Here is a 71,925-nt window from a genome sequence, read left to right as displayed (position 1 = left end):
AAAGAGAGGTTAGTGCTGTTCTGTTCCTCTGTGATAAATTCAAACACTTTGAATCATATTAACAAAACTTGACATGAACTAAGTCCAGGTTCCTTTTATTTATGAAAACCACGAAATTGCTAATTGTTTTAGCAGCGAGGCTAAGCGTTGTCGTTAGCTCGCTAGCTAGTCATCCATTCCCGTGTTTGAGTCATGCTGTTGGGTTAGAAAACATCTTATTGAAACCATGTTTCTTTGTTTTAAAATACCGCGGGGGCTTCAAGAGAAGCAATGTCTAAATACCTCCTCTGAGGTGCAGAACGTCGAACTGCGTTCAACACTCCAGGTATGATGTTGCTTCCTGACGCATAGAGGAAGTGCTGCGCAGATTTGTGGTTCAATATCTAACGTTAATTTAGAACTTTTGTTTATAGTGTTTATTTACGCTGAGTTTGTAGTTGAATATGTTTCTAAAAGAAAGATATGAGCAGGCATACGCTCTCATACTCGCAGTGTGAATTATTCGCACTGCCAGTGAACGCTCCGTAACGAGTGACATGCGGTCCGCTTCCCTGAGCTAGCAACAGTAGCTTGGTTCGTGAGCCGTCAAGATAATTTACTATGTCAGCAAAGTGGAGCTTCAACAATGCTTAGCTACATATGGAGAAATACACGTCATGGGTTACAACAGACAAAGACCCGCGACGAGCCAACTGTAAGTTGTGTGGAGGCAAATCCTTCGACATTTCAAACATTGGGGAGGCGGCATTAATGAGCCATGCTAAAGGAAGCCGATATTGGTGCGCTGCTGCTAGCGGAGCTACAGCTAGCGGAGCTACAGCTAGCGGAGCTACAGCTAGCGGAGCTACAGCTAGCGGCCAGGGCAACAAGCAGGCGGCGATAACCAATGGCACTTTAACAAAAAATTACGTTTTTATTGCGGCGGTAATGTGGGCATTGAAGGTTGCCAATTTACATTTTTATTTTGAATCATTCAAAGATGCCCGTATGTTCTTTCGCCAGATGTCGCCCGATAGAAGTAAAGATGGCGCCGCAGATGGCAGCTTCGGTGTGTTGGTGCTCATTGTTTTTTGTTGTTTTCGTCTTAACTCTGTTTTCTGCTGCGATTCCTGGGGCTCTTTTACCAGAGATGAGCTCATGAACAACTCCTGTGGACCTAATTCCCACTTTTGTAACCTCCGTTGAACTTCTGGACATTCTTGTCAAAGGTGTGCTCACCTTAACGCATGCACTGAAACACCGTAGGAGAGGGAGAGCTCTAGCGCGTCTCCGCAAGCAAGAAGCCCGCACGGCGCCACCCGGCATATTTCTCTCCAACGTTCGCTCATTGTGCAATAAACTGGACGAACTCCAGCTGCTGGTGGAGAGAGACAGTCTTTTCCACTTCCTCCGTTTTGTGCTTCACGGAGACCTGGCTCTGTGGATCCATTCCAGACTCGGCGTTCCAGCTGGCTGGATTCCAGCTGTTCCGTGCGGACTGCGACACAGAGCTCTCCGGCAAGGCGAAGGGTGGAGGAATCTGCTTTTTCTCCAACAACAGCTGGCGCAACGACGTAACAGCGATTCTACATCACTGTTTGCCGGACCTGGAATCCCTCATCATCCACTGCAAACTCTTCGACTCCCCACGTGAGATCGCTTCATTCATCCTGGTCGGTGTTTACATGCCGCCGAAGAGCAATGTGCAGGAGGCGCAGCGGACAATCGCCGAGCAGATACGGTGTGTGAAGCGGACCTACCCGGACTCCTTAGTTATTGTCCTGGGGGACTTTAACCTTTTGAGCCCCATGCCTCCCAAAGCCTGCTGCACCCATATCAGACAAGAAAATTATAAAAAAAAAAGGTCAAGTGACGTCTCCTACAATATCTCCGAAACCACAACGTTAATCAACTTCATTTAAATTACTAAAATACAGTAAAGACTTGTGGGAAGACATCTATCCAAATAGAAAAATAAGAAAATACCGTTACGTTTATGAAATTACATAAAACCCATAACCTCAAAAAACCTTGCAGTCACTTTTTTGAGCAAAAGTTACTTTTTACGTTTCTGTTAATAACTACCCTTAACAACGGAGTTCAAGAATAATGAATACATCTATGTTATTCTGCAAGTCAGGAATCTTGGTTGTTGTCAGGTTGTTGTTTAGGCCTTTTAACGTGGAGGCGAAAACACTCGGAGCGACCCGAAAATGCATTGTTGCGGAAAAAAAATTAGGTCATGCTAGGTGTTTATAGTAATGTTTCAAATTTAATTCTTTTTCAAATTTTTTTTTTAAATTCACAACAAAATTCTGAAAAAAATTATATAAAATAACACAAGTATTAGAACTAATTTGGGGTTCATATCACAAACACACCTGCTAAATTCTCAGAGCTCATGCCCTGTGCGGGTCACTGTTGGGCTCAAAAACCTCAGCCATGAACTCCCCAAATACAGTCAATTAATTAAATGCCCGACTCGAGAGAGGAGCATGCTGGACCACTGCTACACCACCATCAGCACGGCTTATCACGCAGTCCCTCGTGCTGCACTGGGAAACTCTGACCACGCCATGGTTTACCTGATTCCCTCATACAGGCAGAAACTAAAACTCTGCAAACCTGTGGTGAGGAAATTCAAGAAGTGGACCAGTCCATGCTTGGACTGCACTGACTGGGACATTTTCAGGATTGCGAACAACAGTCTGGATGAGTACACAGAGGCTGTAACTTGTACTAACTATTAGTGTTGTAATTTACAGAGGAGTCACAGCTGGCAGGGTCCAGAGGACAACATACAGCATCGCTGCAGCAGGCTCTAGTCCGTCTCTGCAGATCACCAGGCCACACGCAGGCTGCAAAGTCAGCCACGGCTCATCCCGGACATACAATAATACATTTGATTTTAGACATTTATTTACATGTGTCTATCATTTTATTCATATATTCCACTGCTTTTGTGAACCTAAGACCCTTTTGTTAAAACAATTTCTAGCACCAAAACAGTTGAGCCACATGAGTAAAGTAAGTATGTTTTCACGAGAGATATGAAGAATGTCAAAAATGATATATATTTTCAGCTTTAGGGCCATAATATAACGTTACACTTGTGCCTTAGGACAATAGTGCCCTATTATATAAAGAGCTGAGACTGTTCTGCAATTTTAGATGTAAAACACATGGGTATGTATCATATTCAAGTGACTTTAAAAAGTGAATTTAAGAAATTATATACAATTGAGAAAATGACCTAAGACCCCTGTGAGTTAAACGTTTCTGATTCTTATTCTGATTTCTGAAAGCGATAAGCTCCTCCCAATGCAAAAAAACGAATGCAAAAAAACCAAACATGCAGTTAACACATGATTAAATAGTCAAAGCGGTTAAACGATTGTCAGATTAATCTTGCGTAGACACGTTAATCTGCCCATATATATATATATGTATGTATATGTGTGTATATATATATATATATGCATGTATATATATGTGTATATATATATGTATATATGTATATATATATGTATATATATCCATCCATTATCTTAACCGCTTATCCTCATTAGGGTCGCGGGGCGCTGGAGCCGATCCCAGCTGTCAAGGGGCGAAGGCAGGGTACACCCTGGACAGGTCGCCAGTTCATCACAGGGCAGACATATAGACAAACAACCATTCACACTCACATTCACACCTACGGGCAATTTAGAGTCCAATTAACCTATGCAGCATGTCTTTGGACTGTGGGAGGAAGCCAGAGAACCCGGAGAGAACCCACGCTGCCACGGGGAGAACATGCAAACTCCACACAGAAGGACCTGCCAGACCAGTATCCGAACCCCGCCCCGCCCGGGATCCGAACCACAGACCCTCTTGCTGTGAGGCGTCAGTGCTAGCCACTACACCACCGTGCAGCCCATGTATATATATGTGTATATATATATATGTATATATATGTGTATATATATATATGTATATATATGTGTATATATATATATGTATATATATGTGTATATATATATATGTATATATATGTGTATATATATATGTATATATATATGTGTATATATATATGTGTATATATATATCAGCATGGGGCAGGACCGGCTCCAGACACAGCCACGATCCTGGCAGCAGGCAGGACCAGTTTCAGACGGCCACGACCCATGGAAACCTGAGGCGAGGAAGCACAGAGGCTTCCTAAAATAAATTACCTATTCACAATAATACCATCTCAACCTAACCTCTGGTTTAAATCTTTTGACGCAATTCTACTAGAAAAACAAGACACCAAGAATTAAACAGACAACTCTTCAAAGTTGCTAGTTTAAAAACAAGGTGTTCAAATGAGGAGGGAGCCGGTACTTAAGTCCTGGATCCTGAGATAGGACCATCACACAACGTAAGCGAGCAAACACTGTTCGAGTGAGAAGGCTGTTCACCCCCGCAGTAACCTCTGCTGCTCAAAAGGACAGTTGTAACAACGCAGGCTGGAGCAGAGAGGATGAGCTCTATTTACATTAAAGCTTTAATCAATCAGCATAAACTGACTTATAAACACAAAATGAACAGTCATTTAGCTAGTGTTGGCACCTTTTGATTAGTATCTTTTTAAACAAAACAAAAAAAGATAGCCAATAATAATAAAAAGAGCTTTCAAGAAAAAGCAACCTTTGTTGCATACTGTTCTTTTGGGAGCTAGTAGATTTTTAAGCTGCTCTAAATCCGGTTTCACTTCAGATACTACTTCAATTCATATTTGAAATGCCATAGAATGGGATTTTATTACAAGGATCAATTAATCTTAAGGGATAACTGGTTTCTACAGTGTTGCTTAAAAGATGGGATTGGTACATAGGCCGGTGGTCAAAGTAACACAATTGCTTATTAATAAACCCCACACACCCCTTACAACTTTGAATTTGGCAATTATTATTCGAATTATTTGACTTAAAAAAACAGGGTTGCACCAATTATACGTATATCCATCACTTTTGTCTGTATATAAATTCCTGTATACGTTCTCAATAAAGCTAGTTTGAAATGTGCGATTTGCATTAAGTCGCATCATTAAAAAATATTTTAGATGCACAAGTCAATAGAAACTTTTTTTTTCATTATCCAAATTGGCAAAGTCATTGCAGCATTAAGGGCTGTAAAATAAGAGTTTAAGGTACCCGAGTGATACATTAAATGTAAGTGCTGACTGTCTGTAACTGTAGCTAAGACTTTGTTTTATTAATTGATGCAAAAATGAAGAGGAACATCTAATTAGTTTTCATACAATTCAGAATGGGTGGTAAATATCGGATTATGATAACTTAACAAGTTATTTCACATTAGCCAGTCATTTGGTCTAACATTCTTGGCAACATGTTATAATTCAACGTATATTATGTTGTTACAGACTTTTCAATATAATTTTTAAACATATTTTTAAAGTGGTTATGTGCTCCATCATTACCATTTCATCATTTGAAACCAATAACATTTTTGCAAGCTAATGTTGTAAATTGGCTACACTACAGCTACGCCTGACAGCTGAGCAACTGGGTGTAAATAATTATTAGCAACTTATCTCAAAGTAAGAACTACTTTGTGTTGCACATGGTTGTGATTTGGTTATGTGTAACCCACTTTTATTAAAACTAGGTCAGGTTTGTATGAAGAAACAGCTGTTGTAACCCCCTCTTTTACGCTTTCAAAACAGTTTAAATCTGTTTCTTTTCTTCATTTTCGAAAAAGCTGGTAGTGTAAGTATTTTAAAGACAATGATTGTGCGTGGTCAGATAGTGAATATGCCAATACTTGTGCCTGATGGAACAGTGTGCGTCCTCTGGGCTTCAATGAGCCTTTTCCGGGAGAAGGACTGTGTTCAAAAGCAGGGGAATGTACTTTGTTTTGTCAGGGAAATGACCTAGCGCCAAGTGTGCTTCATGTTTTCCATTACTGTATTTGGTCAGCACTGGATTCTTATGAAAGTATGCATTAGATCAGCGGTCCCCAACCTTGTCTGCGCCACGGACCAGTTTTGTGTCAGACAATATTTTCAGGGACCGGCCTTCACGGTGTAGACAATAAATATGACGTAATAAATATGACATAATAAATTTGACGTTATAAAATAATATGACAGGCATAAAGCAATTATAAAGTGCATGAATATACAACTCACCATTACGCCAAATTTGTGGGAGCCCTGAGCTGGTTTCTCTGCAAGGAGCCGGGTCAGGGTGATGGGAGACACTCAACGTGTGTACTTTATATCCGGTCTACTCCGTAATTTAGACCTTTATGTCCAGTCTACTGCTTAACTTTAACCTTTATGTCCGGTCTACTGCCTATCTTAAATCCTGCTTCACAAAGCTAGGATGTTTGAAATGGAAGCAGAGTTTTCAGAGCCTTTTTGGCGATCTCTGGATATTCTGCCTTGATTAACAGAATACCGGCTGAAGCAGACTTTTAAGTTTTGTTTTTTGGGTAACATATGTCAAGAGGCTCAAACACACAGACGGATGTATCTGGTCCTTTTTCAAAATAAAACATTTTCCCAACTTTTTTCTTCTTCAAAATAAAACCTTTTTTTTTTTTTTTTTTAAACCTTTTTTTTTAATTCATTCATTCTTTCTGTGTACCAACTGGCCCGGGGGTTGACGACCGCTGCATGACATTCTTTAGACAATGGATCTGAATCAGTTTAATTTTTAATACATTTGTACTTCTTCGAAACCTTCTTGAAGGAGATAAAAGGATAACGCATTATTGCAGGATAGCAAAAATTCCAATAAAACAAGTAGTCAGCTGTCAAAATAATATTTGCAAATACATCTCTATTTTAGAAATATATAATGATAGATTCTGGATAATTAATAGTTTGAAAATGGAGAATACAACTCTTCAGTTCCTGATGAAGACCTCAACCCCAAACTTACAGTATGTTTTGGCATGCCACATTATAAATTAGTGTCTTCACGAGACAAAAACGAGGCTCTAAAACTTTTAAATTGGACAGTTCTAAGTCCAAAATGTGTTTTCTTAACACCATTACACTCACTGTTGACTTGATTTATCCTCCACACAATGCAATACACCTTGTGTGGTTTCATTTGCAGATCCTTAATCTGCAAATGCAAATCCTAAATTGGAAGGAAGAAAACTGAGCCCTTTTAGAGTGCCGCAGGAATGAGTCACAGTGTCCCTAAAGTAAACCTCAATATTTAGCAGCTGTAGGCTTTCTCATATTTGCTCTTATATAGACAAATGCACAAATCAATTAATTTATCTTTTAAAATAAAAATGCATTATCTGAATATAAAATGTAGCATTTTTCTCAAATGCAGCTCACAACAATTTTCTATAGGAAAACAAATATTGAAATGGGTATAAAAGAAGATACTTTAGAGGAAAACAAGTATATTAGAAGAAGAGCCTGATTTGGGTGTTGTGCTCCTTTGGTTGTGAATTCTATCCTGCGTTGGACCGCAGAAGATAGTTATATGGCCTTTCAAGAGCCTTGCAGTAAAAAAAACAGCTCTGGTTTTGTCCTTTTCATTCTTTTGTCTTTCTTTGCTGTCTTTTTAGTTTTCTCTTGTCTGTCTTTTGCTTCCAGTCAAGGTTTGGTTTATGGTTAGTTGCCGATTGATTTACAGGTATCAAGTGATCAGACAGCAGTTGATACAGTGGGGTCCCAGTCTGCTCTTTGGAGCTCCATTCTTTTTCTTGGGAGTCAGGATTGCGACGATGGCCTCGTCGAACACCGTCTTTAGGCCCTTCTGTGTCAAAGATGAACATTCCACATAGCAACATGCGCCAATCTGAAGAGAAGAAAAGACAGGCTGACAGTCCAAAGATTCCAGTACAATATGCCAGGGCAAAAGGCAGTTATTATTGATGAATGTAAAGGAATAGATTGTCTTTCCTGCCCAGAGTTGCACCTCATTTTTGTCATGACCCTGTAACATTTCTGTGACACTTCCATACAGACACACCGGTAGCACATTCCCATAACCTTTGGCAGATACTAACATTTATTTTCACAGCAATGGCCCAGGACACAGCGGGCAGCGCTACAGTTGTCAGGGATAAGAACATCAGTCAATGTTTCACATTTATAAAAATTACATCACCGAACTGCATGCTTGTTCGTCCTGTCAAACTGTCAAATGTTGCTGACTATCAAAGAGTGTTTTCTTTTGCGTTATGCATTATGGTTATGATGTGGCTGTAGGAAAAGAAATTGCGCCTCCCCAAGCAACGTAAGACCCTTTTCGGCTGGGCAGCGCAAATAGCACATATGACGTGTGGCGTTAGCCAATCAGCATTGAGAAGCTCCGCCCGTTATCAACACCATCCTGTCATTGCTGAATCAGACTGACGCTGGAAGCGGCCGTGATTCAAACGCTGTCATGGGACTACGGATAATATGATGAACCCAAAAATTATGGAGTTTGATGTTCCAACGCAAGTGGTATTTACACAAGTATAAAGCAGAACTAGTGGTTATTTCCATGGTGAATGGCGGAAACGCTAACTGTTTTTACAGAGATAAGCCACGGAGATAAGCTATGCTCCCTTTTAGGCACGAGTAACATTTGCGACGCATGAACACAGCTTTACCATGCTCGGCCAGTCTGTCATATTTTAAAACTCATTGTGGCCCCTGAGCCAAAAAGTTTGCCCACCCCTGATCTAACTGGACCTGACAGCGGACTCCTACAGCACTGAAAGTGAAAATGTAAGTTTCTAGTCTCTGTCGCCATGCTTCTTTTTACTTCCTTAGTATAGTACAAACATTCAGACCTCTTTCGATAGTTTTTGTCCTTGCTCAGTGGGTATGGGCTTCTCCTTCATGTCATTCAGTTTGGCAATGGTCTTGGGGTCATCACGAAGGTCGATCTGAAAGAGATAAGGAACATTTCTTTTGAGCTAAGTCACTGTTACAATCATAGACTGTACATAAGAAATGGACATAGTCACAATGACGTCAAGCATTTGTTTGTGTACTGCAACTAAATACAACCAAATGCTGTATGGCATTTTGAGGCAACTTTCTGGTAAGACGACACTGTGTTGGCGACCTTTCAATCCAAGCTTGCACTAAGCTTGCACTAAGGTATACCCTGCTTTATTGTCTTGTTAACTCTCAATGAGACCTTAAAACTAAATAGTGCCATGCTGTATTGAAGAAGACTAGGCTTTACAAACGGACGTCTTTTTGCAACCAGAGGAAATGAACAATTATTAGCATTAGAAAAAAATAAATGTTACGCATTACGCATTGGTTTTACTTGGCTTTAGGATGCTGCCTGTTTGTACTATGGTTATCCATTGAATACTTTGTTAATAGTTTCTCATTTACGCCTGACTTCACACGATCAAATCAGGCATTACGTCAGTGTTTTCTCATTTTGAAACAAAGCCATGTTAGCCCAGACGTCCTACCCTTGTGCAAAGCTGGGGGCGGCTGTAGCTTAGAGGGATAAGTGGTCGTCCCGTTACCACAAGGTAGTTGGCTCAATCCCCAGTCCCCCCACAGCTCACACGTCAAAGTGTCTCTGGTCACGACACTAAACTCCTCGTTGCTCCCCGGGCGCCTCACAGGGCAGCCCACTGCCCCTTAATCAAGGATGGGTCAAATGCAGAGAACAAATTCCCCAAGGGGATTAATGAAAGTGTCTTTTTTTTCACAGAAAACCACATGGTTCCTCACTCTTTTATTCATTGCAATGCTCAGCATACACAAGTCATCCCATCTCAGTAATAACTAGCTAATAATAAATGCATCCACCTGCACAATCTCACTGGGAGGGACCTTCATCAACCCTTTTCTCTACTGATGTGATTTGTGTTAACGTGGCTCTCTGTTCATGCGTACACAGCGAGTAGTAAACATCATCTGACACGCAATAAATCACACACCCACTCCATCCTCCTCATCAATGCTGGGCCTTGGCTGCTCTGGCATTTGGTTGCCAGGGAAGAGAGACCAAAATCCACCCACAAGTGAGCATTCATTTTTTGAAAACATGGTGCAGTGGATTTTAAAGCTAAATAATCTTTTTTTTAGGATTAGTGTCCTCTTGACTTCTTCATGAGTTTAATAATGCTTTCTATTTAGAATAACAAGACACAAGAGATAAGCACAACTTTTGCATCTTTGCATTATTACGTTTTTTGATTCAATAAATGAACTGTTCTTTTCCATGAGTCAGGTTAAGGCAGTGGTTCTCAAACTTTTTCTACATGTTGAAGTGTCCTTGAGCAAGACACTGAAGCCCCAGTGCTTCACAGCAGCACAACGCTCCTTAATTACACTGATGGGGAAAATGCAGAGAATAATTCCCCAACTGTGAGATTAATAAAGGAATCTACATCTCCCCTCGCACCGCACCTGTAATACCTCTGCGCCCCACTAGAGGGTCGCGGCTCACAGTTTGAGAACCACTGGGTCAAGCGTTTCCTGGCTGCATCAGAGGTGGCAAAATGTTGTTTTTAATCACTTTGACTTATATCTGCACTGATAAACATTTTAGAATAACAACGGAAACACAACTTTGTATTGATATAACTGTAACTGCAGTTACCATCAGCTCTATGAAACATTTGACCATCTTTTGGGTCATTGATTTGGCTTTTTTTCCATCCCAGAACTTTACTGTTTTGGTTGAGCCTCACAGCTGTCATCAACTTTGTTTACAGCCACAGAGCAGAAGAACTTTAATAAACTCATTGTATGCGCCCTGAAACAGCATTTAGACATTTAAAAGCCAGATATTTCCCACCGGAGTTGGAAACCAAAACAGAGCTAAAATATAAGTGTGAGATTTACATCACCAGGTGGCATGGAACACAAGGGTTCATTCAAATAAATGCTAACGCTGCTTTGTGTACATGTAAATGTATAAAAACTTTAACCCTTTCACAGCATGTTTTCAGTTCCTAAAAAAAAATTGTAACAATAACTTTTGGAATAAAGTTAATGCTTAGGCTTCAAAATAGCAGTCCACACACCAATGGGGAATATTGATTATGTCCACTTCTTATATATCTATGATAATGATATGTCAGTAGTGTTCATACAGCTTGTACACCTGGGGAATAATGAATTAACATTCCGGTATTAATGACTTAATGATTAATGATATTGTGCATTAAAAATAAAGTAGTATATTCAATGAATTGAAATTACAGATAAAGGGTACAAACAAGTAGCACATACATGTAGCAAATTCAAATATCTTGTTTTATCAGCCCAATAGTCCAAAACCCTAAGACATCCCATTCATAACAATATATGATAAATAAAAAGCACCAAATCCTCATATTTGAAAAGCTATTAACAGCAGTTGATTCTGATTGTTTGCAGGCTATACAGTCAGAACTTGTTTTCAAAAGCCTTTTATCTTGCAAGGTTTTGTGATACCCACTCGCCCAATCCCAATGTCATGCCTAAGCACTTAAACCTTGAACACTCAAGGACTTACTGACATCACCTGTACGTCAGTAACGTCGTCACTGGTTAAGTGTGAAAGGCTGTAAGGGCTTGAACTGGTGTAAATATGAATGGGACAGCACTTTGTTGCAACATATCATGTGACCATAACTACATAAAACAATATTGTGTACAATTGCGCGTATTTATTTTATACTTTTTATTCACCGATTTGAACGTCTTCCAGACTCTTTCCTTATGAGATGAGACGTAATTTAAAATAATCTATTTACTTGTTTTTGTCAAAAAAGCTTCAAAACAAAATGTTTGATGAATAAATCTGTGTAAAAAAATATTATACATCATTTTGGCTTGCATTCCTCTGATTTTATGTGTTTTATCTTTTATCTATAATCCTTAATGTTGTTGTGTAAATGTTAATTATTGGGTAGAACACCCACATGCCTATTTGTTTGCCTTTTTTTAATTTCTCCGTTCTTTCATTGGTAACTGCGTGTTTAATGTCACATTGCAATGCATAAAGGGCTTAAAATGTCTGCCAGAGAACCCTCAGGCACTCGACGATTTGACAATGGGACAGTTCTAAACCCTCACGGAGTTAGTATGCCTCAAAGTATGTATGGGTGGAGATTGGGATTGGGCCCATGACTTCTGTGCATTATGCAAGCCTTTTTCCGAGTTTGGAAACATGCCACCTTATCTCTAAATTTAACGGAATACTCTGAGAGCTTCAGTGCCCTCTTGAGGTTAAATTCATACTATAGCTGACAGTGAGCTTCTGTGTTTTCTAACAGGAATCACAGCAAAAGCCAAAAGAGTTGAATTCCTTTCTTTTACAATCTGTTGTAGAACTAAACAGAGTAGTTGGAGATGTGACAGATTTTGATATTGTATCCAGGCATATATATTTGAGTATACAATCACATATAAGCAGTAATTTGAAGCTGATTGTAAAGGAATGGTGTATTTCGAACTCACCTGCGTGCCAATGAGCAAGTAGGGGACACTTGGTGCATACTCCTGCAACTCGGGCACCCATTCCTCACGTACGTTTTGAAAACTGGTAGGGTTTACCACAGAGAAGCAGATAAGGAAGACATCGGTCATCGGGTAAGACAGCGGCCTCAGACGGTCGTAGTCCTCCTGGAAGAGGACGGGACAGGAATCGTTACCATATGGGGCAGGCTGAAGGGGTGAGCAGATGTGATTTATAGCTGTTTCTCAACAGCTGAAAATTACTGCTCATGAATGATTAAAGCATGTTAAAAACGACACAGATAAACTTTTACTCCTGTAGTCAGCTATCTCCTTACCTGTTTTATTGGAATGATGTTGAATATAATGACAGGAAGGATGCACCTGAAAACTGCACTTTGGAATTGAGCTATGAAGAGGAAAGACTGAAGAGGATGATCTGCATGCGATAGCAAGCAGATGTTAATGGTTTACTTTATGTCTTTAGCACAAGACATTGCCACAGGACACCAAAAACCAGACATCTCCCATATTTGTGCGGCGCGAAAGGCTGATTCACAGACCGTACACCTTTTTTGCGTTAGTTCAAGCGCCTCTTGTCCTCACCAAAGATAATTACTCTTGATAGTGTGTCTGATTTGCACACACGTGTGAATACATGCAATCGGTATGAAAATTAATATTTTCAAAAATCGGGGCGCCCTCCCAAGTCACTCTAGAGTCCCTTCGAGTCATATTCATGGTTTATGGTCAAATTTATTGTGGAATAGTGTAATGAACATGATACATGTATTTATTAATTTGAACTGATTTTCTTTTGCTGTATCACACCAGAGGCCCACCTTCTGGGGTTAATAAAGTTAGACCCAACAACAATCTTTTGTGAAACCTAACCAAGTAGTTTTGATGCCTAAACCCAACTGAGCACTTTTTTAAAAGGCATGCAGGGATTAAATGTGTTTGAAAACGCACAGAAAATGTGAAGAAACTTTGTCTTAAGAAAATTCCATGGCTCACTATATGAGCATACATTACAGCAGTACACATCCATACAATGCATTTTGGTGAGAAACAGAATAAAAACACAAAAATTACAAGACACCCTTCACCTACACTGAAAGGCCTAAGACCTTTAACCCTCAGGTCTCTCCAATGACTTAGAACTGTGCACATGTTGAATGTTGAATAGTTAACGCTTTCCTCCTCGCCGGATTTGACTGGGTGAATTCAGAGAATGTCACAATCTGCAATCCGATCTGACAATCAGAAAGAAACAAAAATGAGACGCTTGAACGCTCACCTGGGGGGAATATTGAGCCATCCTCCTCTGCTCTGTTCATTCACAAACGCTAAACGAAACAGACCATGTATAGCAAATCACTGCCTCCATTACCCAAACAGCTACCTGTGGCTGCGTTGTATTTCTGGTCTTGGAGAAAACAGATGGTGGAGGTGTTAGTAATCGCTTGCAAGAACGAATAACCTTATTGTGTAATCTGCCATGTTCGAGATGGTGTGTGCATGTGTGTACTAGAGCAGAGTTTCTTTTTTAGCTCTTAGCTGATTCAAAGTGTCTCTGAATTGGAGAAGTTCTCCCAGATATCCGCCATGGTTGATGCTGGCCACTGAGAGTAGAGTAAGTACTCCTTGAAAACGCTGACCTCTTTATGCGGAGCACAAGGCCAGCTGGCAATGTTTATAGCCTTACCATCGAGCTAATGCTAGCTAATGTTAGCTAGCGCTAGGCTTAGCATAATAAAAATCTGATGTTTGACAAGGCATTGTTTGTATGTGACTGTATTTTTTGCCCTAATGGTGTAATGTGTTTGTAGAGAGGAAAATGCCAGGCAGGGGGAAAAGAAAAGAAAGAGATCACCTGCAGGAGGGACTGGAGCTTGTAAAAAGGTTGCTTTTGAGGTGTTGATCAATAGGTGAATAGTATGTGATGCATATGAATTGCAAGTGATATTTTTATTGCATGAAAATGGTTTTCAAATGAGCTCCTTTTTAAAGTAAGTAACCGGGGTTTGAAATACAGTGTTCATGAGCAAAACATCTGAATGAGTACTCGTGTTCTTCTGGTAGTATTTATATACTGTATGTGAATTGTTGTATGACGCGTTTTACATTAAAAGTGTTTAAAAAAGATTTGATAAACTATCAATAAAGACTGATTCTAAATATTAATATAAGACTATGCATGTTTTTAATTATTCTTTTACACGCAACTTATTGTTATCTTGAAGAAGAAAGAAGAAAGGAAAAATGACGTATCGGAAAATATTTGTGTTACAGCAGTAAGTGCATGAATGCATGAAGATTTAACATATAAAATAAACTTTTTATTCTATAAATTGAACATTCAAACAGTATGTATAAGTAAATTGTTTATATTCTTTTATAATCATTGTTCCTCTTTCTGTTTTTGAAGATAGAACCTTATAATTCCAAGGCGGCTGTTCGTTTTTAGAGCTATAAGGTTCTATCTATAATTGACCTGTTTCAAAATCCCTAATTTAAAATTCATCTAGAATTTTAATATCGCAGATGTAGAATACATGTATGGTGTGTGTAACTTTGGTGCTATAAAGAAATGTGCTTCATTTGTCAGTTTTGCTATTTGCAATGCTAAAAACCTCAATATCTAAAAACTGACCTGAACGCAGATATAACCTTATTACTCTGAGGTAGCGATGTTGGGGCCACAGTATGCCGCTGTGCTGTCTGCCGTGACATGGATACTGCTCGCTATAGTCTACACGCTCGCCACATAACTCCCTCCAGCCAACATCTATTGAATTATTCCATATGGATGGTCTTTTCCCGTCTGTTCCCTCATCCCATTTGGTAAAAATCAGAGGGCCCCAATGACCTAAGCTCAGCCCTTCAACTGCTTTCACACTCAACTGCACACCCTGTGATTACCTTTACTTTACTACTACCCCCGCCCTTGTTACTGTTTGATAGAATAAAGTCATTTTTGACTCAACAAACCAAAAGTGGCCTGGTGATTTGGTCCTCTAGTGCAATGGTTCTCAACTGGTCTGTCTCCGGGACTCACCATCACCCTTAATGACATGCCGCGACCCAAATCGAGGAACATTCTCAACATCTCCAATGTATTTAATGAAAAGATGGTGCAGTTTGAACCTGAGATAAATAACAGAATAAAGAAAATTACAATAACTTTCAATTAAACCAGATTGCCCCTTCAGACCAAAAAACGAGAAAAAAAATTGCAATCACTTAGAACTATGAAAATAAAGTTATATCTGAGCAAAAAATAAATAGTATATAGTTACTGCTAAATAGCTCATTTTGGAAAACTAAAAGCAAATTGTAAAACAAAACAGAATGAGTGCAGATAATATGTGAGCATCAGGTTGTATCAGTATTAGTGGCTGCAACGAGCTGCAGCCTCTACACACATTTTTAAAATGTGGTTGTAGACAGATTGATACGGACGCTCTCAGTTCATGCTCCACGTTGAGATGAAATCTTTTTCCGGTTTTAAGAGACGGAACAGCAGAAAAGACGACTTGACAGAGATTGGCTTTTGGCAAAACGCAAAAATCAGCGAGTCGCGCATGTACAGGGTAACCTGTTAACGGCGTACCGTATACATTTACCCGAAAGTACAGGCATTGCGCCTTGTGTTTATTAATGACTTAGTTTTATGTCCGTGTACTTTGTAATGTGTGAAGCCAGCAGCTCATTATTGGTACAAGACATAAGCACTTTAGCTCGTTTTACTTGGAGCAGGAGAGCTACTCAGGTGCTCCTTGCGGTCTTCAACCAGGGTGCGTTTAAAACGCAGATATTAGTTGTCTGCTTTTCACGCGACATACAGTGCGTGTACATGATGGTATTAATTTGAATTTTGCTTTAGTCGGACTATACTCTCTTTCGGGGCAACTGCTATTATCCTAATATACATGGCCTAATATACATGGCACCATCTCCGCTTGACCTCTTCATGCTTCATAATGTAGAGAACCCCGCTACCTTCGGTGGTTGTCGGGGAGCTAGCGGAGAGCAAACAGGGAACTAGCAGCAGCGCTATCTGGCTACAGCAGGGAGCTATCGGGGACACTCACCGAAGGTAGTATCGGCTTGTAACCCGACTTTTACGTTTCTTTGTTTATGCCGGCTGGCTCCCGGCAGTGACAACTTATCGTCGACTTCCAGGTCACGACCTGGGAGGAAGGGAGGGAGGGAGCGGCGGGATCTTGAGCTTGCGCAAAGGCGCATAGTCCAGTTCCTAATCCGATTCACCGTTTACATGCCGGGATGTCTGAATTATCAACCGAGTCGGATCGAGTTATTCAGGGGTGTTAATCGGATCGTAGTCGAACCGCAATTATTCGAACAAAGGTGTTTACATGAAAGGGATAATACGATTTCAGTCCGATTAAGCCAGTAGTTCGAATGCATGTGTCATGGTAATGGAAGGCTGAACCCAAAAGCAAAGACAAGTAGCAGGAGTGATAGACAATGGTATTTATTTCCGAGCCAGAGAGAAGTAGAACTCTTGCAGGCGTCCTCTGCGGGCTGGGTCTGGTAGTGGGAAGACTGGGCAATTCCTAGAGGGAGCCACAGGAAAACAGGGGTGGACAGAAGCACAGCAGGGACCATGACAGCATGTAACCGCGCTGATATTTTTCCGTGCTCTCTGCCCGCTGCTGGGTGCTCAGCGCTCACCTGTGTGCGCGCACAAGTCTCTCCGCATCGGGACGGAACAACGGTGCGTAATACAGTTCTATTTTGAAAAAAATTACCGGATACGTCTGTGTGTCTGAGCCTCTTACTCTTGACACATGTCAAGAAGCTAAGTGATAACGTTGCCCCAAAATTGAAACTTAAATGTACATTTCAGGTGAGTGCCGGTGTTCTGGATTAAATTCAAGTTGAATGTCCTGAAATCGCCAAAAAGCTCTAAAAAACCAGCAGCAACATCCAAACCATGAGCGTGAATACAGATCGTGAGGAGTAGTATAAAACTCAGTCAGTGACTTCTTAAATTTAGGTTTTAGAGTGAATTTAACGTGTTCTGTTAAGTTCTGAATGTAGTCGCGGTCGGCGATGTCAGAGGGAGGGTCCGCCCCTGGCTTGGACCCAACCTGGCACACGCTGCTGAAAACATGGGAAAAAAGTCCCTTTAAAATCAAATTACAGGATAAAAAAAATATTCTATTTTTCTTTTTTTTTCCACAAGGCCCGCGACCCATTAAAAACAGGTGAGTCACGCGCCGCCAGTTAAGAACCACTGCACTATACGGCACTCATTGAAGGCCTAGTTCTAAAACCACGGCCCGCCACTGATATATATGTATATATGTATGTATATATGTATGTATATATATATATATATATATATATATATATATATATATATATATATATATATATATATATCGGGGCTGGGCAAAGTTGAAAAAAATTAACTGATTAGTCGCATGATTTTTCTGTGATTAATCGCATTATGCGCCAAATTCAATAATGAAGTAAAAACTAGTGTATTGCACGCTTTTATTTTAAAGTAATGTTATCAGAACAATACAACAGGCACTCTGGAGAAACAGCAAGTTAACATACATACATGGTTTAAAAATATACTTTTTTTTCTGAACAGGTACTGTTCAGAAGTAAGGGTCCCTGTGACAAACCACTCCTTCTTTTGTCCATGTTCAGTCTGTTGCTTACCTTAAAGACCAGCATTAATTGACTCTATACAAAAGCAATAAGTGCTTTTTATGTTTTCCATTTCAGTTGTTTTTCCTCAGTAAGAAAAGTCTGTGTTGGCTTGAACAAGTGCACTGAAATCTGGTTGAATGAGGTGGAGATGTGAAGGACAGCTGACAGGTATCAACAGCGGCTTTGCGCATGTGTGAATAATGTTCAATTAGGGGATGCTGAGCTTGCAGCGCGAGCCTGCAGGTAGACTATGGAGGTAGATTTGTCTTTTTTACCTGAGCAAATTTCTTGTTCGTAAAAAATTATATCAAAAACCTTTGCTCCCAATTAAAAAATCTTTGCGCTCCAAAAAATACACCCTCGAAAAAAAAAATACACTCTAAAAAAAAACACCTGCGCTCTCCATAAAAATATCTGCGCTCTCAATTCCAAAAGTTACAAGTTGAGTTTTGGACGTATGGGGGGGGCATGTGCTGCGGAATGCGGCAGGAGCTTCTATTGGTGGGCTCAACTGGGCTCTCGGCTCACTCACAGACTGATGGGAGGTCACGTGAGGAGGACATAGAGGTAAGATGACATTATATTGCTCTATTCAACATTATTTAAAATGTAGCAGAACTTCTCTTTGTTTTCATGTTGGGGCTGCGTGTTGATGTGGAGCCCCACTTTCTGTCTGCATATACCGTTAGACCACAGTAGCAAATGGTACATGCACCTAATGCATGACTATGTTAGCTAAGGTTAGCTACGCATGTATGATACAATTTAAAATAAATAGTAATAATAATCAATTATGGGAGGCATCGGAGAAAGAAACGAGAAATGCGGCGTCCGTGTGTAAATCAAACGTCTGGACTTCCTGTGCTGCTCGCACAGCTGTTGCACGGCGCACAGGACAACATCCGCGACACGCCGCTGGTCAAAGACGTTAAAAAAAAAACATAAATCTAACTGGCTATGGGTGGTCTCGTAGCATTGGGATGATGGTGTTACAGATTTAAGATGTCCGTGTTAAGTGGAGACTTTTGGTCGAAAGTCACCAGTTAACATGGCCGCCTGTTAATCCGGAACACTGTCATCCTGACGCAGTTCCTGAAGAAGTTGGTGAAATTCCTAAGGATAATATTATGAACCCAAACACGACAGTGTTTGATGCTCTGACATCTTTGGAATTTAAACAAGTATAAAGCACAAATAGTGGTAAGTTTCATGGTGGATGGTGAAAATGAAAACTCTTTGCATGGAGATAAACCACAGAGATAAGCCCTGCCCACTCTCCAGTGCATCCAGCTCGAATGATGCAACTATGTAGACTATAATACAAGCAGTTCAGTTTGTCAGGTGCAACATTTATGAAAGTGTTGTCCTATTTTCTACAATAAAAATGATTGAAGTGAGATGAACAGACTGAAAATGTTAACTTATTAGATGAAATATGTTGTCAAAAAATATCTTAATTAATCTTAATGAGCATTATATTTAACTGTTTTCATATAAAATTAGTGGAGTGAGTTATTCTGGTCTACACTTTGTATTTCTCTTCAAGATGCAGAACCTGATGGCAACACGACAGGAGAGGCTTTAATTGTATCCTCATAATCCAGTGTATGACCAGGAAGATCGGCAAACAAAACAAATAAAATGTTCCAGAATAATTTTATACTGCAGCTTGCCATCTTGTTATAATGTGAGTGAGCAAAATAAACACACATTAGTATTTATTTACTGTGCTTTATTTGTAATTATTTAAAAATGCATACTTGTTTTAGAATAAGCACGTTAGATCATGCATTAGGTTTATCAATGGGAAACTTTATCCAAAAAAATGAGGTCTGTCGAAGGACACGCATATCGTCCTCTCCAAAAGAAGAGTGGACAGTGGAGTTTACTTGCTGCACCTGCAGTGCAGCAAGTAAACAACAACGGTGTTTACATGAAAGGGGTAATTCTATTTCAGTCTGATTAAGCCAGTAATTCGAATGCATGTAACCACAGTCAATATGGGTGCTTGTGGGTACCGTCGGGTAGTTATTGGTCCCAGAAGCACAAAGGGAGACCAAGCGTGAGAGACAGATGGTGTGTGTGTGTGTGTGTGTGTGTGTGTCTCGAGAATAAAAAAATCAACTGTACCTGACCAGCTGTGTCATACAGTCTCAGCAAGTACTGCTTTCCACCGACGTTGACACTCACTGCGAGGAAATAACAAAGAGCACGATGACACGAGGAAGTGAAGGAGAGAGGGCAAAGAAGCTGAAGCAAAAAGCCCAACCCCTTTCAAAACGAAGCAAACAAGTAGTTTTGCTATATATTATGAAACGCGCATAGAGCGAATAGATACAACAAAATAAATACAAAAATGTATTCCTACCTGCATAATGATCAAAGACCGTGGGCACATACTCCTCTGGAAAGGCGTCGTTGGCATAGCTCATCAGGAGACACGTTTTGCCCACCGTACCGTCTCCCACTACGACGCATTTTAACATGGTAGTATCGGTTCCGTTAGCCATAATTCCAACCATCCCCGCCATGATCTCAACCATCCCCGCACGGCGGGCATCACCAGCGTCTAATGCGGGCCGCGCGGCGCACAGAGCCGGACTGGAACTGCATCTCTCACAGTTGTAGCCTCCTCCCAAAGTGAGCGTGGAGTAGGCCGGCAGACAATAAATGAAGACCCTCGGTTCTACGGGGGTCTTCCCCTAAAACCGTCGCGCGATTTTGATCTCTCTCTCTCTCTCTCTCTCTCTCTCTCTCTCTCTCTCTCTCTCTCTCTCTCTCTCTCACTCAGCTGTACAAGGTTTGAAGATTTGAAAGCAAGGGCCCTGGATAAAGTACAGTCCGCCTGGAGGGGACGTGTGCACCGAGGAGTGGACTGTGATAAATTACAATAATCATACTTTTTACCTAAAGCCAATGCTCAAACATAGACCGACATTTATTGAAGCCCATTTCCCGGTAACAACAACAAAAAAGTCATAATTATGAGATAATAAAGTCGAAATTATAAGATGATATAGTCAAAATTATGAGATAGTAAGTGTGCGTGCGCTTCAGTGATGCTGTCTTTACAGGTCTCTTTATCCACTCGCTGGTCTATCCTTGCAAAAGATATGCAAGCGTAACTGTTGACGTTTTAGACATAGTTGAGCCCCAGCGTTTTTCTCAAAAACTCCGAATGGTTTGCACACCCTTACTAAATACAGATTATCTCCTCAACCCCAAGGGCTAATTGAATAATTTACAGAATTTACATATACTACTGTTCATATAATAGTATATGTGTTACTGGTTTATTGGTTGATAACAGAACACAGAAAAGAGAAGAAAAATAATTTAAAAGAATTCCAGGATGAGTTTCCATATTCAAATGATGCATATCACCCATATGGTAACATTATCTCTGCTAAGTTTGACTTTAATAAGGTGAAGTTAAATATTTGTAGTAATTAATTTAGTGCACATTTCATGAACTGTAGTTTTAGATCCGCTGAGAGCTAAAATGGGGGCTGGTGGGGTTTTTAACAAAAAAGTAAAAAGATGCCTTGAGCGTGATAAATAATTAGTAATGCAATTAAATGTATTGCATTTTTTTTAAAGTAAAATGGCTACACAGATGTATCAGTAACAAACATATTTTCAAACAGAAGAAACTGGCGCACCTTTCTTTCTTTTAGTGCTACCAGTTTGATAAAAGACCTTTCTTCCTGGACCTTGGACGCTTCTGGTTCCATTACAGAGGGGTTCTGCTCAAGTAGATGTACCAAGGAAGGCCGTGTGGAATATCATTTTATCCAAAGTAAGTAGCGTTAAAGTGGCCTATCTCGGACAGCGTTAGCACCTATTAGTCAATTTCGGACGTAGCCGACATGACGCAGTTTCCGGTCTTTTCAACGGGGTTTTTCCGGCCTTTTTGGCAGCAAAGTGTAAGTAGTATTACTTTTTACATATCAAAGAATCTATGTGTTAAATTCCATGAACATATATAGACTTTTACACACCTAAATACTTATAGGAAAGTGACTTTGATAAGAGAAGGCAGTGAGAACGCTTGGGCAACACTTGGGCGGCAAGCTTTAATCTATAAAAAGTAGCTCTGTTATTTCATGATACTACTTATATGAGTAAGCATATGAGTGTATTTTGTAGCTAGCTTTACACTACTTTGTCTGACCAATAAAAATACATAATCATGTGTTAATGAAGAGAAGAGAGGCAGAGGGAGAAACAAGGAGAAAAAAGGAAGCAGAAAATAAAAATAGCTAAAAAGTAAAAAGAAGACTTGAAAGAAACAGACAAGAAAGATAGCAAGTAGAATAGAAGAGCTGGCACCCTTCAGCTGGTGTCACGTCCCCTCGCAGGTAGCAGCGGATTTCGCCGTATTGGGGCTGACTGTCGGCTGATTGGCGGTGTTCTGGCTAGATGCACCAAATGTGAGCCAGTTTTGACTTATTTAATTGTTGCCATATCTGGCCCAGATTCAGCTGTTACATACACATGCCTATTCTGGGTGAGACATGGCAGCCGGGTTTATCGGCAGCCAGCACTAAAGCAGGTTCTGGCCTGTAGATGGTTACCGAATGTAGGTCGAACCTGGCATTATAGAAACTAATCGGCTTGATTCTGGCACGTCGTTCATCCTGAGTCTCAGCCGAGTTGGCAACCGGAGCCATGCCGACACCGGTTCGGACGATGCTGACCCCAGTTATTGATGTGCTAGAATCGGGCCGATTACACTGGCCCGATTCTGGCATCATACATCCCGAATCTCAGCCGAGTCGGCAACTGGACTCGGCCCGTCTCGGCCTGACCACCACACCACAGATCTGTCGTGGGAACTAACTGACACCAAACTTTGATGCACTACCTCAAAGAGTGACCAACACTCGCTGAAATTATCACTTTTACTTTAAAATGATATGTGTATGGCCATGAGATATTACTGTACAGTTCTGGAGAATCAAAATCAGCTCAAAAGATGCAGGCTTGACCTAATTATATTTTATTATTATATAATATAATCATATAATTTCATAATTTCCCAATATTCAAAAAGTATATTAAAGCTGTATAAAAGCTGATTATTAAATTTGTAAAGTAAAATGTCAATGCAGTCTTGTTCAGGGAGACCTCTGATATGCACATGTGTACGGTCAATTGGCCATGAGATATTACTGTAAAGTTTTGGAGAAAATTTAAATCAAAGTCAGCTCAAAAGACATAATTAGGGCCCGAGCACTGACAACGTCAGAGCGGAAGACCTATTGAATTTCAAATGTTTATTATTATTAGGGCCCGAGCACTGACAACGTCAGAGGGGAGGACCTATTGAATTTAAAATGTTTATTATTATTATTATTATTATTATTATTAGGGCCCGAGCACTGACAATGTCAGAGCGGAGGACCTATTGAAACTCAAATGTTTATTATTATTAGGGCCCGAGCATTGACAACACCAGAGCGGAGGACCTATTGAATTTCAAATGTTTATTAAAGCTGCGAGCAGCTGTGAGCAGGCCCTCGCTCACTACAGCCCGTTGGGGACGCCTGCGGGTCGCCATATCAACAAGCTTTTGATACGTTTTGATGACATTGAACCAGTAACGATCCACAGAGAATTTTGTCAGAATGGAACAAGGCGTTTAGGAAGATTTGGGGAAAAAAATAGTTTTTCACAAAATTTATAATAGCGGAAAATCTAAGTAGGTTAAGTAGGCTTAAGGGTTTCAATCTGTGTTTTGTAGAGAAGAGCCACCCGGACATGTGTGCCAAATTTCAGGCCAATTGGTGCGCTATCCGAGAGACTTTTTTTTGTTTTTATGTGTTACATGTGCCTATCAAGTTTAAACAAAAATATCTGATTAACATAATTTGTTTTGCTTCAAATGTCATGGCTTTTCATAATTTAATGGATAAACATAAAACTGGATGAAGATTTTAAAAAAAAGAACATTAAGATGTTTGCAATGTCCTTTACCCATGCTGTAAAGGTAACCACAGGGTTTTAACAATGTAGCTTTTCAATCATGAATACTGTTTTTTAGTTGTAATACAACTCTTACTCTGCACTGTTTGTTATGATAGTAATTGTTATATACAACATATGTGTGCATTATTGTTAAATGTCATCTATCAACTGATGTTTTTACAAGTGATAGACGTTTGGCTGACTTGGACAAGAATAGCGCACGGCTAATTTCCTAGCATTAGTGTCCTTTTACTGGCTCTCATAAGTCAAAGCTAACTAACTTTAAAGATTAAAACAATATTTCGCTCGAAAAGTAAGACGTTGAAGCTTAAATTGACTCCATTAAATTAGCTGAAAACATGACACAATATGTTTTCTGACACAAATTTAGGGATATCTTTATACTTTTCCAGAAGAAACATTTTGTTCTTCCTCGCCCCATTTGCAAATTTAGAGCTAATCAAAAGCACTGTGAAGCTGCTAATCACACAAAGCACCAACCTTTTCAGCTAGCTATCAGGCTAAAGTTAACTTTTGACATAAAGCTAGCTCGTGCTCATAATGTGAATCCTCCAGATATATAAACACTTGTAACAGTAGCAGAGTAGTCCTACCTGCGAATAGTAGTCCTACATTTTCGAATGAGAAGTATTTTTAAAGAAACTTCATTTTGGACCTTGTATTCCTACGGAAGAGGTTTAAATCAGAAGATAATCCTTCTCCCAACTCGCAAGCACCATCATCTGGTCGTACACAAGACCTATTTTATTTCCCCTCTAATTAACTAACTTGACATGTCCCGGTTCCAGAGGAATTTATGCTTTAAATTTGTCCAAATAGTATTGGTTGTAAATTAACCCAAAGAAAATTTTTGGATTAAAAAATAACAACAAAGAAAAGTATTTTATGGTTTATTACTACTGATGTATTTGTATAAAAGTGCAGAAAATCATAAATAGAGGTCATAAATATAGATGAATGAAAGAATAAATAAATATATTAACCAAAAGAAATTATAGGCTTTTAGTAATAAATAAAATTCCTATATGATTTTGACAACGTGGTTCCCATTTTAAATCGTTCAGCAGAGTTTTTGAACTTCTTATATGTACACATACCCAAATAACTTTAATCAAAATTAATAAACAAGATTTCTAATTGTCCATCCTTACGACAGAGCCACTAGAAGAAACACATTTTATCCCCAGCATGGATGTCCAGTCCCTCTCCTTCTAACCAGTCCTCCCGCAGCTCCTCGAGAACCTCCTGCAGGGACAGCTCGGGCAAGGGGGCGTGCCTGTACTCCCCGCTGCCTTCCAGAGCAGCCCCGCTCCACGAGTCGTCCAGCTGCGAGCACTGACTCTCCACTGCAGGGCTGCTCTCCAGACTAAAATCCCAGTAGCCAGAATCCAGGGTGTCTGGAGTTGAGGAGTGTAAGGTGGAGGAGGGCATGTACACCTGCTGCTCCTCTGATCTGTACACGATTGCTGCCTGACTTAAGCTGGAGCAATAGCTTCTCATTTCCATGGGAGAATGGCACCACTGGGGCGGAACAGGGGAGGTTTGGCTGCCAGGATGAGACCAGAAACCCCTCAAGGGTGGGCTGGAACTGTATCCCAGCGGCCTGCCCGGCTGAAGCCTGCACATGGAGCCGTAGTGCTCCTCAATGGTGGAGTAGGCTGGAGGGCGTTGTCCATAGCCGCAGGCCACCTCCAACTCTTCCTTCACCTGGGCCGAGTAGTCTGACAGAGGGTCCTGAGGCGGCAAATGGACGGAGCCGGCCTGTGGGCCCTTGAAGGCCACATCATGGGATGGAGGCACGGCGTCGCACACTGGGCTGTCAGACTGCCACAGAGCTTTCTTGGCTCCTTTGTACTTCAGGGTGCGAGCTCTTCTGTTCTGAAACCACACCTGGACAGGAAAGAAAGAAAAAAAAACCCTCAGATTTAGATGGGGTCAGATAAAGAAAACAATCCGCCATGTTAATCATTGTCAGGGCAAACACGCAGCGGGACAGCAGAATTAGTATCACTGTCAGCCGTCAGAGCCTTGTTGTACAGTCTATCTATTAACTCAAACAAGGGCCTGATAAAAACAGCTTGTGTCATCTATAGAAGGAGTAAAGCGGTAGACTGATAGCGATATCTACAAATCTATGCTGGATACATTTGAAAACTGAGCCTTTTTTATGATAAGAAACCGCAGCGCAAAAGGCCTTACCACACAAGCTACACAGCCTTCTGTGTGTTCGGGCCTCCTGTTTGGGCTTCTGTGAACAGTACTCATGTGTGCATTTAATCTCAAACAACAGCAGTTTCCAATAAATAAAGATAATGCCTAACTTATCTGAACAGACAATTTCATTAGCTCTATGCACCTCAGTTTAATTCATTGCATCATTAGCAATATATCCCCCCACCTCCCTCCATATATAGAGCAAGGGCTCTCTGCTACATTATAAGCAACTGCGTACCTGGATGCGTGACTCTGGCAGGCCCGTGGTCTTGGAAAGGCTCTCTCTGAGGCTGATGCCCGGGTACGGATCGGTCTGAAAGGTGACACGCAGGAGCTCCACATGTTCCTTTGAAAAGCTGGTTCTCTTCCTACGACTGGCACTGCGGTTGGAGCCGCTGCCGGAGGCCACAGGCATGGCATCATCTGAGGGGGAGAGAAAGAAAAAGGGAGCGGGTTCAACATCAATTTTTTTCTTATGTCTTTTCTCTAAGTCCTGCAAAGCCTTCTTGTTGTGCTCTGAACTAGGTGCGGTTTATTTGGTAACCAGGCTTCTTTTGTTGAAGCTGTAACTAAATTTTAATGCATTAATGAAATGCCCAGATTCAGAATGTTGAATATGGAGTGATACATATAATTAACTGCCTTTTCTTTTCTGGTTGAAAAAAATATGACTCTGTAACATCAAAGTCAAACAACACAACACAATTCAAGATTATTTATGGATAAAAAAACAGGATTGTGTCAAATCAAACTCATTCATTGTGTTTACTAATTAAGTGCTCATTGGTCTTTCTAACTTTATATTATATTCTACCTACCACAAAAATATTATAATTTCTGTCAGTGTGTTTTTCTTTCACTGGTTATACCAAACCTAGCTCTAAAATGGATGATTCGAAGAGAAGTTTTTAGCTGCCTGATTGAGTGGGCTGGTGAGTTGCCTTAGAGCACATGCAAATGCAATGTGTTTGCACAAATCTGAGGCACCTGGCATTGCTAACTATTTTACCCGGGGCTATAGATCATACAAAAAAAGTCTTCAAGACATGAAGCTAAACACTAAGACTGGTCTGATGTGAAGATCACAAAACATTTCTTACCATTGCTGGAGTCCTTCCACATGGCAGTGGTTAAATAAATGAAGCTCTGGGAACAAATGGATTTCTAGTGGACTTCTGATCTGACAGAGATCAGTGTGACACTGTGTTCCTTCACCGGGAGACTGAGACTATGTCTCCTGCTTGCAACGGGGTACCTTTTATATTGATCACCTGAGACCCTGGAGGCCTTGAAGGCCACGGTAGAGCCGAAAGAGTGTCGTGGTGGGGTGTTTTTTTAACTTGGAGGATGGGTTCTTAACAAAAGTACTCTGGCCGTTCCAACACCTCCACAGTTATCACCTCATACCGATCAAAGCGGTGGCAGGGTCAATGACAAATATGACTGATCTCAGGAGAGACAAAAAGAACTCCGTGATCAGCCTCGTCGAAACCACTTAACTCGAGGACGACTCACATGTGATTGTTTATGTTTTTGTGTTGCTAAATATGTGACATATTAAAAAAGTATATAAGGCCTAAAGATAGAAAAACAATTTTAAAATCTTTTTCATTCATTGTTAGTCTTCTTTGTATTTTCTTTGGTCTTCTTTTGCATTTTATTGTATTATGCACATTTAGGTATATATATATATATATATATATATATATATATATATATATATATATATATATATATATATATATATATGTTAAAGTTCATGTTTCGAGTCATTTGATTAGTGAGCACCAACATCGGCAGTTTTGCATACTGTTGACCGCTGATCAACTAACAATAGTCTTTAAGAAATGTTTAACTCTCAGGGAAACACAAAACAACATCCTGAGCCGGAGGCCCCTGTTTTTTTCTTTCTTTTCTTTTCACATGTAGAGCAGCTTGTTGCTGTCACAGGAGGGTAAGGGAGGTAATTATTTAATGATTAATTGGACCATTACACTGATGATTAATTGGCCTTAGTACACTGAAAAGGTGCATCAAAGCCAGGCCTTGACCTGAGCTGCTTTTTATATCAGTATGTGAAGCCTGTCTTCCGTGCTCTGACATGCTGCTGAAGAACAATGCAATTAAATATACACACACACACACATATATATATATATATATATATATATATATATATATATATATGTATATATATATATATATATATATACATATATATTTATATATATATATATATATATACATATATATATATATATATATATAAATATATATATATATATATATATATATATATATATTGCATTTTGGTGCACTACATATATACACTACATATATATACTAAATGTATTCCTGCTTATTCTTTTTTACATCTAGTCTTGACCTTTGATTTCTTTCCTGTTGATTCTTGAGCTGTTTGTCAAATGCAGCCAAAATGTAAAATGCCAACCAATTGAATCTAAAGTCAAACAGTACAAACGGGCAAAGTTCCAACACAGATTTACCGTATTTGCAGGCGTATTCGAAAACAATGCAGCTTACTCTGGTTATCTAATGCAACAGAACAAGCTTAGACTGTCTCTTTTTCATCTTTATCTGGAATCAATGTGTGGAGACGGCACCTAAAAGTCCCACCCACTCTTCCTATGCTTTTTCCAAATCCTATCAGACTCGGACATACAAACTGTCAACACTGGAAGCTGTTGCAATAAATGATAGCAATAAATTCTGTATAACCATAATAAAAAACGTACCACATAGTTCATTATCTAGAATTAGTCTGGTAAAAAAAATAAAAACGGGAAAGAGTCTTTCAACAGATAAAATGCTTGCTCTGCCCCAGTTTACATACAATGATCGATAGATTAAAGATAACTAAGCACTGGTCCAGCATATAGGCTAATCAGTTAATGCAAAATCATTCTCAAGAGCTTTGTTTAGTTCAGATATCTGTATTTTAAAGCAAAAAGTAATCTCATTATTTTAACTATTCCTGTAAATTAACATCGAAATCAGCAAGAAGAAGAAGCATAATCCGTCAAACAAAAAAACTGTCAAGCTGCAAGAACCTGGTATAGAGTATGTTATAAACAACACAGTTCATGGACTACTGTTTGGAAGTACTGTGGCAGTTTGATTTTCCATATGGAGTTTTTAATACAAACTTTTTATAATGTGCTCAATGTGGTAGTTGTGGATAAGTATGCACTATACGGTTAAAGGGAAGTATGTCTTTTTTATAAACAAATTTTACAAAACAAACACTTAGGGTTATCATACATTACGTTGAGTGATTTTAATAATGGATCATAATAGTTGGATTTTGTTTAGGCATGAAGAAATGTATTATACTCAATATAGGGTAAAATATATTCAAATTATTATAGAATGTATTGAGCTATTTTTATTATTTATTTCAATGCTGCTGCATACCTCCCAATCTAAAATTAGATTGTTTTCATTATTTGTTTGGGAGTAGCCAAAAAAAGTCTAATAAAAGAAGATTTGTGTTACATTGTTATATTTCTAATAAATATTTAAAGCAGCCCCCAACATACTGCCCCCAATACAGTTTCTAATCTACACCATAGCCTATCTGACAATGATTAGCTGTTCAGGGGCAATAGTGCAAAGTCTTAAAATGCCTCTCCTCACACTACAGCAATATATATTAAATATTGTAGTGTGTAATAAATGTTAGTATTCATGCTAGAGTCACTCTCTGTATAATACATTATTATTCCCTTAGTGGTCTCTAATCTCCATCTAAACAGTACGTACAGTATACCATGATTGAGGACTATAGCAGAATTTTTGTTTACATGTGGAACTACACAGTAGCCTGCACTACATAGAGAGGAAATATGACAGAACTCAGAAAAAGTACAGGGATGTTAACGGAAATTAAGTATCAATTATTTTAAAAAACAGAACATTTCTCGGTAATTGAGCATATTAGAATATTCTGCCGAAAGTCATATCTTTCACAGTAGTAGTAACTCCCTTAATGGCTTAACATCACTTTCAAACATGCATTTTTATTATTATTTTTTCTTATCGTTTTAAAGTGTCTTTTAGCACAGAGTGGTGAAATCAACAAAGAAGCCACCAGGGGGTAACGTTGCAGTGACAAGTTGGTATTTATCCACAGTTTAATATATGCCGACATTGGATATTCAAAGAAATGATAAAACTCCATAGTAATAAACATGACAGTTTATTATCAAAGGTTGATGTATAGCATGTTTTTTCATTTTTACTAATTATCTATAAATGTATGTAACAGCCCCCAATGAAGAAAAACAACAACAAAAAAACACGATCACCCTGTCCTTCCTACCGTCGGCTCTCTTCTCACCACTGTTACTACACGGTCGTATTTGACAGCGGGACCAGCTCAGCACGGCAGAACAGCAGCTATGGCTAAAACTGATGGATGCGATTACTTTAAAAGAACCACCCTGTTTTGGATCGTTTCCGTGATACTGGGGATGGGATATTTCACTGTAAGTTCATTAACCACAAGTTATAGTCGAAAAAATATATAATACGTGTAAATCGTCCGCGCACTGTAAATGCCAGTGTAGTGTTGCTTAAAATGCTCCCCATTTGTGTATTATTTTCCAAAAAAATCATGCTTTCATGCTGTTGCACTTGATATTTCGTGTAAATGTTGTGTTGCCAAAGGACCCTTCTTAGTCCTTGTCAAATCGCAGTTTAATTGATATCTAATCTTATAGGGATTATTTCAATCCTCTTTAAGAACACAGTTCAAACAAACTTTTGTTCAAAGTCCATTGGACAATTTAGCTTTTCAACGTAACGGCTAACTCTAGCTAATGTTAGCCCTGACACCGCCCGTTGTCCCTTTTAAAAAAACTGTAAAAACAGTATTGTGCCAAACTCCCGGAACACTAATATATTGCAAACTATTCCCTTGCAAAATGAACCACGGGAACCAGGACGCTAGGTAGCCTTTAGATATTTGAATTTCGTTGCAGCTCATTTAGATTACTCCTTTGTCAATAAAATATATGCCGAATTGATGAAAAATGTTAATCAAGTTTGACTGTTTATAAGTCATTTAATAATCAGATAGAACCTGTTCGGCCGTCCAAATCCTAATGAAATTCTGGGTTCAGGGGCCCATTCAACTAACGCTATATCACGCTTTGCTTCGTTCATGCACTACTCACAGTCGATAGGGACAGAGAAAAATAGCAGCGTGGCACAATGCTACATTATGTCATTTAGATTTCACAGAGTTGGGGTCTGTTGGGGGATGTCATACTCCGCCCACGTGTTTCTCTGTATGCCTACTATATTTATTTGGGATACTTACTAATTAATTTTTTTCATTATTGAAAAAATGAAGCTATCGCAAGTGTGGCCTAAAAATCTAGGCATGTCATGAAACGAGGAATACATGCATATGATAGGAAAAACTGTACAATTTATGTGCATTAATGTTTAAGTATATCATGTGCTTTACTCCCTTTTATAAATATCTTCGAATTAATTGTATTGTGGAATCATAGAGATATGGTACATTTTATTATTGTAGAAAAAAATTTCGAGCTACTTTTGTAATTCATTACTGATCAAATCAAAGGATTATTTTTGCACCAAATAGATTAAAAGGTGTTCAACCTTTTCAGTGTCAAATTATAAAGGTTTATCTTTACGTTTTGGGATTTTGTTCAGACTTCTAAATGCTATTTGACACTAACAAATCAGAATTTTGCAGCCTCATATTTTGTTCACTTTTAATATGAAGATAAAAATGTTTGGGATAACACTGCCACGTATAGACCCCTTTCCACACAAATTGTCATGGTCCACGTAAAAAAATAACAATGAAATTGTCAAAAATGTTCTTGTCTTGTGGCATCAAATACATATATATATACACACACACAAAGTTAAAGTTTCTCTCATAATCTACTGTATAAATTGATATGGGTTAACGTTTTACTACTCCGACTGTGTGTTACAGTGCATTGTGTTTGCGCCGGAACAAATCCCATTTCAACACCTCGGTCCTTTTGGCAGCTTCTGCAGACTCCTTGTGGATAACTATTCCGACGTTATGTACAAAGGGTAAGTCTTCTTGTTAATTACTTTCTTAGAGTAAATACACTGACATTTGATTACTGTTCATTGACAGCCCTCACATGCACAGATAAAAGCTTTGTGATTTTGCCTAATTAGAATGAAAGGTCATCAGAAGATTTTCTTTATACAGCAGAGCTGCATTTGTGACAATCAAAAGATGTTCAAAGTATCCACACATAGCTTAAGTACAAGCTACAGCCTTAGTATCTTTTCTGCCCCCATTTACACTTCCACTGGTGGGGCACTTTGCTAATTTGGCCTCAAAGACACATGACTGCTATAGCATGTAGCACGTGTAAAGATAGCAATCAAAAAAGATGAATGGTGCGTTCTTGCCATTTGAGTCATGCCCTGTGCAAGACAGCCTTAAGGCTTCAGTGCTCCATTCAGTCTTTGGTTGTTCGATGTTATGGCAAATGGTTGATTTATTTTTGAGGTTGTCATGTGATTCCTGTTCATTCTGGACTCAATGGTTAGTGGAGGCTTGGATGTTACTCAGCTATGCAAGGCAAGACGAAATGTCAAGTTTTGCCATGTTCTCAGGCAGCGCAACTGAATTTCAACTTAAAAAACTTAATTACAATTGTGACCTCAACACAATATTTCTCAAGAAAATAGAAGACATTTCTTTTATAAATTAGAATATAAAGTCCAATGAGTGTTACAAATGTCTTTCTGTTACAGATGGTGGGCTGCCTGGGCCATCCATGTTATTGAGGCCTACGTTGCGTTGAGGATGTGTAGGTAAGGATGCTAGAACCCATTAGATTTGTAATAAGATTGTTTTTATTTTTTCAACCTTCTATTGTAAAAGTTAGTTTCATATCTTCAACAAAAGCCTCCCCCCCCAAAACACTCATCTTCTCTTAATGTCTCTTAATGTCACTCTTAATGTCAGAATAGTCAAGCCTCCAAAAGCTGCCTTACTTTTTACCTCATACCTTAACTTTTCATCTTAATAAAAAAAAGTACAACCATACATTTGGTAATTAAGAATGGAATTTCTTCAATTTTGATAATTAGAAATGACTAGCATTCTTCAAATTTTTTTCTTCCTCACGTATTGACACAATTGTTCAGACATAGAGGTTTAAGTGGCAAACAAAACCAAAGAGTGTGTAAGAGCAACCAGCAATATAATTAATTTTGGACACAATGAAATGGCTGCTGGCTTAACTTTGGTTAATTGTTTTCTTCTCTGCAGTAACAAAGGCATCAGCGACAAAGCCACTCGCTGCCTGTGGTTTGTTCAGACCTTCCTGTTCGGCTTTGCCTCCCTCGGCTTGCTCCTCAAGTATGACCCTGAGCGCCCCAAACAGCACTGATTCCAGCAGGGGAGGCCCACAAAACAACACAGTATAAGATGAAACCTTCTTCTTCCACTGTCTTTCCTCCTCGATGTGAGGGAATACAACTGAACCCACGATAGACATACATCTCCATTTCATTCCATAGATTTTACATTAACAAACTGTAGACGTTTTTAATCGATTATATATTAAAAGATTCTCTTGATGAATCCGGCCTAGGCTGAATAGTTAGTGAAATACAAGAAGAATCTTTTATGAGAATGATTTTGTATTCTCTTGATGTTTACATTTAACATGGTTGACAGAAGGATGTTCTCTCAGCTGCTGTATAGAAGGCAAGTGATATTTTTTCGGAATTAAATGTAGAGAAAGCTGCTGTTCCCTTTTGCCTTTCATCTAATGCAGTGCCTTGAGTTTGATGTTTTAAACTACCGTCTGGAAGTTCCTAATGCTAACACTACAAACATACTGAGTGATTTAATTAAATTGAATAAAATGCTGCCTCATTTTTAGTTCTCTCGAATGCTCAAAATGCTCTGACTTCATCTTGAACTTTATTTTAATTTGACTGAATATTTTACTAAAAACATATTATAAAAACTACACAGTAGGTCTTGGTGCTAAAGGCAAATGTCTGAATGCAAAGAGTTTTGATGCTAATAAACTGAAGTTCAGCAGGTATAACACATATTCACGTTCACCATTTTAGTGAAACATTTTAGCATGCTAACATTTTCTCAGTTGTACTGGACACCGATAATAGCTGGGGCTGATTGGTGGGTCAATAGTTTTGAACTAAATTTAGTGCTGGATACTAATTAAAAGTTAAGATAACACCAAAGTGAATACCTTCCATCCTGAGGGAGCTTTGAATACATTTGTATTAATTTCACAGCAATTCATCCCATGGCTGTTGAAACTTTGCATTCGAAACCACAAATATCAGACTCCATCCTTCAGAAAATAGGTCAGGGGATGTCTTTAGGATTCATCCTCTGTGGACATGCATGTCTCAAACAAACTTTGATGCAAAACCATCCCATAAATGGATCAAATAAAACATCTTGTTGACGCAAACCTGGACTTTCTATACCTTTCAGAAACATGGCTATATATAAACTTGTCCCGTTACTTTGAATGTATGTGGAGACTATGTTTCGAAGAGACAGATCTAATGGTAAAGGAGGAGGAGGAATAATGTTTTACGTTAAAGAACACCCTAATTGTCGCCAGATTGAGTGGTCAAGTGATGTCAAATTGGAATGTATTGGTCTGAAAGTGTTACTGTTACCTCACATATCTCTTACTCTTATCTGTCGCTACAGCCCACCAGAGTCCAAATTATATCTAAATCTAAATTATATGATCAGTTTAATTCCATGTTCAAGGAGTCTGGAATAAAAATAGCCAAAATGTACAAGTGATTGTTTCAATAAGCCTCAGTTAGTGAACTAACCCACAAAGATAACCTACTCTTTTCAGTCCCAGATTAATTTTATTTTTTAGCAATAAACCAGAAAGAAGGATCAAAACACAATATAGTATGTCTGACAATAATCTAATACTTTTAACAAGAAAATTTACAAAGAAACGTTCTCAAAATCTCTTCTACCAGAAAGGCTTATTAATTAGGAATATCAAAAGGTGACACAAATTCATTTGAGAATGATATACATGGAATTGATTGGAGCACCTGTTTAGCAACAGATCACAATTTACAGTTCCTTTTAAAAAAACAACAATTAAACAAAATCAAAAGAACAAACTTCCATGGCTAGTGAACTATGCATTAAAATTGGCAATCAAGTTTAAATTTGGAAATGATAGGCAGAAATTCATAATGCTGAGAAAACAGGTAATGAATGAACTTAGAAAGTGGTTTTTTTTATCAAGATCATTGATGAAGCAGGGGGTAATTCTAAAATCATATTGGGTAATCTAAAGAAGCTAACAGACAAACATAACAGCAATTCAATGAAGCAACTTAAAATGAATGTGAATGGGTGTCTTATACAAGATGAAGTTGTAATTTGAACAGCTTTCAATGAAGCAACTTAAAATGAATGTGAATGGGTGTATTATACAAGATGAAGTTGTAATTTGAACAGCTTTCAATTCATACTTTATCAATTCAGTGGAAGCTTTAACTCAAAGCTGGAGTAGTGGACACGTCGCCAGTTTACCACAGGGCACACAGACAACCAATTCACGCTCACATTTACACGGACGCGCGATTTTAGAGTCTCCGACTAACTCAAGTTGCATGTCTTTGGACTGTGGAGAACCAATTTTGCCAATGGTTGCTTCAACACCTCTCTCCCTGATGTCTTGAACTGCTGCGCCCTCAGGTGGTGGAGGTCTGCTACGACGTCCTGAAGGAGCACAGCTTCTCCAAATAAGGTCGCCAACCGGGGACGTGGAGCAGGGCACGGGCAAAGCAGCAACAGGACATAGGGAGCAGGGCACGGCCGGTGCAGGGACAGGACACGGGCACAAGCGGTCTGCCGTGGAGCCGACAGGACACGGGCTGGCATTGGCACAGAGGCGGCAGCCGGGTCTGGGACTGGCAGCGGTGCAAAGGCAGAGGCCAAGTCTGGCACTGGCAGTGGCGTCGAGGCGCCGCCTGGGACCTGGTCTGACAGCAGCACGGAGGTGGCGGCCAGGACCTGGGCTGGCAGCGGCACGTACGTGACAGTCAAAGCCTGGACTGGCATGGAGGCAGCGGCCCGAGCCCTGGGTCTGCCAGGGCATCGACAGGGCACAGGAAGCGGGGTTGGCGTTGGCTGTGAGCTGGCACCGGAGACTAGACATCTGGAATACACTTTATCATTTTCTAAATTCTGACCTGTTGCCTTTTATAATCAGCATTTACTTGTACTTTTAGTTTCAATACAAAAAATCTCAGAAAATTTGTTTTAATCAGTGGCGGGCTGTGCATTTTGAACCTGGGCCTTCTGTGCAGACTGATATTGTGCCATAAATACGCCAGAGAGTGCCAGAGATGATGACCTTTGTTCTGTGTCAGAGTCTGTGTCTGGTTGTTCTTCTTCATCAGGCATTTGCTCATTCTGTTGCTCTTGTGGGTCATGATGATCCTGTGTTGTCTGCTGCTCCAGTTCTTTCTCAGATCCTACACCCTGTAGCTATAGTTCACAGTCTGTTGCTTGACGTTCCCACACCTGTTGTTCACAGGTATCAGCTTCAGAAATAGTACCCTGCTGTCAAATGTTGTCTTGTTATGAAAACCTCCACACCAGCTCACCTTCATCCTCATTCTCCAAATCCAAGTACTGAGGTAATAGCAGCTGTTATTGGGATTTTCCTTTGCCCTTGTCTCATGCTTCTCTTTCTTTTGTCCTGCTCTTTTCTTTCTGTTTTTTCCACAGGTAGACTGTCACATGGAAGCAACATATTTCTGTGTACTGTGTGGCTTTTGCTTCCTCTTTCTGGCTTGACCTCAAAAACAGGAATGTTAGGGCTCACCACAACATACACTGAATCCTCCCAGTATGCACAAAGCTTGCCAGGCCCTCTTCTTTCTTTGAGATTGGGGAGCTGGACACTTCTGCCCAGGTGAAGTTGAGCTTCGTAGCTCTTTTGGTCGTAATATCGTTTGCCTCTCAAGGCTTCTTTCTGAGCTGTTGTTGAAGCAATCTCATAAGCCTATTTCATCATTGATTGACATTCGTCCACATACTCTTCATAGCTTACTTGCTGCTCTAAATTGACTACAATATCTACAGGGAGTCGAGTAGTGTAGCCGAACATCAGATTGTAGGGAGAAAACCCAGAAGCCTCTCTCCTAGAACAGTTGTAGGCGTAAACCACTTTGGCTAGTGAATTTTTCCAATCTGTCTTTACAGTGTCGGTCAGCGTTCTCAGCATGGACAAGAAAGTTCTATTGAAACGCTCCACCTGTCCATTTCCTTGTGGGAGGTATGAGAGCCACGCATACCACAGACCTTTTGCAGCTGGGAAAACAGACTATTCTCGAATTCTCTGCCCATGTCGTGGTGGATTCTGGCGTGAAAGCCAAAGTTGACTGCAAAGTCGTTGAAAACATTTTCCAGCACTGTTTTTGCTGAGCGTGTAAAGCGATCCATGACCACTAGAATGTATTCAAAGTCATCTTTTGTTAACTCCAGAGTTCTTTCTATTCAATTCAATTCAGTTCAGTTTATTTTGTATAGCCCAAAATCACAAATACAAGATTTGCCTCGGGCCATGGTCCATGGAAAACTTAAGGCAAGGAAACACAGAGGCTCCCGGGAAAGAGTAGAGTTAGTAATGTGCATTGAAAGACAATAACTTATCCAGAAGGAGAGAAGAAAGGAGAGAGGAGATGAGAAAAGAAAAGAAAGAAGAAGAGGAAAGGGAGCTCAGTGTATCCTAAAATGCTCCCAGCAGCATATCCAGGGGCTGGAGCAGGGCTAACCTGAGCCAGCCCGAACTATAAAAACTGTCAAAGAGGAACGTTTTAAGTCTACTCTTAAATGAGGTGACCGTGTCTGCCCCTCTGACTGAAAGTGGAAGCTTATTCCACAGAAGAGGCATTTTCTGCCCCTAATTGCTCCATTTCTTTGTTTAGTTCTCTGAATACAGTGTCATGGGTCTCTACTATTTGGCTCTCATGTGATGAACTCCACCGTTTACTTGGAGTTTTCTCCATTTTCTCAGCAAGATTTTGAAGTCAGATGGTTCCGTTTCCAGGGGATGACCTGTTGTGGTGAAACCACACCCTTATGATGTGAAGCCACAACCCTTCAATGTGAAGCCACACCCTGTTAATGTAAATGCACACCCACAGTCATGTGAAGCCACACCCTATTTCACATGATGCCACAAATTGTTAACATAAAACTTTCTGACACTTTCTTGATGGAAATTTTTTTTTTTTTTAAAAAGAAGACTTTTTTAAGAAAATCTAGTTTTCAACTCTGTTCAGCCTTGAACGTCGTTTAAGAGCATAATTAGGTTAATAAGGAGCATAATATGAGGAAATGCAGCTTTCAGGCGGTATAGTTATGAAAGCATCAGGTATTCATAAAAATATCATACAACTTGTAAGTCTGGTGTTCTGGGACACTTTCTTGATGGAAATTTAAAAAAGTACTCTTTAAGAAAATCTAGTTTTCAACTCTGTTAAGCCTGAAACATCGTTTAAGAGCATAAAAATGAGGAAATGCGTACAACTTGTAAGTCTGGTGTCCCTTGATGGAAAATTTGAAAAAAAAAAATGATTTTTTTAAAAGAAAATCTCGTTTTCAACTCTGTTCAGACTTAAACGTCATTTAAGAGCATAAATGCAGCTTTTAGGAGGTATTGTGATTAAAGCATGAGGTATTCATGAAAATATCATACGTCTGGTAAGTCTGGTTTCCTGGAACATTTTCTTGATGGAAAATTCAGAAAAAAAAGATTTTTTAAGTAAATCTAGTTTTCAACTCTGTTCGGCATAAAACGTTGTTTAAGATCATAAAAATAAAGAAATGCAGCTTTCAAGCGGGATAGTGATGAAAACATCATGTATTCATGAAAATATCATACAACTTGTCAATACTGGTGTCCTGGGACACTTTTTTCATCGAAATAAAAACAAAATGAATTCTTTAAGGAAATCTCGATTTCACCTCTGTTCAGCCGAAAACGTTGTTTAAGAGCATCAAATGATTAAATGCAGCTTTTAGACTTTCTTGTTGGAAAATTAAAAAAGAAATGATTTTTTTTAAAGAAAATTTAGTTTTCAACACTGTTCAGCTTGAAACGTCGTTTAAAAGCATAACAATAAGGAAATAAAGCTTTTAGGTGGTATAGTGATGAAAACATCAGGTATTCATGAAAATATCATACAACTTGTAAATTCTTGTGTCCTGAGACACTTTCTTGATGGAAATTAAAAGAAAAGAATTCTTCAAGAAAATCTCGTTTTCAACACTGTTAAGCCTGAAACGTTGTTTAAGATCATACAAATAAAGAAATGCAGCATTCAGGCATACAAATAAAGAAACGCAGCATTCAGGCGGTATAGTTATGAAAGCATCAGGTATTCATGAAAATATAATACAACTTGTAAATTCTGGTGTCGCGGGATGCTTTCTTGATGGAAATTTTAAAAAAATGAATTCTTTAAGAAAATCTCGTCTTCAACTCTGTTCAGCCTTAAACATCATTTAACCCTCCTGTTGTCCTCTGGGTTAAAAAGACCCACGTTTGAGTGTTTATGTATTTGTGTGTATCTCGGTCATTTAGTCCCTGGGGTCTAAATGACCCGCGTTTATCGCCGAGCTCATGGCAACGTCCCTGAGGTCATAATGACCCGCGTTTATCGCCGAGCTCCCGGCCTCGTCCCTGGCCTCGTCCCTGGCCTCGTCCCTGGCCTCGTCCCTGGCCTAGTCTCTGGGGTCTAAATGACCTGCGTTTATCACCGAACTCCCGTCCCTGGGGTCAGAATGACCCGCGTTTATCGGCGAGCTCCTGGCCTCGCCGTCGTCCCCGGGGTCAGAATGACCCGCGTTTATCACCAAGCTCCTGGACTTGTCCCTTGGGTCATAATGACCCATGTTTATCGCCAAGCTCCTGGCCTCGCCGTGGTCCCTGGGTCATAATGACCCGCAATTATCGCCGAGCTCCCGGCCTCGTCCCTGGGATCAGAATGACCCGCGTTTATCGCCGAGGTCCTGGCCCCGTACCTTGGGTCTAAATGACCCGGATTTATCACCGATCTCCTGGCCCTGTCCCTGGGGTCAGAATGACCCGCGTTTATCGGCGGGCTCCTGGCCTCGCCATCATCCCCGAGGTCAGAATGATCCGCGTTTATCACCGAGCCCTCGCATCACCGTCGTCCCCGAGGTCATAATGACCCGCGTTTATCGCCAAGCTCCTGGCCTCGTCCCCTGGCCTCGTCCCCTGGCCTCGTCCCTGGGGTCTAAATGACGAGCGTTTATCACCGAGCCCTCCCCTGGCCTCGTCCCTGGGGTCAGAATGACCCGTGTTTATCGCCGAGCTCCCGGCCTCGTCCCCGGCCTCGTCCCCGGCCTTGTCCCTAGGGTCAGAATGACCCGCGTTTATCGCCGAGCTCCCGGCCTCGTCCCCTGGCCTCGTCCCTGGGGTCTAAATGACATGCGTTTATAAGCGAGCTCCTGACCCAGTCTCTGGGGTCGGAATGACCCGCGTTTATCACCGAGCTCCCGGCCCCGTCCCTGGGGTCATAATGACCCGCGTTTATCGTGGAGCTCCTGGCCTCGTCCCTGGGGTCATAATGACCCGCGTTTATCGTGGAGCTCCTGGCCTTGTCCCTGGGGTCATAATGACCCGCGTTTATCGCCGAGCTTCGGGCCTCGCCGTCGTCCCTAGGGTCAGAATGACCCGTGTTTATCACCGAGCTCCCGGCCTCGTCCCCGGCCTTTTCCCCGTGGTCAGAATGACCCGCGTTTATCGCCGAGCTCCTGGCACCGTCCCTTGGGTCTAAATGACCCGTGTTTATCGCCGAGCTCCTGGCCCCGTCCCCGGGATCTAAATGACCCGCGTTTATCACCGAGCTCCAGGCCCTGTCCATGGTGTCATAATGACCCGCGTTTATCGCCGAGCTCCTGGCCCCGTCCCTGGGGCCTAAATGACCCGCATTTATCACCGAGCTCCCGGCCCCGTCCCTCGGGTCAGAATGACCCGCGTTTATCGGCGAGCTCCTGGCCTCGCCGTCGTCCCCGGGGTCAGAATGACCCGCGTTTATCACCAAGCTCCTGGCCTTGTCCCTGGGGTCATAATGACCCATGTTTATCGGCGAGCTCCTAGGCCTCGCAGTCGTCCCCGGGGGTCATAATGACCCGCGTTTATCGCCGAGCTCCCGGCCTCGTCCCTGGGGTCAGAATGACACGCGTTTATCGCCGAGCTCCCGGCCCCGTCCCTGGTGTCATAATGACCCGCAATTATCGCCGAGCTACTGGCCCCGTCCCTGGGGTCAGAATGACCCGCGTTTATCACCGAGCGCCCGGCCTCTTCCCCTGGCCTCGTCTCTTGGGTCTAAAGGACACGCGTTTATAACCGAGCTCCTGACCCCATCCCTGGGGTCAGAATGACCCGCGTTTATCACCGAGCTCCATGCCCCGTCCCTAGTGTCATAATGAACTGCGTTTATCGCCGAGCTCCTGGCCTCGTCCCTGGCCTCGTCCCTGGGGTCTAAATGACCCACGTTTATCACCGAGCTCCTTGCCTCGTCCCCGGGGTCATAATGACCCGCGTTTATCGCCGAGCTCCTGGCACCGTCCCTGGGGTCTAAATGACCCGAGATTATCGCCGAACTCCTGGCCACGTTCCTGAGGTCATAATGACCCGCGTTTATCGCCGAGCCCTCCCCTCGTCCCTGGGTCGAAATGACCCGTGTTTATCACCGAGCTCCTGGCCCCGTCCCTGGGGCCTAAATGACCCGCATTGATCACCGAGCTCCCGGGCCCGTCCCTCGGGTCAGAATGATCCGCGTTTATCGGCGAGCTCCTGGCCTCGCCGTCGTCCCCGGGGTCAGAATGACCCGCGTTTATCACCGGGCTCCTGGCCTTGTCCCAGGGGTCATAATGACCCATGTTTATCGCCGAGCTCCTGGCCTCGCAGTCGTCCTTGGGGTCAGAATGACACGCGTTTATCGCCGAGGTCCCGGCCCCGTCCCTGGAGTCAGAATGACCCGCGTTGATCGGCGAGCTCCTGGCCTCGCCGTCGTTCCCTGGGTCAAAATGACCCGTGTTTATCACCGAGCTCCTAGCCTCGTCCCTGGGGTCATGATGACCCGCTTTTATCGCTGAGCTCCTGGCCCTGTCCCCTGGCCTCGTCCCTGGGGTCAGAATGACCCGCGTTTATCGCCGAGCTCCCGGCCTCGTCCCCGGCCTTGTCCCTGGGGTCAGAATGACCCGCGTTTATAACCGAGCTCCCGGCACCGTCCCTGGGACCTAAATGACCCGCATTTATCACCGAGCTCCCTGCCCCGTCCCTGGGGTCAGAATGACCCGCGTTTATTGGCGAGCTCATGGCCTCGCCGTTGTCCCCGGGGTCAGAATGACCCGCGTTTATCACCGAGCTCCTCGCCGTCATCCCTGGGGTCATAATGACCCGCGTTTATCTCCGAGCTCCTGTCCTCGCCTTCGTCCCTGGGGTCAGAATGACTCGCATTTATCGCAGAGCTCCCGTCCTCGTCCCCGGCCTCGTCCCTGGGATCTGAATGACCCGTGTTTATCGCCGAGCTCCTGGCCCAGTCCCTGGGGTCAGAATGACCTGCGTTTATCGCCGAGCTCCTGGCCCCGTCCCCGGGGTCTAAATGACCCGCATTTATCGCCGAGCTCCTGGCCTCATCCCTTGTGTCAGAATGACCCACGTTTATCTCCGAGCTCCTGGCCCCGTCCCTGGGGTCAGAATGACCCGCGTTTATTGCTGAGCTCCTGGCCCCGTCCCCGGGGTCTAAATAAATGTCCAGCGTTTATCACCGAGCTCCTGGCCCCGTCTCTGGGGTCCTGATGACCCCGCGTTTACCACCGAGCTCCTGGCCTCATCCTTGAGACAATCGGGTCGCACTCGACACACCGGTGAGCGTTTCCCAGACCCGTGCGATCCACGGAGCCCGGCTCGCCCAAACGGGCGAACCAATGTTCAGATTCGGTCCCGGCGGCGCCCGCCCCTCGGGCAAACGCAGAATCGTCAAAGGCCTGGTCCCGCCCCCCCGTCCCCTCGATCGACGCCGTCGGACGCGACTCTCCACGTTCTCAGCAGCGGCAGCGACACTTGGTCCGCCCTCTGCGGAAACATAACCCGTTGCCTGGCTTCTCGAACGGGAGCGGAATCGTCCCAGGCTCCGGCCACTGTCGTGGCCGGAGCCGATTCGATCGGCCTGGACGGGGTCGCGTTCCAGCCGTTCGATCCGCCCTCAGCTTCGCGAGAAGACGTTGTGCCGGCCCAAAGCTCCCACGGTCGGACTCGGCGGGCCGTCGGGTAATCGCCTCCGGCCGGTACATTCTCGTCGCCGCCGCCATCATCCGCGGCTCACGGGCGGTCAACGAGCCCGGCCGCGTCCCGGTCAAAGTACGGATCGGGGCAGGCCGGCTCGCGTCTTTCGTTTCTACGGCCAATGTCGGCGTATGGCGCGGCTTCGTCGTTTGCCGCCGGGGCGACGCCCAACACGCTCAGAGGCGACGGTGCGGCGGCGGCTTTCCAAAGCTGCCGTCGAGCAGTCGGCGAATCGTCGCGGGCCGGCGTGTTCTCGCCTATGTTCGAGGAAAACATGTCTGACGTGTTCCATCTGTGATCGAGGGTCACTTGTCTTTTATTTATCCAAACGATATTGCCTCCGCCCACGGGCCTGCACCTCGCCTCGCCTCGCCTCACGGCTTCGACATTACATCGCGTACGCATCGACGGAACAAAATAAAAAATAAAAGAAGAAAAAGAAACATACTAAACACCGGTGCCCAGTGTTTACTTTTTTTTCCGGTCGTGCGCTGCTGGTGGAGAGGCCCCCACCGTCACCACTCTGCCAAAGTCAACATGACGGCGCCTCGATTCAACACAAGCCAGCTCGTCAAAATGTTGGTCCAGCTGGCAAGCGACCGTCGTTAGAGGAAGGAGAAGAAGAAGAACGCAGTCGAGTCCGCGGTCGAGGTCGAGGTGGCCTTCGCCAAAACTCTGTTTAAGGTCATCACGCCAGTCGAACCGGCGAGCGACGCGTCACCGTCGTCAGAGGAAGGAGAAGAAGCAGAAGGAGAAGAAGAAGAAGAACGCGGTCGAGGTCGAGGTGGCCTTCTCCAAAACACTGCCAAAGTCAACCCGGTGTGCGAAGCTTTGCCTCCTGGAGGAGAAGGAAGAGGAGGAGGAGGAGGAGGAGAAAAAGAACGAGGTCGCAGCGATACCGTCCGCCGCTCTGCCAAAGTTTCCATCAGCACAATGTGTGTCAGAATGCTCGTCGACCCGGCACCCGATGTATCGTCGTCGCCGCCGTCAGGAGGAGGAGGAGGTGGAGAAGAACGAGAAGACGAGGAATTGGACAAAGAAGAAGAAGAAGAAGAAGAAGAAGACGATGTAGACGACGACGTAGACAACGACGTAGACAACGATGTAGACGACGATGTGGACGACAAAGAAGAGGAATCCGAACGAGTGCGCGATACGTCGTCTTCGGAAGAAGAAGAAGGAGAAGGAGAAGGAGAAAAAGAAGTGGAGGAGGAGGAGCAAGCGGACGGAGAGGACGCCCCTCGAGGCGAAAGACGGACCTTCCCGTCGTGGTCCTTGACGACGTACGAGTGAGAGGAGCGCCCGTCGCCGGCCGCCGCGCCGGGGCTGCCGCGCCGGGGCCGCCGCGCCGAGCCTGGTCATTTTGTGAGAACTATGCATACATATGAAAAACACTGTACATATACATACCTGTTCACTTAGCCTGGTCCTCTTCACAGAGCCTGGTCATTTTGTGAGAACTATACATACATATGAAAAACACTGTACTAACATACATACCTGTTCACTTAGCCTGGTCCTCTTCACAGAGCCTGGTCATTTTGTGAGAACTATACATACATATGAAAAGCACTGTACTAACATACATACCTGTTCACTTTGCCTGGTCCTCTTCACAGAGCCTGGTCATTTTGTGAGAAATATACATACATGCATATGAGAATAGTGTACATACAGCCTGGTCCTGTTCACTGATTCTGGTCCTGTTTACTGAGCCTGGTCATGTTCACACGACCTGTCCCTCTTCACTGAGCCTGGTCCTCTTCACTGACCCTAGTCATGTTCACACAGCCTCTCCCTCCCCACTGAGCATGGTCCTCTTCACTGACCTTGGTCCTGTTCACATAGCCTCTTCACTGAGCATGGTCATCTTCACTGAGTCTGGTCCTGTTCACACAGCCTGTGCCTGGTCTCTGGTCCTGGTCACTGAGCTTGTACCTGGTCACTGAGCCTGGACCTGTTCACACAGCCTCATCCAGTTCACTTACCCTGGTCATTTTGTGAAAACTATGCCTGGTCATACATATGAAAACACTATACTGACATACATATGAGGATACTGTACATACAGCCTGCTTCCTGTTCACTGATTCTGGTCCTGTTTACAGAGCCTGGTCATGTTTACTGAGCCTGGTCATGTTCACACAGCCTGGTCCTCTTCACTGAGCCTGGTCATGTTCACACAGCCGGGTCCTCTTCATTGAGCATGGTCATCTTCACTGAGCCTGGTCCTCTTCACTGATCCTGGTCCTGTTCACACAGCCTGGTCCTATTCACACAGCTTGTGGCTGTTCACAGAGGCTGGTACTGTTCACACAGCCTGTGCCTGGTCACTGGTCCTGGTCCCTGAGCTTGTACCTGGTCACTGAGCCTGTGCCTGTTCACTGAGCCTAGTCCCTGAGCTTGTACCTGGTCACTGAGCCTGTGCCTGTTCACTGAGCCTGGTCCTGTTCACACAGCCTGGTCCTGTTCACTTAGCCTGGTCATTTTGTGATAACTATACATACATACATATGAAAAGCAGTGTACATACAACCTTTACCTGTTCACTTTGCCTCGTCCTCTTCACAGAGCCTAGTCATTTTGTGAGAACTATACATACATATGAAAAGCACTGTACTAACATACATACCTGTTCACTTAGCCTGGTCCTCTTCACAGAGCCTGGTCATTTTGTGAGAAATATACATATACATATACAACATACCTGGTCCTGTTAACTGATTCTGGTCCTGTTTACTGAGCCTGGTCATGTTCACACAGCCTGGTCATGTTTACTAAACCTGGTCCTGTTCAGACAGCCTGGTCCTCTTCACTGAGGACGGTTGTCTTCACTGAGCCTGGTCCTGTTCATACAGCCTGTGCCTGGTCACTGAGCCTTATCCTGTTCACAAAGCCTGGTACTGTTCACACAGCCTGTGCCTGGTCACTGAGCTTGTACCTGGTTACTGAGCCTAGTTCTGTTCACTGAGCCTGTTCATTTTGTGAGAAATATACATACATGCATATGAGAATACTGTACATACAACCTGGTCCTGTTCACTGATTCTGGTCCACTTCACTGACCCTGGTCATGTTCACACAGCCTGGCCCTCCTCTCTGAGCCTGGTCCTCTTCACTGACCCTGGTCCTGTTCACACAGCCTGGTTCTCTTCACTGAGCACGGTCCTCTTCGCTGAGCATGGTTATCTTCACTGAGCACGGTCATCTTCACTGAGCATGGTCATCTTCACTTAGCCTGGTCCTTTTGTGAAAACTATACATACATACATACATACATACATACATACATACATACATACATACATACATACATACATACATACATACATACATACATACATACATACATACATACATACATACATATGAAAACACTATACTAACAAACATATGAGGATACTGTACATACAGCCTGGTCCTCTTCACTGAACCTGGTCCCGTTCACACAGCCGGGTCCTCTTCACTGAGGACGGTTGTCTTTACTGGGCATGGTCATCTTTACTGAGCCTGGTCCTCTTCACTGAGCCTGATCCTGTTCACACAGCCTGGTACTGTTCACACAGCCTGTGCCTGGTCACTGGTCCTGGTCACTGAGCTTGTACCTGGTCACTGAGCCTAGTCCTGTTCACTGAGCCTAGCCTTGTTCACAGAGCCTGGTTATTTTGTGAGAACTATACATACATACATACATACATACATACATACATACATACATACAAACATACATACATACATACATACATACATACATACATACATACATACATACATACATACATACATACATACATACATACGAAAAAACAATACAGACATATGAAAAAACGCTGTACATACAGCCTTCACCTGGTGACTGAGCCTGTGCCTGTTCACTGAGCCTTGTCCTGTTCACAGAGCCTGGTCCTGTTGTGACAACTATACATACACACATATGAAAACACTATACATACATATGAAACAACACTGTACATACAGCCTTCACCTGGTGACTGGGCCTATGCCTGTTTACTGAGGCTAGTCCTGTTCACACAGCCTGGTCCTGGTCACTGAGCCTGATGCTGTGTACACAGCCTGGTCTTCTTCACTGAGCCTGGTCCTGTCGAAAAGTGTTTAGTTAGAGTTTGAGGACCAGGAGATGACAACCACGATGAGCCCCTGCATGCACGCACGCACGCACGCACGCACGCACACACACACACACACACACACACACACACACACACACACACACACACACACACACACAAACACACACACACACACACACACATCAAGGTTCAAAAAGGAAAAAGGGTGGGCGGGGAGGTTATCAGAGGCAAATTCCTGAGCAGGCTTCCCCCTCTCCCCTTACTTTCTCAGACACACACACACACATACACACACACACACACACACACACACACACACACACACGCACACACACATCCAAACAGGCTCCTGCGACTATGCTGACAGGGCTTTTCCAAAATGATATATTTTTTAAAACTCATTCAAAGGCTCAAAACTCCTCATAAAACAACCAAAGTGCTTGAAATGTAAACATTGCATTACATTGATGCATTGAATTAGGTCCTATAAGTACAAGTCTGCAGACCCTTTCGAAAAAATATTTGCTGCGTTAGCAGCATGCCAACTGCTAAGAAACTCATGGCCAGAATTGTGCACTATTCCCAGCTGCGTTACCAGGTCAGTTGGCCTCAGGAGAACCAGACCCACCAATGGGAGAATGAATGACACTGTAACAGAAGGCACAGCCACTGAATCCTGGATCCTCGACGACACTAGCAAGCGCTTTTTCCTCTCTGTCTTTCTCTTCATCTCTCTCTGTCCTCCACCTCTCCTCCCCCTCCTCTTCTCTCTTTGTCCTCCTCGTCGTCTCTCTCTTAAACTTTTGGAGCAGGATATGACACCAGGCGACTTGGAAAAGCTCAAGGTGGCCACAACGATGAGGCTCCCGGAGTGCTTGGTGGCTCACACTCGCCTGATGAAATTTGTCAAGTCCACGGTGGCTAAAGACTGTCTTAACAACCATGACTTCGTACCCATCGTATCGGTCTAAATATGATATTGTACGCGAGCTGTTGGGCTTTATTTTTACAAATATGTTTTGACTCTGATGTGTGTTGGGTGGACACACTGTGCTCGAGCCCGAGGTGGCCAAAATGATGAGGCCGGCCTCCCAATGATCATAGGACACAGAAAGTTGTAGTTTTATTTTGTATAGTTATCACCCCCAGTGTTACAAGCAATGACACACACACACACACACACACACACACACACACACACACACACACACACACACACACACACACATACACACACACTTCTCCGGTCACGGTTTCATGTTATTCCACATCCTACCCTTGTCCTCGGATCAGAGTGTATCTTATGGTCCTACAAGCTAGGGGATGGCACCGTTGGAATCGCAACGGCCATATTAGCGGGAGGCAGCAAACTCAAGTCCCTCCGACCTTCGATTAAAGCTAAACTAGCCGAAGAAGCAAAAACAAAAAGGCCAATTTAGATAAGTGCCTTCCCAAGGTCCCACAAGCTTGGGGTTGGAACCATTGGACTCGCGACAACTGTATTAGTGGGAGACAGCAAACTCGTGTCTTTCCGGATTTTGGGTGAAAGCTACACAAGCCGAAGAAAGAAAAAAAAAATGGCCGATTAAAAAAAAAAGAAGTTCCTTCCCGAGGTGCAACAAGCTCGGGGTTGGAAGCGTTGGAATTGCGACGTCCGTATTAGTGGGAGGCAGAAAACTTGAGTCCTTCCGACTTTCTGTGAAAGCTACGCAAGCCAAATAAGCAAAAAAACAAAATGGCCAATTTGAAAAAAGTGCCTTCCTGAGGTCCCACGAGCTCGGCGACGGGATCGTTTGAACTGCGACAGCCGTATTAATGGGAGGCAGCAAACTCGAGTCCTTCCGACTTTGTGTGAGAGCTGCACAAGCCGAAGAAACAAAAACAAAATGGCCGACTTGAAAAAAGTACCTTGCCGAGGTCCCACAAGCTCGGGGACGGTACCGTTGAACCGCGAAGGCCGTATTAGTGGGAGCGCAGTCAACTCATGTCTTTGCGGACTTTGTGTGAAAGCTGCACAAGCCGAAGAAACAAAAACAAAATGGCCGATTTGAAAAAACTGCCTTCCCGAGGTTCCACAGGCTCGGCAAAGGGATCGTTGTAACCGCGACAGCCGTATTAGTGGGAGCGCAGCCATCCCATGTCCCTCCGGACTTTCTGTGAAAGCTACACAAGCCGAAGAAACAAAAAACAAAATGGCCGATTTGAATAAAGTGCCTTCCCAAGGTCCCACGAGCTCGGCGACGGGTCCGTTGGAACCGCGACATCCGTATTAGCTGGAGAGCAGCCAACCCGTGTCCTTCCGACTTTGTTTGAAAGCTGCACAAGCACAAGAAACAAAAACAAACTGGCCAATTTGAAAAAAGTGCCTTCCCGAAGTCCCACGAGCTCGGCAAATGGATCGTTGGAACCGCAACGGCCGAATTAGTGAGGGCACAGCGAGCCCGTGTCTCTGCGGACTTTCGTTTAACGCTGCACAAGCCAAAAAAACAAAAACAAAATGGACGATTTGAAAAAAGTGCCTTCCTGAGATCCCAAGAGCTCGGTGACTGGTGTGTTGGAACCGCGACATCCGTATTAGTGGGAGCCAGCAAACTCAAGTCCCTCCGGACTTTCTGTGAAAGCTACACAAGCCGAAGAAGCAAAAACAAAATGGCCGATTTGAAAAAAGTGCCTTCCCGAGGTCCTACGAGCTTGGCGACGGGATTGTTGGAACCGCAACGGCCGTATTAGTGGGAGCGCAGCAAACCCGTGTCCCTACGAACTTTGGTTTAACGCTGCACAAGCCGAAGAAGCAAAAACAAAATGGCCGATTTTAAAAAACTGCCTTCCCGAGGTTCCACGAGCTCGGCGACGGATTCGGTGGAAGCGCGACGGCCGTATTAGTGGAAGCGCAGCCAACTCGTGTCCTTCCGACTTTCTGTGAAAGCTACACAAGCCGAACAAAAAAACAAAATGGCCGATTTGAAAAAAGTGACTTCCCGAGGTCCCATGAGCTCGGCGATGAGATCGTTGGAACCGCGACGGCCGTATTAGTGGGAGGCAGCGAACTCGAGTCCTTCCGTGTTTGTGTGAAAGCTGCACAAGCCGAAGAAACAAAAACAAAATGGCCGATTTCAAAAGAGTGCCTTCTGAGGTCCCACGAGCTTGGCGATGGGTTCGTTGGAACCGGAACATCCGTATCAGTGGGAGCGGAGCTCACCCGTGTCCCTCCGGACTTTCTGTGAAAGTTACACAAGCCGAAGAAGCAAAAACAAAATGGCCGATTTGAAAAAAGTGCTTTCCCAAGGTCCCACGAGCTCGGCGAAGGGATCGTTGGAACTGTGACCGCCGTATTAGTGGGAGCGCTGCAAACCCGTGTCCCTACAAACTTTGGTTTAACGCTGTACAAGCCGAAGAAGCAAAAACAAAATGGCCGATTTTAAAAAACTGCCTTCCCGAGGTTCCACGAGCTCGGTGATGGGAACGTTCGAACCGAGACGGCCGTATTAGTGGGAGCGCAGCCAACTCGTGTCCTTCTGACTTTCTGTGTAAACTACACAAGCCGAAGAAACAAAAACAAAATGGCCGATTTGAAAAAAGTGCCTTACCGAGGTCCCATGAGCTCGGCATTGGGATCATTGGAACCGCGACGGCCGAATTAGTGGGAGGCAGCGAACTCGAGTCCTTCCGAGTTTGTGTGAAAGCTGCACAAGCCGAAGAAGCAAAAACAAAATGGCCAATTTGAAAAAAGTGCCTTCGCCGACCTCGGCGAAGGGATCGTTGGAACCGCGACGGCCGTATTAGTGGGGGTGCAGCCAACCCGTGTCCCTCCGGACTTTGGTTTAACGCTGCACTAGCCAAAGAAGCAAAAACAAAATGGCCGATTTGAAAAAAAAGTGCCTTCCCGAGGTCCCACGAGCTCGGCGAAGGGATCGTTGGACCCGTGACGGCCGTATTAGTGGGAGCGCAGCCAAGTCGTGTCCTTCCGACATTCTGTGAAAGCCTCACAAGCCGAAGAAACAAAAACAAAATGGCCGATTTGCAAAATTGCCTTCCCGAGGTCCCACGAGCTCGGCGAAGGGATCGTTGGAACCGCGACGGCCGTATTAGTGGGAGCGCAGCCAAGTCGTGTCCTTCCGACATTCTGTGAAAGCCTCACAAGCCGAAGAAACAAAAACAAAATGGCCGATTTGAAAAAAGTGCCTTCCCGAGGTCCCACGGGCTCGGCAAGGGGATCGTTGGAACCGCAACGACCGTATTAGTAGGAGGCCGAAAACTCGAGTCCGACCGACTTTGCGTGAAAACCGCACGAGCCGAAGAAGCAAAAACAAAATGGCCGATTTGAAAAACCTGACTTCCCGAGGTCCCACGAGCTCGGCGAGGGGATCGTTGGAACCGCGACGGCCGTATTAGTGGGAGGCCGAAAACTCGAGTCCGACCGACTTTGCGTGAAAGCCGCACGAGCCGAAGAAGCAAAAACAAAATGGCTGATTTGAAAAAAGTGCCTTCCTGAGGTCCGACGAGCTCGGCGAAGGGATCGTTGGAACCGCGACGGCCGTATTAGTTGGAGCGCAGCGAACCCGTTTTCTTCCGACTTTCTGTTACAGCTACACAAGCCGAAGAAGCAAAAACAAAATGGCCGATTTGAAAAAAGTGCCTTCCCGTGGTCCCACGAGCTCGGCGAAGGGATCGTTGGAACCGCGACGGCCGTATTAGTGGGAGCGCAGTGAACCCGTGTCCTTCCGACTTTCTTTTACAGCTACACGAGCCGAAGAAGCAAAAACAAAATGGCCGATTTGAAAAAAAACTGTATTCCCGAGGTCCCAAGAGCTCGGCGAAGGGATCGTTGGAACCGCGACGGCCGTACCAGTGGGAGCGCAGCCAACTCGTGTCCTTCCGACTTTGCGTGAAAGCCGCACGAGCCGAAGAAGCAAAAACAAAATGGCCGATATGAAAAAAGTGCCTTCCCGAGGTCCCATGACCTCGACGGAGGGATCGTTGGAACCGCAACGGCCGTATTAGTGGGAGCGCAGCCAACTCGTGTCCTTCCGACATTCTGTGAAAGCTTCACAAGCCGAAGAAAGAAAAACAAAATGGCCGATTTGAAAAAAGTGCCTTCCCGAGGTCCCACGAGCTCGGCGCAAGGATCGTTGGAACCGCGACGGCCGTAGTAGTGGCATCGCAGCCAACCCGTGTCTCTCCGGACTTTGGTTCAACGCTGCGCTGGCGGAAGAAGCGAAAACAAAATGGCCAATTTAGATAATTGTGTCCCGGAGGTCCCACGAGCTCGAGGTTAGGACCGTCGGAACTGTCGGAGAAGTGCCTTCCCAAGGTCCTACGTGCTCGGAGATGCTACAGTTGGAACCGCTCTGCATTTGTCCTTGGTTCACAATGACCGTCGATCGTCACCAAGCCCCCCGTCGTAGTCCTTGGGTCAACATGACCGTCGATCGTCACCAAGCCCCCGCCGTTGTCCTTGGGTCGAAATGACCCTCGTGTGTCATCGGCACTCTGCCGTTGTCCTTGGGTCTAAATGACCCTCGTGTGTCACCGAGCCACTGATGTTGTCCTTGGGTCAAAATGACCCTCGTGTGTCACCGAGCCCCTGCTGTTGTCCTTGGGTCAAAATGACCCGAGTGTGTCATCAACACTCTGCCGTTGTCCTTGGGTCAAAATGACCCTCGTGCGTCACCGAGCCCCTGATGGTGTCCTTGGGTCAAAATGACCCTCGTGTGTCACCGAGCCCCTGCCGTTGTCCTTGGGTCAAAATGACCCTCGTGTGTCACCGAGCCCCTGCCGTTGTCCTTGGGTCAAAATGACCCAAGTGTGTCATCAACACTCTGCCGTTGTCCTTGGGTCAAAATGACCCTCGTGTGTCACCGAGCCCCTGCTGTTGTCCTTGGGTCAAACTGACCGAGTGTGTCATCAACACTCTGCTGTATGCAAGTGGTGTGAGCGCCCACTCATCGAAGGCTCCAGATGAAAGGACATTGGACAGTTTGACCCGCAGGACACGAGGTGTGTACGGATCGGATCGGTGAGGCCACACAAGGGTTAAGAAAATCTAGTTTTCAACTCTGTTCAGTCTATAACGCTGTATAAGAGCATAAAAATGAGTAAATGCAGTTTACGTGCAGTATAGTGATGAAAGCGTCAGGTATTCGTGAAAACGTCATACTATATGTAGTTCCGATGTTCTGAGACACTTTCTTGATGAAAAAGTGAAAAAAGTGAATTCTTTAAGAAAATCTAGTTTTCAACTCTGTTCAGTCTGAAACGCCGTTTAAGATCATAAAAATGAGTAAATGCAGCTTACCGGCAGCATGTTGATGAAAGCTTCAGGTATTCATGAAAATGTCATACAATTTGTAGTTCCGATGTTCTGAGACACTTTCTTGATGGAGAAGAAAAAAAAAATGAATTCTTTAAGAAAATCTAGTTTTCAACTCTGTTCAGTCTGAAACGCCGTTTAAGAGCATAAAAATGAGTAAATGCAGCTTACGTGCACTATAGTGATGAAAGCTTCAGGTATTCATGAAAATGTCATACTATATGTAGTTCCGATGTTCTGGGACACTTTCTTGATGAAAAAGTGAAAAAAATGAATTCTTTAAGAAAATTTAGTTTTCAACTCTGTTCAGTCTGAAACTCCGCTTAAGAGCATGAAAATGAGTAAATGCAGCTTACTGGCAGTATAGTGATGAAAGCGTCACGTATTCATGAAAACGTCATACAATTTGTAGTTCCGATGTTCTGAGACACTTTCTTGATGGAGAAGTAAAAAAAATTCTTTAAGAAAATCTAGTTTTCAACTCTGTTCAGCCTTTAATGGCGTATAAGAGCATAAAAATGAGTAAATGCAGCTTACGGGCAGTATAGTGATGAAAGCTTCAGTTATTCATGAAAACGTCATACTATATGTAGTTCCGATGTTCTGAGACACTTCCTTGATGGAAAAGTTAAAAAAAAAAAATGAATTTTTTAACCCTCCTGTTGCCATCTGGGTCAAAAAGACCTACGTTCGAGTGTTTATGTATTTCTGTGTATCTCGGTCTCAGGGTCACAAAATGATCCACTACCAGTGTATACGTATGCATGCATGCATGCATGTACGTATGAATCCCTAAAGCCCGTCGTCCTCGGGTCAAAACGACCCGCGTTCATCGCCGAGCCCTCGAGTTTGAGCGAGTGCTCGGCCTCGTCCCTCGGGTCAAAATGACTCGCGTTCATCGCCGAACCCTCCCCTCGCCGTCGTCCCCCGGGTCAGACTGACCAGTGTTTATCGCTGAACTCCCGGCCTCGTCTCTGGGGTCTAAATGACCCGCGTATATCACCGAGCTCCCGGCGTCGTCCCCGGAGTCAAAATGACCCGCGTTTATAGCCGAGCTCCCGGCCTCGCCGTCGTCCCCGGGGTCAGAATGACCCGTGAGCCCTCGGCCTCGTCCTCGGGTCGAAACGACTTGAGTTTTACGTTGTATTACAAGTCATCCCGTATGCTAAATGTAAAAAAATAAATAAATAAATGATACAAATAAAGACATGACAAGACAGTTGCATTGTATTGTTTTTTTCTTACATTCATCACCAGTGTTACAAGCAACGACACAGAACACACACACACACACACACACACACACACACACACACACACACACACACACACACACACCAAACACACACGCGCACAAATGTGTCCGCCACAGGATCACGGTTCGAAACGCAGACGACCGACGACGTAGCGTTCGAGTTCCCCCGCGAGCTCTTTCGTTCTCCGGTAGCACTGCGAGCTGTGGTTCTGGCGCGCGCGCCCGCACAATTAACACTACGGACGCGCGTCCAGCGTCACGTACATCCCGTCCGTCGGCGTCTGCGTAGCGAGATTCTGAGGGGGGCCGGCGCCGGGGGCCGCGACGGCGTTCGGGTGCTTCCGCCGGCCCCGTGCGATCCACGGAGCCCGGCTCGCCCGCCAAACGGGCGAACCGACGATCGGATTCGGTCACGGCGGCGGCGGCCCGCCCGTCGGGCAAACGCGGAATCGTTAAAGACCCGGTCTCGGTCCCGGTCCAGTTCCCGGTCTCGGTCCCGGTCCCGGTCCCGGTCTCGGTCCCTTCCTCGATCGACGCTGTCGGACGCGACTCTCCACGCTCTCAGTAGCGGCGGCGGCGCTTGGTCCGCCCTCTGCGGAAACATCACCCGTCGCCTGGCTTCTCGAGCGGGAGCGGAATCGTCCCAGGCCGGCACGGTCGCGGCCAGAGCCCATTCGACCGGCCTGGACGTGATCGCGTTCCAGCCGTTCGACCCGCCCCGCGCTTCTCGTTCTATGAAAGGGGTGTACTTATACGCTGTATTTATACACAATGTATTCACATCTGCGTAATCCCGCGGTCGGCCTCGTTGGTGTGCTCGCGCTGATCGAAGGCTCTTTAGCAAAGACAGATTGACCCAGCAGGACACGGGGTGTGCGAGGAATGAGTGATGACAACACGAGGGTTAAGAAAATCTAGTTACGTTGGTGCGGTCGGCTACGTTGGTGCGCTGGCGCTGATCAAAGGCTCTTTAGCCAAGACACGTGACGTCATTTCGTACGTGTCCAGATTGTAAAGCCCTCTGAGGCGTTTACAAAAAAAATGAAAATAATCATCATCATGTGTATTTGTTATTCTGAGCTATTCAAAATAAACTGAATTGATTCAAATTTAAATGAGGTGTCACAAGTTGTTATGTGCGAATAAGGACACTATGAAAGGGGTGTACTTATACCCTGTATTTATACACAATTTATTCACATCTGCGTAATCCCGCGGTCGGCCTCGTTGGTGTGCTCGCGCTGATCGAAGGCTCTTTAGCAAAGACAGATTGACCCAGCAGGACACGGGGTGTGCGAGGAATGAGTGATGACAACACGAGGGTTAAGAAAATCTAGTTTTCAACTCTGTTCAGTCTATAACGCCGTATAAGAGCACAAAAATGAGTAAATGCAGCTTACGGGCAGTATAGTGATGAAAGCTTCACGTATTCATGAAAACGTCATACTATATGTAGTTCCGATGTACTGAGACACTTTCTTGATGGAGAAGTAAAAAAAATGAATTCTTTAAGAAAATCTAGTTTTCAACTCTGTTCAGTCTTTTATGCCGTATAAGAGCATAAAAATGAGTAAATGCAGCTTACGGGCAGTATGTTGATGAAAGCTTCAGGTATTCATGAAAATGTCATACAATTTGTAGTTCCAATGTTCTGAGGCACTTTCTTGATGAAGTGAAAAAAATGATTCCTTAAGAAAATCTAGTTTTCAACTCTGTTCAGTCTTTAATGCCGTATAAGAGCATAAAAATGAGTAAATGCAGCTTACCGGCAGTAAGTATAGTGATGAAAGCTTCAGGTATTCATGAAAATGTCATAATATATGTAGTTCCGATGTTCTGAGACACTTTCTTGATGGAGAAGTTAAAAAAAATGAATTCTTTAAGAAAATCTAGTTTTCAACTCTGTTCAGTCTGAAACGCCGTTTAAGAGCATAAAAATGAGTAAATGCAGCTTACGGGCAGTATGTTAATGAAAGCTTCAGGTATTCATGAAAATGTCATACAATTTGTAGTTCCGATGTTCTGAGACACTTTCTTGATGAAGTAAAAAAAAAATGAATTCTTTAAGAAAATCTAGTTTTCAACTCTGTTCAGTCTTTAATGCCGTATAAGAGCATAAAAATGAGTAAATGCAGCTTAAGGGCAGTATAGTGATGAAAGCTTCAGGTATTCATGAAAACGTCATACTATTTGTAGTTCCGATGTTCTGAGACACTTTCTTGATGGAGAAGTTAAAAAAAAATGAATTCTTTAAGAAAATCTAGTTTTCAACTCTGTTCAGTCTGAAACGCCGTTTAAGAGCATAAAAATGAGTAAATGCAGCTTACGGGCAGTATGTTAATGAAAGCTTCAGGTATTCATGAAAATGTCATACAATTTGTAGTTCCGATGTTCTGAGACACTTTCTTGATGAAGTAAAAAAAAAATGAATTCTTTAAGAAAATCTATTTTTCAACTCTGTTCACTCTGAAACGCCGTTTAAGAGCATAAAAATGAGTAAATGCAGCTTACGTGCAGTATAGTGATGAAATCTTCACGTATTCATGAAAATGTCATAATATATGTTGTTCCGATGTTCTAAGACACTTTCTTGATGGAGAATTTAAAAAAATGAATTCTTTAAGAAAATCTAGTTTTCAACTCTGTTCAGTCTGAAACGCCGTTTAAGAGCATAAAAATGAGTAAATGCAGCTTACGGGCAGTATAGTGATGAAAGCTTCAGGTATTCATGAAAATGTCATACAATTTGTAGTTCCGATGTTCTCAGACACTTTCTTGATGGAGAAGTAAAAAAAATGAATTCTTTAAGAAAATCTAGTTTTCAACTCTGTTCAGTCTGAAACGCCGTTTAAGACCATAAAAATGAGTAAATGCAGCTTACGGGCAGTATGTTGATGAAAGCTTCAGGTATTCATGAAAATGTCATACAATTTGAAGTTCCAATGTTCTGAGGCACTTTCTTGATGAAGTGAAAAAAATGATTCCTTAAGAAAATCTAGTTTTCAACTCTGTTCAGTCTTTAATGCCGTATAAGAGCATAAAAATGAGTAAATGCAGCCTACCGGCAGTAAGTATAGTGATGAAAGCTTCAGGTATTCATGAAAATGTCATAATATATGTAGTTCCGATGTTCTGAGACACTTTCTTGATGGAGAAGTAAAAAAAATGAATTCTTTAAGAAAATCGAGTTTTCAACTCTGTTCAGTCTGAAACGCCGTTTAAGAGCATAAAAATGAGTAAATGCAGCTTACGGGCAGTATGTTAATGAAAGCTTCAGGTATTCATGAAAATGTCATACAATTTGTAGTTCCGATGTTCTGAGACACTTTCTTGATGAAGTAAAAAAAAAAGAATTCTTTAAGAAAATCTAGTTTTCAACTGTTCACTCTGAAACGCCGTTTAAGAGCATAAAAATGAGTAAATGCAGCTTACGTGCAGTATAGTGATGAAAGCTTCAGGTATTCATGAAAATGTCATACAATATGTAGTTCCGATGTTCTGAGACACTTTCTTGATGAAGTAAAAAAAAAATGAATTCTTTAAGAAAATCTATTTTTCAACTCTGTTCACTCTGAAACGCCGTTTAAGAGCATAAAAATGAGTAAATGCAGCATACGTGCAGTATAGTGATGAAATCTTCACGTATTCATGAAAATGTCATAATATATGTTGTTCCGATGTTGACACTTTCTTGATGGAGAATTTAAAAAAATGAATTCTTTAAGAAAATCTAGTTTTCAACTCTGTTCAGTCTGAAACGCCGTTTAAGAGCATAAAAATGAGTAAATGCAGCTTACGGGCAGTATAGTGATGAAAGCTTCAGGTATTCATGAAAATGTCATACAATTTGTAGTTCCGATGTTCTCAGACACTTTCTTGATGGAGAAGTAAAAAAAATGAATTCTTTAAGAAAATCGAGTTTTCAACTCTGTTCAGTCTGAAACGCCGTTTAAGAGCATAAAAATGAGTAAATGCAGCTTACGGGCAGTATGTTAATGAAAGCTTCAGGTATTCATGAAAATGTCATACAATTTGTAGTTCCGATGTTCTGAGACACTTTCTTGATGGAGAATTAAAAAAAATGAATTCTTTAAGAAAATCTAGTTTTCAACTCTGTTCAGTCTGAAACGCCGTTTAAGAGCATAAAAATGAGTAAATGCAGCTTACGTGCAGTATAGTGATGAAAGCTTCAGGTATTCATGAAAATGTCATACAATTTGTAGTTCCGATGTTCTGAGACACTTTCTTGATGAAGTAAAAAAAAAATGAATTCTTTAAGAAAATCTATTTTTCAACTCTGTTCACTCTGAAACGCCGTTTAAGAGCATAAAAATGAGTAAATGCAGCTTACGTGCAGTATAGTGATGAAATCTTCACGTATTCATGAAAATGTCATAATATATGTTGTTCCGATGTTGACACTTTCTTGATGGAGAATTTAAAAAAATGAATTCTTTAAGAAAATCTAGTTTTCAACTCTGTTCAGTCTGAAACGCCGTTTAAGAGCATAAAAATGAGTAAATGCAGCTTACGGGCAGTATAGTGATGAAAGCTTCACGTATTCATGAAAATGTCATACTATATGTTGTTCCGATGTTCTCAGACACTTTCTTGATGGAGAAGTAAAAAAAATGAATTCTTTAAGAAAATCTAGTTTTCAACTCTGTTCAGTCTGAAACGCCGTTTAAGACCATAAAAATGAGTAAATGCAGCTTACGGGCAGTATGTTGATGAAAGCTTCAGGTATTCATGAAAATGTCATACAATTTGTAGTTCCAATGTTCTGAGGCACTTTCTTGATGAAGTGAAAAAAATGATTCCTTAAGAAAATCTAGTTTTCAACTCTGTTCAGTCTTTAATGCCGTATAAGAGCATAAAAATGAGTAAATGCAGCTTACCGGCAGTAAGTATAGTGATGAAAGCTTCAGGTATTCATGAAAATGTCATAATATATGTAGTTCCGATGTTCTGAGACACTTTCTTGATGGAGAAGTTAAAAAAAATGAATTCTTTAAGAAAATCTAGTTTTCAACTCTGTTCAGTCTGAATCGCCGTTTAAGAGCATAAAAATGAGTAAATGCAGCTTACGTGCAGTATTTTGATTAAAGCTTCAGGTATTCATGAAAATGTCATACAATTTGTAGTTCCGATGTTCTGAGACACTTTCTTGATGAAGTAAAAAAAAAATGAATTCTTTAAGAAAATCTATTTTTCAACTCTGTTCACTCTGAAACGCCGTTTAAGAGCATAAAAATGAGTAAATGCAGCTTACGTGCAGTATAGTGATGAAATCTTCACGTATTCATGAAAATGTCATAATATATGTTGTTCCGATGTTCTAAGACACTTTCTTGATGGAGAATTTAAAAAAATGAATTCTTTAAGAAAATCTAGTTTTCAACTCTGTTCAGTCTGAAACGCCGTTTAAGATCATAAAAATGAGTAAATGCAGCTTACGTGCAGTATAGTGATGAAAGCTTCAGGTATTCATGAAAATGTCATAATATATGTAGTTCCGATGTTCTGAGACACTTTCTTGATGAAGTAAAAAAAAATGAATTCTTTAAGAAAATCTATTTTTCAACTCTGTTCAGTCTGAAACGCCGTTTAAGAGCATAAATATGAGTAAATGCAGCTTACGGGCAGTATGTTAATGAAAGCTTCAGGTATTCATGAAAATGTCATACAATTTGTAGTTCCGATGTTCTGAGACACTTTCTTGATGAAGTAAAAAAAAAAGAATTCTTTAAGAAAATCTATTTTTCAACTCTGTTCACTCTGAAACGCCGTTTAAGAGCATAAAAATGAGTAAATGCAGCTTACGTGCAGTATAGTGATGAAATCTTCACGTATTCATGAAAATGTCATAATATATGTTGTTCCGATGTTCTAAGACACTTTCTTGATGGAGAATTTAAAAAAATGAATTCTTTAAGAAAATCTAGTTTTCAACTCTGTTCAGTCTGAAACGCCGTTTAAGATCATAAAAATGAGTAAATGCAGCTTACGTGCAGTATAGTGATGAAAGCTTCAGGTATTCATGAAAATGTCATATTATATGTAGTTCCGATGTTCTGAGACACTTTCTTGATGAAGTAAAAAAAAATGAATTCTTTAAGAAAATCTATTTTTCAACTCTGTTCAGTCTGAAACGCCGTTTAAGAGCATAAAAATGAGTAAATGCAGCTTACGGGCAGTATGTTAATGAAAGCTTCAGGTATTCATGAAAATGTCATACAATTTGTAGTTCCGATGTTCTGAGACACTTTCTTGATGAAGTAAAAAAAAAAGAATTCTTTAAGAAAATCTATTTTTCAACTCTGTTCACTCTGAAACGCCGTTTAAGAGCATAAAAATGAGTAAATGCAGCTTACGTGCAGTATAGTGATGAAATCTTCACGTATTCATGAAAATGTCATAATATATGTTGTTCCGATGTTGACACTTTCTTGATGGAGAATTTAAAAAAATGAATTCTTTAAGAAAATCTAGTTTTCAACTCTGTTCAGTCTGAAACGCCGTTTAAGAGCATAAAAATGAGTAAATGCAGCTTACGGGCAGTATAGTGATGAAAGCTTCACGTATTCATGAAAATGTCATACTATATGTTGTTCCGATGTTCTCAGACACTTTCTTGATGGAGAAGTAAAAAAAATGAATTCTTTAAGAAAATCTAGTTTTCAACTCTGTTCAGTCTGAAACGCCGTTTAAGACCATAAAAATGAGTAAATGCAGCTTACGGGCAGTATGTTGATGAAAGCTTCAGGTATTCATGAAAATGTCATACAATTTGTAGTTCCAATGTTCTGAGGCACTTTCTTGATGAAGTGAAAAAAATGATTCCTTAAGAAAATCTAGTTTTCAACTCTGTTCAGTCTTTAATGCCGTATAAGAGCATAAAAATGAGTAAATGCAGCTTACCGGCAGTAAGTATAGTGATGAAAGCTTCAGGTATTCATGAAAATGTCATAATATATGTAGTTCCGATGTTCTGAGACACTTTCTTGATGGAGAAGTTAAAAAAAATGAATTCTTTAAGAAAATCTAGTTTTCAACTCTGTTCAGTCTGAATCGCCGTTTAAGAGCATAAAAATGAGTAAATGCAGCTTACGTGCAGTATGTTGATGAAAGCTTCAGGTATTCATGAAAATGTCATACAATTTGTAGTTCCGATGTTCTGAGACACTTTCTTGATGAAGTAAAAAAAAAATGAATTCTTTAAGAAAATCTATTTTTCAACTCTGTTCAGTCTGAAACGCCGTTTAAGAGCATAAAAATGAGTAAATGCAGCTTACGGGCAGTATGTTAATGAAAGCTTCAGGTATTCATGAAAATGTCATACAATTTGTAGTTCCGATGTTCTGAGACACTTTCTTGATGGAGAATTAAAAAAAATGAATTCTTTAAGAAAATCTAGTTTTCAACTCTGTTCAGTCTGAAACGCCGTTTAAGAGCATAAAAATGAGTAAATGCAGCTTACGTGCAGTATAGTGATGAAAGCTTCAGGTATTCATGAAAATGTCATACAATATGTAGTTCCGATGTTCTGAGACACTTTCTTGATGAAGTAAAAAAAAAATGAATTCTTTAAGAAAATCTATTTTTCAACTCTGTTCACTCTGAAACGCCGTTTAAGAGCATAAAAATGAGTAAATGCAGCATACGTGCAGTATAGTGATGAAATCTTCACGTATTCATGAAAATGTCATAATATATGTTGTTCCGATGTTGACACTTTCTTGATGGAGAATTTAAAAAAATGAATTCTTTAAGAAAATCTAGTTTTCAACTCTGTTCAGTCTGAAACGCCGTTTAAGAGCATAAAAATGAGTAAATGCAGCTTACGGGCAGTATAGTGATGAAAGCTTCAGGTATTCATGAAAATGTCATACAATTTGTAGTTCCGATGTTCTCAGACACTTTCTTGATGGAGAAGTAAAAAAAATGAATTCTTTAAGAAAATCGAGTTTTCAACTCTGTTCAGTCTGAAACGCCGTTTAAGAGCATAAAATTGAGTAAATGCAGCTTACGGGCAGTATGTTAATGAAAGCTTCAGGTATTCATGAAGATGTCATACAATTTGTAGTTCCGATGTTCTGAGACACTTTCTTGATGGAGAATTAAAAAAAATGAATTCTTTAAGAAAATCTAGTTTTCAACTCTGTTCAGTCTGAAACGCCGTTTAAGAGCATAAAAATGAGTAAATGCAGCTTACGTGCAGTATAGTGATGAAAGCTTCAGGTATTCATGAAAATGTCATACAATTTGTAGTTCCGATGTTCTGAGACACTTTCTTGATGAAGTAAAAAAAAAATGAATTCTTTAAGAAAATCTATTTTTCAACTCTGTTCACTCTGAAACGCCGTTTAAGAGCATAAAAATGAGTAAATGCAGCTTACGTGCAGTATAGTGATGAAATCTTCACGTATTCATGAAAATGTCATAATATATGTTGTTCCGATGTTGACACTTTCTTGATGGAGAATTTAAAAAAATGAATTCTTTAAGAAAATCTAGTTTTCAACTCTGTTCAGTCTGAAACGCCGTTTAAGAGCATAAAAATGAGTAAATGCAGCTTACGGGCAGTATGTTAATGAAAGCTTCAGGTATTCATGAAAATGTCATACAATTTGTAGTTCCGATGTTCTGAGACACTTTCTTGATGAAGTAAAAAAAAATGAATTCTTTAAGAAAATCTAGTTTTCAACTGTTCACTCTGAAACGCCGAATAAAGAGCATAAAAATGAGTAAATGCAGCTTACGTGCAGTATAGTGATGAAAGCTTCAGGTATTCATGAAGACACTTTCTTGATGGAGAATTAAAAAAAATGAATTCTTTAAGAAAATCTAGTTTTCAACTCTGTTCAGTCTGAAACGCCGTTTAAGAGCATAAAAATGAGTAAATGCAGCTTACGTGCAGTATAGTGATGAAAGCTTCAGGTATTCATGAAAATGTCATAATATATGTAGTTCCGATGTTCTGAGACACTTTCTTGATGGAGAAGTTAAAAAAATGAATTCTTTAAGAAAATCTAGTTTTCAACTCTGTTCAGTCTGAAACGCCGTTTAAGAGCATAAAAATGAGTAAATGCAGCTTACGGGCAGTATGTTAATGAAAGCTTCAGGTATTCATGAAAATGTCATACAATTTGTAGTTTCGATGTTCTGAGGTACTTTCTTGAAGTAAAAAAAAAAGAATTCTTTAAGAAAATCTAGTTTTCAACTGTTCACTCTGAAACGCCGTTTAAGAGCATAAAAATGAGTAAATGCAGCTTACGTGCAGTATAGTGATGAAAGCTTCAGGTATTCATGAAAACGTCATAATATATGTTGTTCCGATGTTCTGAGACACTTTCTTGATGGAGAAGTAAAAAAAATGAATTCTTTAAGAAAATCTAGTTTTCAACTCTGTTCAGTCTGAAACGCCGTTTAAGAGCATAAAAATGAGTAAATGCAGCTTACGTGCAGTATAGTGATGAAAGCTTCAGGTATTCATGAAAATGTCATACTATATGTAGTTCCGATGTTCTGAGACACTTTCTTGATGAAGTAAAAAAAAATGAATTCTTTAAGAAAATCTAGTTTTCAACTCTGTTCAGTCTGAAACGCCGTTTAAGAGCATAAAAATGAGTAAATGCAGCTTACGTGCAGTATAGTGATGAAAGCTTCAGGTATTCATTTTCATTTTCATGAATACCTGAAGCTTTCATCACTACGTGTCTCAGACACTTTCTTGATGGAAAAGTAAAAAAAATGAAATCATTAACCCTCCTGTTGCCTTCTTGGTCAAAAGTGTTTATGTATTTCTGTGTAAGAGTGTTTATGTATTTCTGTGTATCTCGGTCTCAGGGTCACAAAATGATCCACTACCAGTGTATACGTCTGCATGCATGTATGCATGTACGTATGAATCCCTAAAGCCACCGAGCCCTCGCCCTCGCCCTGGGGTCTGTTCGACCTTCGAGTTTGAGCGAGCGCTCGGCCTCGTCCGAGGTCCCCGGGGTCAGAATGACCCGCGTTTATAGCCGAGCTCCCGGCCTCGCCGTCGTCCCCGGGGTCAGAATGACCCGTGAGCCCTCGGCCTCGTCCTCGGTTCGAAACGACTCGAGTTTTACGTTGTATTACAAGTCATCCCGTACGATAAATGTAAATAAATAAATGATACAAATAAAGACATGACAAGACAGTTGCATTGTATTGTTTTTTTCTTACATTCATCACCAGTGTTACAAGCAACAACACAGAACACACACACACACACACACACACACACACACACACACACACACACACACACACACCAAACACACACGCGCACAAATGTGTCCGCCACAGGATCACGGTTCGAAACGCAGACGACCGACGACGTAGCGTTCGAGTTCCCCCGCGAGCTCTTTCGTTCTCCGGTAGCACTGCGAGCTGTGGTTCTCGCGCGCGCGCCCGCACAATTAACACCACGGACGTGCGTCCAGCGTTACCTACATCCCGTCCGTCGGCGTCGGCGTAGCGAGATTCCGAGGGGGGCCGGCGCCGGGGGCCGCGACGGCGTTCGGGTGCTTCCGCCGGCCCCGTGCGATCCACGGAGCCCGGCTCGCCCGCCAAACGGGCGAACCGACGTTCGGATTCGGTCGCGGCGGAGGCGGGGGCGGCCCGCCCCTCGGGCAAACGCGGAATCGTCAAAGACCCGGTCTCGGTCCCGGTCCCGGTCTCGGTCCCTCCCTCGATCGACGCTGTCGGACGCGACTCTCCACGCTCTCAGCAGCGGCGGCGGCGCTCGGTCCGCCCTCTGCGGAAACATCACCCGTCGCCTGGCTTCTCGAGCGGGAGCGGAATCGTCCCAGGCCGGCACGGTCGCGGCCAGAGCCCATTCGATCGGCCTGGACGTGATCGCGTTCCAGCCGTTCGACCCGCCCCGCGCTTCTCGTTCTATGAAAGGGGTGTACTTATACGCTGTATTTATACACAATGTATTCATATCTGCGTAATCCCGCGGTCGGCTACGTTGGTGCGCTCGCGCTGATTAAAGGCTCTTTAGCCAAGACACGTGACGTCATTTCGTACGTGTCCAGATTGTAAAGCCCTCTGAGGCGTTTAAAAAAAAAAGAAAATAATAATCATCATGTGTATTTGTTATTCTGAGCTATTCAAAATAAACTGAATTGATTCAAATTGAAATGAGGTGTCACAAGTTGTTATGTGCGAATAAGGACACTATGAAAGGGGTGTACTTATACCCTGTATTTATACACAATTTATTCACATCTGCGTGTCCTTCCGACTTTCTGTTACAGCTACACGAGCCGAAGAAGCAAAAACAAAATGGCCGATTTGAAAAAAGTGCCTTCCCGAGGTCTCACGAGCTCGGGGTCGGAACCGTTGGAACCGCCACAGCCGTATTAGTGGGAGGCCGAAAACTCGAGTCCGTCCGACATTATGTGAAAGCCGCACGAGCCGAAGAAGCAAAAACAAAATGGCCGATTTGAAAAAAGTGCCTTCCAGAGGTCCCACGAGCTCGGCGACGGGTTCGTTGGAACCGTAACGGCCGTATTAGTTGGAGGCAGCGAACTCCAGTCCTTCCGACTTTGCGTGAAAGCCGCACGAGCCGAAGAAGCAAAAACAAAATGGCCGATTTGCAAAAAGTGCCTTCCCGAGGTCCCACGAGCTCGGCGACGTGATCGTTGGAACCGCGACGGCCGTACTAGTGTGAGCGCAGCCAAGTCGTGTCCTTCCGACATTATGTGAAAGCCTCACGAGCCGAAGAAACAAAAACAAAATGGCCGATTTGCAAAAAGTGCCTTCCCGAGGTCCCACGAGCTCGGCGAAGGGATCGTTGGAACCGCGACGGCCGTATTAGTGGGAGTGCAGCAAACTCGAGACCTTCCGACTTTGCGTGAAAGCCGCACGAGCCGAAGAAGCAAAAACAAAATGGCCGATTTGAAAAAACTGACTTCCTGAGGTCCCACGAGCTCGGCGAGGGGATCGTTGAAACCGCGACGGCCGTATTAGTGGGAGGCCGGAAACTCGAGTCCTTCCGACTTTCAGTGAAAGCCGCACGAGCCGAAGAAGCAAAAACAAAATGGCCGATTTGAAAAAGTGCCTTCCCGAGGTCCCACGAGCTCGGCGAAGGGATCGTTGGAACCGTAACGGCCGTATTAGTTGGAGGCAGCGAACTCCAGTCCTTCCGACTTTGCGTGAAAGCCGCACGAGCCGAAGAAGCAAAAACAAAATGGCCGATTTGCAAAAAGTGCCTTCCCGAGGTCCCACGAGCTCGGCGACGTGATCGTTGGAACCGCGACGGCCGTACTAGTGTGAGCGCAGCCAAGTCGTGTCCTTCCGACATTATGTGAAAGCCTCACGAGCCGAAGAAACAAAAACAAAATGGCCGATTTGCAAAAAGTGCCTTCCCGAGGTCCCACGAGCTCGGCGAAGGGATCGTTGGAACCGCGACGGCCGCATTAGTGGGAGCGCAGCAAACTCGAGTCCGACCGGCTTTGCGTGAAAGCCGCACGAGCCGAAGAAGCAAAAACAAAATGGCCGATTTGAAAAACCTGACTTCCCGAGGTCCCACGAGCTCGGCGAAGGGATCGTTGGAACCGCGACGGCCGTATTAGTGGGAGTGCAGCAAACTCGAGACCTTCCGACTTTGCGTGAAAGCCGCACGAGCCGAAGAAGCAAAAACAAAATGGCCGATTTGAAAAAACTGACTTCCTGAGGTCCCACGAGCTCGGCGAGGGGATCGTTGAAACCGCGACGGCCGTATTAGTGGGAGGCCGGAAACTCGAGTCCTTCCGACTTTCAGTGAAAGCCGCACGAGCCGAAGAAGCAAAAACAAAATGGCCGATTTGAAAAACCTGACTTCCCGAGGTCCCACGAGCTCGGCGAAGGGATCGTTGGAACCGCGACGGCCGTATTAGTGGGAGCGCAGCCAAGTTGTGTCCTTCCGACATTCTGTGAAAGCCTCACAAGCCGAAGAAACAAAAACAAAATGGCCGATTTGCAAAATTGCCTTCCCGAGGTCCCACGAGCTCGGCGAAGGGATCGTTGGAACCGCGACAGCCGTATTAGTGGGAGCGCAGCAAACCCGAGTCCTTCCGAGTTTGCGTGAAAGCCGCACGAGCCGAAGAAACAAAAACAAAATGGCCGATTTGAAAAAAGTGCCTTCCCGAGGTCCCACGAGCTCGGCGAAGGGATCGTTGGAACCGCGACGGCCGTATTAGTGGGAGCGCAGCGAACCCGTGTCCTTCCGACTTTCTGTTACAGCTACACAAGCCGAAGAAGCAAAAACAAAATGGCCGATTTGAAAAAAGTGCCTTCCCGTGGTCCCACAAGCTCGGCGAAGGGATCGTTGGAACCACGACGGCCGTATTAGTGGGAGCGCAGCGAACCCGTGTCCTTCCGACTTTCATTTACAGCTACACAAGCCGAAGAAGCAAAAACAAAATGGCCGATTTGAAAGAAGTGCCTTCCCGTGGTCCCACGAGCTCGGCGAAGGGATCGTTGGAACCGCGACGGCCGTATTAGTGGGAGCGAAGCCAAGTCGTGTCCTTCCGACATTCTGTGAAAGCCTCACAAGCCGAAGAAACAAAAACAAAATGGCCGATTTGAAAAAAGTGCCTTCCCGAGGTCCGACGAGCTCGGCAAGGGGATCGTTGGAACCGCGACGGCCGTATTAGTCGGAGGCCGAAAACTCGAGTCCGACCGACTTTGCGTAAAAGCCGCACGAGCCGAAGAAGCAAAAACAAAATGGCCGATTTGAAAAACCTGACTTCCCGAGGTCCCACGAGCTCGGCGAGGGGATCGTTGGAACCGCGACGGCCGTATTAGTGGGAGGCCGAAAACTCGAGTCCGACCGACTTTGCGTGAAAGCCGCACGAGCCGAAGAAGCAAAAACAAAATGGCCGATTTGAAAAACCTGACTTCCCGAGGTCCCACGAGCTCGACGAAGGGATCGTTGGAACCGCGACGGCCGTATTAGTGGGAGCGCAGCCAAGTCGTGTCCTTCCGACATTCTGTGAAAGCCTCACAAGCCGAAGAAACAAAAACAAAATGACCGATTTGCAAAAAGTACCTTCCCAAGGTCCCACGAGCTCGGCGAAGGGATCGTTGGAACCGCGACGGCTGTATTAGTGGGAACGCAGCGAACCCGTGTCCTTCCGACTTTCTGTTTCAGCTACACAAGCCGAAGAAGCAAAAACAAAATGGCCGATTTGAAAAAAGTGCCTTCCCGTGGTCCCACGAGCTCGGCGAAGGGATCGTTGGAACCGCGACGGCCGTATTAGTGGGAGCGCAGCGAACCCGTGTCCTTCCGACTTTCTGTTACAGCTACACAAGCCGAAGAAGCAAAAACAAAATGGCCGATTTGAAAAAAGTGCCTTCCCGTGGTCCCACGAGCTCGGCGAAGGGATCGTTGGAACCGCGACGGCCGTATTAGTGGGAGCGCAGCGAACCCGTGTCCTTCCGACTTTCTTTTACAGCTACACGAGCCGAAGAAGCAAAAACAAAATGGCCGATTTGAAAAAAACTGTCTTCCCGAGGTCCCAAGAGCTCGGCGAAGGGATCGTTGGAACCGCGACGGCCGTACCAGTGGGAGCGCAGCCAACTCGTGTCCTTCCGACTTTGCGTGAAAGCCGCACGAGCCGAAGAAGCAAAAACAAAATGGCCGATTTGAAAAAAGTGCCTTCCCGAGGTCCCACGACCTCGACGGAGGGATCGTTGGAACCGCGACGGCCGTATTAGTGGGAGCGCAGCCAACTCGTGTCCTTCCGACATTCTGTGAAAGCTTCACAAGCCGAAGAAAGAAAAACAAAATGGCCGATTTGAAAAAAGTGCCTTCCCGAGGTCCCACGAGCTCGGCGCAGGGATCGTTGGAACCGCGACGGCCGTAGTAGTGGCATCGCAGCCAACCCGTGTCTCTCCGGACTTTTGTTCAACGCTGCGCTGGCGGAAGAAGCGAAAACAAAATGGCCAATTTAGATAATTGTGTACCGGAGTTCCCACGAGCTCGAGGTTAGGACCGTCGGAACTGTCGGAAAGTCCCCCAACTGATTCAGAGAAGTGCCTTCCCAAGGTCCTACGTGCTCGGAGATGCTACAGTTGGAACCGCTCTGCATTTGTCCTTGGTTCACAATGACCGTCGATCGTCACCAAGCCCCCCGTCGTTGTCCTTGGGTTAACATGACCGTCGATCGTCACCAAGCCCCCGCCGTTGTCCTTGGGTCGAAATGACCCTCGTGTGTCACCAAGCCCCTGATGTTGTCCTTGGGTCAAAATGACCCGAGTGTGTCATCAACACTCTGCCGTTGTCCTTGGGTCAAAATGACCCACGTGTGTCATCGGCACTCTGCCGTTGTCCTTGGGTCAAAATGACCCTCGTGTGTCACCGAGCCCATGCTGTTGTCCTTGGGTCAAAATGACCCTCGTGTGTCATCAACACTCTGCCGTTGTCCTTGGGTCAAAATGACCCTCGTGTGTCACCGAGCCCCTGATGGTGTCCTTGGGTCAAAATGACCTTTGTGTGTCACCGAGCACCTGCCGTTGTCCTTGGGTCAAAATGACCCGAGTGTGTCATCAACACTCTGCCGTTGTCCTTGGGTCAAAATGACCCTCGTGTGTCATCAACACTCTGCCGTTGTCCTTGGGTCTAAATGACCCTCGTGTGTCACCGAGCCCCTCATGGTGTCCTTTGGTCAAAATGACCCTCGTGTGTCACCGAGCCCCTGCTGTTGTCCTTGGGTCAAAATGACCCGAGTGTGTCATCAACACTCTGCCGTTGTCCTTGGGTCAAAATGACCCTCGTGTGTCATCAACACTCTGCCGTTGTCCTTGGGTCTAAATGACCCTCGTGTGTCACCGAGCCCCTGATGGTGTCCTTTGGTCAAAATGACCCTCGTGTGTCACCGAGCCCCTGCTGTTGTCCTTGGGTCAAAATGACCCGAGTGTGTCATCAACACTCTGCCGTTGTCCTTGGGTCAAAATGACCCTCGTGCGTCACCGAGCCCCTGATGGTGTCCTTGGGTCAAAATGACCCTTGTGTGTCACCGAGCCCCTGCCGTTGTCCTTGGGTCAAAATGACCCTCGTGTGTCACCGAGCCCCTGCTGTTGTCCTTGGGTCAAAATGACCCAAGTGTGTCATCAACACTCTGCCGTTGTCCTTGGGTCAAAATGACCCTCGTGTGTCACCGAGCCCCTCCTGTTGTCCTTGGGTCAAACTGACCCGAGTGTGTCATCAACACTCTGCTGTATGCAAGTGGTGTGAGCGCCCACTCATCGAAGGCTCCAGATGAAAGGACATTGGACAGTTTGACCCGCAGGACACGGGGTGTGTACGGATCGGATCGGTGAGGCCACACAAGGGTTAAGAAAATCTAGTTTTCAACTCTGTTCAGTCTATAACGCTGTATAAGAGCATAAAAATGAGTAAATGCAGTTTACGTGCAGTATAGTGATGAAAGCTTCAGGTATTCGTGAAAACGTCATACTATATGTAGTTCCGATGTTCTGAGACACTTTCTTGATGAAAAAGTGAAAAAAGTGAATTCTTTAAGAAAATCGAG

At 43.2% G+C, this 71,925-nt stretch overlaps 3 protein-coding genes across 3 annotated transcripts; 1 reads left to right on the top strand and 2 right to left on the bottom strand.

Moving 5' to 3' along the window:
- Positions 1 to 4,075: 4,075 nt before the first annotated feature.
- Positions 4,076 to 20,821, bottom strand: rhoq (ras homolog family member Q). Its single transcript, XM_068567511.1, has 5 exons — positions 20,469 to 20,821; positions 20,231 to 20,289; positions 12,410 to 12,574; positions 8,779 to 8,874; positions 4,076 to 7,793 (listed from the first exon to the last, which is right to left on the bottom strand). The coding sequence occupies exons 1-5, from the start codon at positions 20,641 to 20,643 to the stop codon at positions 7,632 to 7,634; spliced, it is 657 nt and encodes a 218-aa protein (XP_068423612.1). The 5' UTR covers positions 20,644 to 20,821; the 3' UTR covers positions 4,076 to 7,631.
- Positions 20,822 to 25,252: 4,431 nt separating this feature from the next.
- On the bottom strand, positions 25,253 to 27,427 carry mxtx1 (mix-type homeobox gene 1). The gene is made up of 3 exons (XM_068568032.1): positions 27,406 to 27,427; positions 26,544 to 26,728; positions 25,253 to 25,981 (listed from the first exon to the last, which is right to left on the bottom strand). The coding sequence occupies exons 1-3, from the start codon at positions 27,425 to 27,427 to the stop codon at positions 25,253 to 25,255; spliced, it is 936 nt and encodes a 311-aa protein (XP_068424133.1).
- A 3,264-nt stretch (positions 27,428 to 30,691) lies between these two features.
- Positions 30,692 to 34,233, top strand: tmem254 (transmembrane protein 254). The gene is made up of 4 exons (XM_068568650.1): positions 30,692 to 30,813; positions 32,304 to 32,407; positions 33,107 to 33,166; positions 33,627 to 34,233. The coding sequence occupies exons 1-4, from the start codon at positions 30,727 to 30,729 to the stop codon at positions 33,745 to 33,747; spliced, it is 372 nt and encodes a 123-aa protein (XP_068424751.1). The 5' UTR covers positions 30,692 to 30,726; the 3' UTR covers positions 33,748 to 34,233.
- The last annotated feature ends 37,692 nt before the right edge of the window (positions 34,234 to 71,925 follow it).

The sequence above is a fragment of the Clinocottus analis genome, unplaced genomic scaffold (genome assembly GCF_023055335.1).
Source record: "Clinocottus analis isolate CAN_PGR_092001 unplaced genomic scaffold, fCliAna1.0.p SCAF_8, whole genome shotgun sequence".
Lineage (NCBI taxonomy): Eukaryota > Metazoa > Chordata > Actinopteri > Perciformes > Cottidae > Clinocottus > Clinocottus analis.
This window is presented reverse-complemented; position numbering and strand designations above follow the sequence as displayed.

What these genes read in the sequence shown, in the direction of transcription:
- rhoq (XM_068567511.1), bottom strand. Translation starts at nt 20,643, where the DNA reads ATGGTTGAGATCATGGCGGGGATGGTTGGAATTATGGCTAACGGAACC. An exon ending in TGTATGACACAGCTGGTCAG is followed by an intron (nt 12,575 to 20,230) that starts GTACAGTTGATT and finishes GTCCTCTTCCAG; the next exon opens with GAGGACTACGACCGTCTGAG. An exon ending in GACAAAAACTATCGAAAGAG is followed by an intron (nt 7,794 to 8,778) that starts GTCTGAATGTTT and finishes TCTTCTCTTCAG; the next exon opens with ATTGGCGCATGTTGCTATGT.
- tmem254 (XM_068568650.1), top strand. Translation starts at nt 30,727, where the DNA reads ATGGCTAAAACTGATGGATGCGATTACTTTAAAAGAACCACCCTGTTT. An exon ending in TGGGGATGGGATATTTCACT is followed by an intron (nt 30,814 to 32,303) that starts GTAAGTTCATTA and finishes TGTGTGTTACAG; the next exon opens with TGCATTGTGTTTGCGCCGGA. An exon ending in GTTGCGTTGAGGATGTGTAG is followed by an intron (nt 33,167 to 33,626) that starts GTAAGGATGCTA and finishes TCTTCTCTGCAG; the next exon opens with TAACAAAGGCATCAGCGACA.
- mxtx1 (XM_068568032.1), bottom strand. Translation starts at nt 27,427, where the DNA reads ATGTGGAAGGACTCCAGCAATG. An exon ending in GTGGAAGGACTCCAGCAATG is followed by an intron (nt 26,729 to 27,405) that starts GTAAGAAATGTT and finishes TCTCCCCCTCAG; the next exon opens with ATGATGCCATGCCTGTGGCC. An exon ending in TGCCAGAGTCACGCATCCAG is followed by an intron (nt 25,982 to 26,543) that starts GTACGCAGTTGC and finishes TTTCCTGTCCAG; the next exon opens with GTGTGGTTTCAGAACAGAAG.